The sequence below is a fragment of the Ovis aries genome, chromosome 13, assembly GCF_016772045.2.
Source record: "Ovis aries strain OAR_USU_Benz2616 breed Rambouillet chromosome 13, ARS-UI_Ramb_v3.0, whole genome shotgun sequence".
NCBI classification, from domain to species: Eukaryota; Metazoa; Chordata; class Mammalia; order Artiodactyla; family Bovidae; genus Ovis; species Ovis aries.
Genome location: NC_056066.1, coordinates 58,379,588 through 58,449,274, shown reverse-complemented (window position 1 = coordinate 58,449,274; position 69,687 = coordinate 58,379,588). Strand labels below are relative to the sequence as shown.

Here is a 69,687-nt window from a genome sequence, read left to right as displayed (position 1 = left end):
CAGTAGGTTGTCAGCCCTGGATGTGGATTTCAACCTCTGGAGAAAACGATGTCATTCTTCAGCAGGCAGGAGCCCGGCGGTCGCAGTGACTGTCCGTCTCCATTCCACTGCCGGTTACAGGTTTCGTCTGTACCTCTAAGGAGATTCAAATCATTATAGACGTCCTTAGATTCACATGGGTGCCTGCCAGGTATTTGCAGTGCTTCATCCCGCAGTGTACGTATTAGACAACATTGGGAAACATTTGGCGAGCCTGTACTGTATTTTGTAATAAACATTTTGAAGATTGTCTCCTAAGCTCCCTTTGTCCGACTCTCCTCTCACCCACCCATGAGCTCTGAAGTAGTGTCCTGCTCGGCGTCCTCATTGGGTTTTGGTTTGTGATTGCAGATGCCCTTTCGGAAATGAGAGATCTTGCCCCTCAGGAGAGACAGTCCTGAGCTGGGGTTGTCTCTGCCCGTTGGCATGTCCAGCAGCGGCCTCTCCAAGCATTGCTGGAAAGAGTTTGGGTGTGCTTTTCTCTTGCTTCCCTCATTCCCATCTTTGACATTCTAGTGCTTTTCACCTCTGCTGGGTGTCCTGGTGACTGGAACATGGTTCTTCCTGTTTTGAGGGACAGCCATTTGTGGGCAGAGCCCGAGTGGGTGATGCCTTTGTGGACTCCCAAGTCCACTGCATGGGAAGTGCTCTGAGCTCTTGCCCCTAGTAGCCGTAGTTTTGGAGTGTTTTTTTATTTCATGTATAAAATTCCTGATTGGTAAGTATCAGAAATGAGAGCCTATTGTGTTTTTACCCTGCAAACCCAAATGTTGCCGCTTTACTCTTTGGGGCCGGTTGTAAATTAACTTGCTCAGTGTGGAAGTCAGGTATTGTAATATTGTAAGACATGTTTGCCTACTCCTAAAAGACAAAATAAAGTTTTCTACTAAAAGACAACCTGCAGTCAGTGGTTTAAATTCTTCACTCATCAAATCATACATGAATTCAGACTGTTAACTATCTGGTTCTTTTGGTCTGAAAAGTTTTGTTATTTTCTTTTGGCTTTTCTAATTTTTTAAATTTTTTGAGAGAGAAAGGCAGGTGCATTAGAAAGTTCTTAGTTTTCAAGTTAAATGTTTGCAGCTAATTTTTTCCTTTCCTTTGTGAATCAGCCCTGAGCCCTGTCATCTGTATGTATGTGCAGATGTGGCTCTGAAGAGAGCCAGGCTCTAGCCAAACTCGATTGTCTCGGTAGTCCGCGTTCGCTGGAGATGAGAAGAAATGTATCACAGTTAGTTCAGCCAGAGTTTCACTGTTCTTTTTTTACAAGCTAGTGACTGGCTATGGTTGAAAGTGACCATAGAATAGTACATCTTAAGTCATGAACGTTTTAGAATGTTCTTTTCTGTCAGATTTAAAACATTTAAGTCCCTGGTTGGACTTATGGCTGTAGAAACCAGTAGTAAGTAAGGGCCCCAGGATGTGAGTCCTGGAGATGGGTTCAGTCCTCTGTCGGCCTAGAACCTGAAACATAAAAGTGAACCTGTAAATATTTGTTGAAATCATTAAATTTCGTAAGATACTTGTTTTCACGTTCTGTAAAAAGTTATGTGGGTTTCTTAGGAACTCTCCATCTTTGACATCTCTGTAGGCACCAGTACTACGTGTTGCATACAGCAGGTGCCCCATTGCTCAGTTGAGTCCCAACTGTGACCCCAGGCACACCAGGCTCCTCTGTCCGTGGAATTTCCCAGGCAAGAATACTGGAGTGGGTGGCTATTTCCTTCTCCAGGGGATCTTCCCAACCCAAAGGTTGAACCTGCATTGGTAGGTGGATTCTTTACCACTGAGCCACCTTTAAGCCACAGGTGCTCAATAGGCATTCACACATTTGACGGCATCATCTAGTTTGGGAAGACCCAAGTATAATCTTCACTCCACTTAGTGTCAAGTCATTCTGCCATTAAAGATTTATACCCAGTTTAAGTTGGAGTTGCTTTCACTGAAGGTGGAGTATGTAAACCTCATGGAGAAGACAGGTTTTGTCGTTCATTTTTTTCCCCAAACACTTCTTAATGAAAAATTTCAAACACGTGAAGCAGTTGGGAGTTTTATAGTGACCATTTATCTACACCTAGATGCTACAGTCAACACTTTGCTACTATCCCTTGTTTTTCTTTTAAATCGATTCAGTTACTGAAAATGTTTGCTCCTCAAAAAAAAATGTGTCATTGACATAAATTTAGAGAAAAAAATTTCAATACTACATGGAAAACTAGTATCTCTTACCCAGACTAGAAAGTTACCATAGAAAATACAGTGAGAATTCCACAAAGGTGACTATTCCATGTGTTCTGGGCTACCTAGAGAGAGAGAGGGATTTTTTTTTTTTTAATTCAAAATTTTAGTTTCCTTTAAAGGAAAGGCTCAGTAAGAAATGAACCTTGAATGCATATAGGAACATCTAAGCCAGCATTTTCCAATTAAATCATGACCCCTCGTAGGTGGTACAATTACAACGAATTGTGTCAAGCCACAGACAGAACCTATTCTACGTGGCTTAACAGTAATGGTAAATATTGTTTTGCATGGTGTGCTACCATTACATGTTTAATAATGTACTGGATTGGGGTTTCTTTTTCTGTCCCTCTTTTTACATGGTCTAGGGCAGTGGTCCCCAACTTTTTTGGCACGAGGGACCAGTTTTGTGGAAGAGAAATTTTCTACAGACCAGGGGTTGGAGGGCATGGTTTCAGGATGATTCAAACACATTACATTTCTTGTGTACTTTATTTGTATTGTTATTACATCAGCTCCACCTCAGATTGTCAGGCATTAGAACCCAAGTGTTGGGGACTTTTGATTTGGGTGAATTCTTGAGGTCCGATAACCTCAAGTAGCATTTATTGCCTGAGCACCAGTCGTAACTGTGTGTTTGCATTCTCCCCAAATGGAACAGGTAATTACATCAGTTCCAAGGTGACACTTGAAATGCCTGTATGACGTAAAGAACATGCACTCAGAGTTGGACCTCCTGCCTCCACATCCCAGCTGTCAAGTGGTGACCAATTCTGCGACCTTAAGCATGTGACTTAAATTGTGAGCTTCAGTGACTTCATCTAAAATGGAAGACACTAAAAGTAGCTGCCACAAATGGTCAGTGTAAGAGCTAATGGGTGTGAACGGCTTCAGTGGCTGGTGCATAATAAATGTCAGCTGCTATGCTCTAACTTCAGGGAGATGATGATGTGGGAAGTTTCCTGTCCCAGGGAGCCTTTCGGGACCTAAGAGGGTTCTCCCTCAGGGAGGCTGTGTTTCAATGTGACCAGTAGATGGCGCCAAGGATGCCAATGCCAGTGTTGTATTCGATTTCACCGACTTCAGCTTATTAGAAGAAATGGGGTGGGTCACCGTTTGTTGTTGTTACTAAGCTTGTAAAATATTTGGGAAGTAGAGTCTAAGGATTATTGATGCTGCTAGAAGACTAGTCTTTAATACTTTTTTATCTTAGAAGATTGATGTCCTGTGTGGGAAATTATGAAAGTCAAAGTGAAAGTGTTAGTTATGTCCGACTCTTTGCAGCCTCATGGACCGTAGCCTGCCAGGCTCCTCTGTCCATGGGATTTCCCAGGCAAGACTGGAGTGGTTTCCATTCCTTTCTCCAAGGAATCTTCTTGACCCAGGGATCAAACCTGGGCCTCCCACATTATAAGCAGATTCCTTAATGTCTGTGCCACAATGCTGAAGGGGACAGTTTTTCAGAGGTCAGATTCCCCACTTTCTACTTAAGATTTAATGTCCCTGTTGGTTTCCTCCTAGGATATTGAGGCCTTCTTGTGTGGGGTGAGGGGCGGGGGGCTCTGAGCACTTGCTCACCCTTTAGCATCCCTGCCTTGGTTTGAGAAAGTAAGATTCAGAAAATCTCCATCCCACATGGGTATTGGTGGCAAACAGCCCATTTTAAGATGCATTTTAGTAACTTTGGGTGCTCCAGGCCTCTGTGTGTCTAAGTCAGAATAGAGATGTAAAATTTGGCACAGTAGATTTCAAAAACAATATAAATATCTTCTTTTTAATATCACATTGAAATAATATTCTAGACGATAAAATCAGTTTCACCCTGTCATACTTTTGTAACTGCAGCTACTAGAAATGTAAATCCACCACAGTGTATTTCCCCAGGCCCTCTGACTTTTTGAAGATTTCCCCCCTCATCACATCATATGTTAAAATGCACCCACATCCCACCTTACATACATATTCTTGCTGCAAGTTGTTGGAAAAAAAACTTTTTTTTGATGTTTTACTTCTGAGATTATTTGGCAGTCTATAACTCACACTTGGCAATGATTTCTTAATGATCACCAAGAATACCAGGAAGTTTCTCAAAACATGTTTTCTGATGAATCTTTGGAACACCGGAGAGTTTGACAGTATTATATTTGTGGACACTTACATTAGTTTGGGGTTGTTTTTATATTTTGAAGCCAATTTTCATTCTCTCCTTCCTGCTCCCAACCCCACCCCAGACACATTTGCAGGCCCTTGAACAAGCTATATAAGCCCCAGTCCTGGGGTCCAGAGTGCCTGGTGGGAAGTCTCTCAGGGCTGTAGTGTTTAGCAAAGGCAGTTTCAACACTAGAGTCCTATTTCCTTGAAAGATGCTGGGTTGACACCCAGAGACCCAGCGTTTCATAGCTCTGCAGAATTTGCTGCTAAGTGAGGACTCCTGGACTTCACAGATCTTGTTCATCAGAAGGCGGGAGAAGGCGGGAAAATCCTGTGGTTGCAGTTTTGAGAGGGTTGTTGTTGTTTTTTTTTTTTTTTTTAAATCACGACAGGTGTTATGTCACTAAAGAGCAAACAGAAACAGAGTAAATAACTTCGAAGCCTGATATAAGTCTGTTGTGAATTTTGCATCTCTGTGTTGAGAAATACTCTTTAAGGTGAGGGCCATTTCCAAAGCAAATAAGAAAAACCAGTTACACACTTGCTTTAACAGTAATTCAGCCCCTGAAAAGCAACTGGTGTGCATTCTTTTGGTTTTTTTCCTCCCAGGTGTGGGGCAAGGGTGGTGATGGGGAGAGGCCATGGACACAGTACTAGGACATTGTCAATCCCCTGTCTCCCATGGACCAAACCAGCACTACCCTTTAGGTCATCAAGGTCCCCTGGCAGTGCTGGGTCACCCCCAAGGCTTCAGCGTCCCTTCCCCATCACCGGTCAGCAGCGGAGTCTCTTCCTTTTGAGTCTTGAATTTAGATGTGGCCGGTAGCCCCCCGTACCATGCCAACACTGACCCCTGGTGAACTTAGGGGCATTGATTAGTCACCAGATTTCACAAGCCTGCCTGGGGACGGGGAGGGGCCTATCCCTGGCCCTTCACTGGTTACTCATTGGCCAGGACTTGCCGCCTGCAGTAGAATCAAACCCCAGCCCATGCTAACCCTGGGCACTTCATCAGGCACCGTGTGTGGGTTCTCAGTTGCTTCAGTCATGTCTGACTTTGTGACCCCGTGGACTGCAGTCCACCAGGCTCCTCTGTCCATGGGATTTTCCAGGCAAAAATACCTCAGGCACTGTATTTATCAATATTTCCACTCCCTCATGGATCTTTCTGGCTCTGGGGTTGGCCCTTAAAGAAGTGTGGTGGAGGCTGACTTTTTTCTGAGAGAGAATGCCTGGAAGCATTCATCCAGGTTGCTTCCCACTGTCCTCAGCCAAGGCCCAGGGACTCCCTCAAGGCTCCTCGGCTTCTGGACTTCACCTAACATGAACTACTGCTCAGCTGCCTCTGTGGGCCTCTGAGGCCTCCACGGTGAGGGCCCTTGAACCACAGGGAAGGCCCTGAGCATGATTCTGAAGGCTAACAACTTAGTCGCCTGCAGAGAAAAGAGGTATTTGTCATGGGCAGAATTGTCCCCCATTCTCCCAATTGTATCTCGAAGTCCTAACCCCCAGTACCTCAATCATGACTGGATTGGAGAGAGGGTCTTCAAAGAGGGGATTAAATGAGGTCACTAGAATGGGCCCTAATCCAGTATGACTGGTGTCCTTAAAAGAAGAGATTAGGACTCAGACACCGCAGAGGAAAGACCATGTGACGACAAGGAGAAGACAGCCAGCTATCTGCAAGGAGAGAAGCCTCATAGAACCAACACTGCCCACACCTTGATCTTGGACTCCTGGTCTCCAAAAGTGTGAGGAAATAGATTTCTGTGGTGCTTTGTCCCAGCACCCTGAGCTAAGTGTTGCCAGCTAGCCATGTGTCTTTCAGCCGTATGACCAGGTGTCCCCTCTGGAATAGAGCCCATGTTCATGCCACACCTACAGGAGCCTTCACACACATTCCCGGGCCCCCAGAGCAGGTGCAGAGCAGGGCTGCACTTGCCTGGGGCCGAGTCTCCCTCTGGCGCTCACTGGGAAGACCCCTGCCGGCAGGTGGGCACCCTCCCTCCAGCTGCAGAGTTAGGCTGGCCCCCATCCCTTTACTGATTCTTGCAGACCACTCTCAGCTCGGGGATTAGCCATGCACCATCCTGGGAAAGGGGGCTCCCATTGGCAGGACAGGCTTCCCAGCACACCTGCTGGCCTGGAGGATGCAAATAACCTAAGGCTCCTGTAGCCTTTCCAGTGAGACTGGCTGTTTAATCCACATCCTCACCCCAGCGGCGGCTGCTCTTAGAAGGCTGACAGAGGCGGTGCCCCAAGGTATGCGCTGACACCCCATCATCAGTCCCCAAGGTTCCTACTGCTTTCCATGCCCATTCGCACAGCAAAGGGACTTTGCAGATGTATCCAAGGTGCTGGGCCTTGAGATAGGGAGCTTATGCTGGATTTTCCAGGGGGCCAGTGGAGTCGCAAGGGGCTCTAACAGTGGAAGAGGTGGGTAGAAGAGAGAGAGCATCAGGGAGATGCAGTGGGAGAAAGACTGAGAGGAAGCTGCCAGCTGGGAATGCTGGCCACCTCTAGAAGCTGGAAAAGGCAAGGAAACATACCTTCCCGGAGTCGCCAGGAGGACCAGCCCTGCCTACACCTTGACTTAAGCCCCGTGAGACATGTTTGGGCTCTGCCCTCCAGAAGTCTAAGAGAGGAAATGCCTGCTGCTTTAAGTCAAAAAGTGTGGGCCCTCTGTGACAGCAGCAACTGGAGCTAAAGCAAAGGGGTCTTTACCTGGGACCCACAGATCCCATGGGCTTCCCAGGTGGCGCTAGTGGTAAAGGACTCACTTGCCAATGCAGGAGATGTAAGAGACGCAGGTTCAAACCCTGGGATGGGAAGATCCCCTAGAGGAGGGCACGGCAACCCACTGCGATAGTCTTGCCTGGACAGAGGAGCCTGGCGGGCTACAGTCCATGGGATCACAAAGAGTTAGCACGACTGAAGTGACTTAGCACGCATGTACAGACCTCCCAGGTAGAATTCAGGGTCTGTGAACTGCAAGGGGAAAATCTTCATCTTTAGCAACCAGAGTCAGATTGAGGCACAGATGAGTCACAACCTGGGCCAGGGCCCCCCAGCAGCAGCTGTGACCTAACCATGGATGCCTTATACCCCAGGGCATCACTGACATCTTGACACAGGGGACTTGCTCATTAGTCCTTCGAAACTGATGACTCACCAGTGCCCCTGCTGCATATCGTTTCTTGGCATTAGTCAAGGAGCACATGCATTCCTTGTTTTTAACTATTTTAATAGCTGTGTTTTAGTATGATGCTTTTCCTTTGCCTGTCTAGGCATTTTATTAAGTGTCTAAGATCATCTGTCAGAGGAGGGTCCTTTGGGCTCAGTAGACCACCCAGGGGCACCATGGCCCACACAGCTGCAGGCTCCTGGGAAGGGACACAGTCTTCCTGGGAGGCTGAGCTCTTCGACTCCGCTTTGGGAGACAAGGGAGGCATCTTGAGTGAAGAGATCCGGGACTCTGCCCCTGGGCACTGAGGAGCCACAGAAGGAGCACACATGGGAGGGCTGCCAGGTGCCCACCTCCTCACCTGGCCTGTGTAGCCTGGAAACTGATGCGTGCCTGGTGAAAAAGACAGAATTGCAGTTGTCGGTATGGGACATGAGTTTGAGCAAACTCCAGGAGATAGTGGAGGACAGGGGAGCCTGGCTTGCTGCTGCCCATGAGGTCACAAAGAGTTGGACACGACTGGGCAGCTGAACAACAACATTCAGTATGAGGACGAGCTCGGCACTCTGTGCATGATCCCATTTTGGCCTCGCTGAAGACTTAGGAGGAAGTCCCTGTCGTCATGCCCATTCTAGAGCTAAGGAAACTGAGGCCCAGAGAGGTGGTGGCTATGCTCTGTGCAGTGCAGCCTGCCCTCTGCCCGAAAAGAAGGGAGAGGGACTTTCACTACTTGATAGGGATGACCAGAGGAGCCCAGGGGGCAGGTTACTCTCAGAAGTTGAAACAGCAGGGCCCAATCCATGCCCAAACGACGGGCAAAAGTCTCTTGCGCTTCCTCTTTTGATTCCCCTCTCAGTTTTTGGTTTCAAGGTTCCTTGGGCCTCCAGTTTGGGTGGGGGAGGGGGTGCAGGTGGCTGCAGCCCAGCTCTGAGATGGAGATGGGGCTGCCCAGGCTTGACTCCACAGAAACATTGTGTGGCTCGCATCTCCGTTAAGATAAACAGGCTTTGGGGATCCCTTCATGCCCCCGATCTCAGTCCTCTGGAATGTGTTAAGTCACACAGTTGTTACTCCACTCAGCACATCTTTACTGAGTGCCTTCCACATGCCAGGCCCTGAATACATGGAAGCGAACAAAGTAGTCAGTAGCCTGTCCTCCCAGAGCCACCCTCTGGTGGGGAGATGGTCCACACAGAAGCAAACAGATGAATAAAGTAGGGTTGGGAAGGGACACAGGCTTTTGAGGGATGCTGGAGGAGAGGCCTGGAGGGAGTCTGAGTCCCAGGCCCTGGGAGCGTCAAGCTCAGCAATAGCAGATCCAAACACCAGGCTGGCTGCCCTTCAGAACAGGCTGGGAACAGAGGGTCTGTGTGGGTCCTGGGGCTGCAGCCAAATGCTGCCTCCAAGATGCAGGTAAGGATGGGAGGTGGGGTCCCAGCCTGACTGCTTGCTGAGTACAAGGGTCCGGACTCAGGAGACGGCCAGGACGGGGGAAGGGGAGGTGGGCGCCATCAGTTTCATTCCCATTGTGGGTTGGGCAGGGAAGAACAGGACAGGATATAAACCGGCAATGTTCTAAGAAAAAGGATGCTTAGTTGGACATTCCCCTAGCTGAGCAGCTGACGCCCAGGGAGGTACAGGAGTGCTTCCTAGTTCTGGAATGACCCTAGGGAGCCCCAGTACCCTTGTGTGACTCTGAAGGTTGGTCATTCCAAACCACAGGTCCCACGGCCACGATTCCACCCATCCGGGGCTCTGTCTTTCTCTCCTCTCCAGCTGTGCTGATCTCCTGGGGCTGCTGCAGCGTCTGACCTTGAACTGGGAGGCTTAGAACAACAGAAATTTACTCTCATGGCTCTGGAGACCAGAAGTCCAAAGGCAAGGTGTTCCCTGTTAAGGCACTCAGAGAGAGAACTCTGTTCCCAGTATGCCTTTTTCAGAGCTGGCTTCTGGGGTCACCAGCAATCACCGTGTTCTCACTTTGCAGGCACATCACTCCAACCTCTCTGCCTCTGATGTCACATGGCCTTCTCCTTGTTTGTCTGAGTTTTCATATAGCCTTCTTATAAGCACAACAGTCATTGGATAAATCCCCATACAATTCCAATATGACATCGTCCTAAGTGGATGATAGTACAAAAATCCTATTTCCAAATAAGGGCACATTCATGAGTACCAGCGACTTGAATGTATTCTTAGGGGACACAATCCAACCCACAGCAAATACCCACACCCAGGCATGGCCTCAGACTAGGGCCAACATTTCTAGAGGAAGGGCCTGAGTCCAGGACCACCACCTCAGTCCAGGTGGCTGCAATGAGAAGCCAGCACATCACAACTAGAGAGAAGTCCCTGCTTGCCACAGCTAAAGAAAGCCTTTGCAGCAACGCAGACCAGCAAAGGCATAAATAAATAAATAAAAATTAAAGGCCTTCTCTAAAGGCTGTGAGGAGACAAAAACAGGATCATGGAATGGCCAGCCATTTGCTGCTCTGGGTGGTGTTGGGGAAGTCACTCAGTGCCTCAGTTTCCTCCCTGCGACAAAGGGTGTTTGGAGGTTAAATCATGGTAAAAATTCTGCCTGCAATGCAGGAGACCCTGCATTGGGTAGGGAAGATCCCCTGGAGAAGGGAATGGCAACCCACTCCAGTATCCTCAATATGCCTGGGAAATCCCATGGGCAGAGGAGCCTGGAAGGCTATAAGTCCATGGAATTGCAAAGTCAGACATGATTGAGCAACTAACACGTTCACTTTCACACTTTCTAATATGTTAATTACCCAGTTCAGGACCAAACCCCAACAGGCATTAAAACAATTGACCTTTATTATTGTTAGTGGTGTGGGAGGATTAGCCACATGCAAGTGCCCAGCACTCAGAGGTTACTGCATCAGTGATGGCGCCTGGATCTCCTCCTGCTCTGACTTTTCACATTCCGTCACCTGTGCCCTGTGCGCCGATGGCTCTGGCTTTCATCAATCCCCGAGAGTCCTAACTTGCTTCTAGAGAACACCTGTCACTCTTCTTTGCCCTTGTCCCAGCACCTGCCTAGAAAAATTTACCGACAAGTAAATACAGTATTCATTCATTCACTTTCTCTCTAAAACGTAAGCTTGGACTTGTGTGCGGGTGGAGGAAGTGGGGGACGTTATTGGTTTACTGCTTGCAGTCTTCCTGGGATCTAGAACCCTGCCCGGCACCTAACAGATCATTAATAAGTACGTGTTGGGAGAAGGGGGTGACACGTGGGGACATGGGGCCACTCGACGGGCGGAGAGATTGGTGACGCAGAAACCTAGGGACCGGAGGATAAAAACTGAATGAACCATGGCTGGGCATCCGAATTTTAAAGAAAAAGATGTCCCATGCCCTCTTCCGGGCAGGGCGGGAGCGCTAGGGGCTCGCAGCGATCCTGCCGGACACGGGCAGAAAACGTCGGGCACGGGTCCTGCGCGCTCTGCCTTTCTAACCCCGTATTCCCGCCCAGGGCGGCCGACCACCCGGGGTCTGAACCCTACAGATGCCGCGGCGTCAGCACGTGCTCAGCAGACGCCGGCCGCCCAGGGCGCAGCCTCACTCCCTGCGGCGCCCCTCCCCGCGCTGCTGCTCGGTCGGTAGGGGCGCGGAGTGGGCGGGGCGGGACCGGCCCGGGCGGTGCTGGGACTTGTAGGACTTGTAGGCTTGGCCCCCCGCGCTCTGCTCCCGCCGCCTAGAGGCCCAATCACGGAAGGGGAAACTGAGGCCGGCTGAAGGCATCCAACGTGTCCAAGATCGCGCGGCTGCAAGATGGCCGCCTTCCCTGGCCCATCAAGTGTAGATGACACTTTAGCAAAGTTTTGCAAGGGCGCGCTGAGAGTCCTTTCTCTAGTGGAGAGCTCTCCTCTGCTCTTTCCTTCTACCATGCATTCATTCACTCAACAAACCTTTCCTCGGGGACTTCTGCTTGCCAGACCGTACAGTTTGAGGAAAACATCCAAGGTCCCACCTCGCAGGGGCGAGAGAGAACTTAAATCCGCGAATAGGGGACCAGGGTTTGGGGAGGTGAAAAGTGCAATGAAGGGATAAGAGCAGGCTAAAGGGCAGGTGGTGTGACACAGCCCTGAGGCAGGAGTGGGCCTGGGGAGCTGGAGGAAACACCGAGGACAAGACGAGAAATAAGGGGAGTCAGAAAAGTGTGTCCCCAGGGGACTCCGTGAAGACTCAGGGCTCCATTCCCAGCGTCAGGGGCCTGAAGCGGGCCTCTTGTGGGAAGCAAGGATTAGAACAGTGGGTGCCTGGGGGAGAGTGGGATTAAGGAGTCGGGGGCTTCGGGCACAGCTGGTCTGGGCCTGGGGTCAAATATAGCCTGACAGAGAATGTACTGGATAATCGCAAGACTAGTTAAACACCTCGCCTGCCTTCCTGTGCCCCTCAACCCCACTTTGAGCAGTGTCAACTTAAAAAAAGGTGCACAGCTAGAAGCTGAGGATTGTATTTTATTCAGTGGGCTTTATGCAGACTCAGACCCTGGAAGCAGTCTCTAGGATAGCCCAGAGGGAGTGCTCCTAAGTGTGAGAGAGCGTTGCTAAGTGGTAAAGGAGGGGCCAGGATACAGGGAGTTTTTGTAACAAAAACCCCAAAGTCGAACATCAAAGGATTCTTGTGAATTAAAGAAAAACCAGACAAGTTAATGAATTTAGCACATTTGTATGCATGCAAAGATGCAAGAGTCTGGGCTCCTAGAAATCATTCCTTTGATGTGCACCTTAACCATCTAGGATCAGTATCCTGTCCCCGGGGCACTCCCCCCGCCCAACCTGAATCCCCTCAGGGTGTAGTCAGGTGGCTACAGTGGCTGATGGCTTAATGTCCACTGCACAGGACATCACGATGCTGGTGCCTGGACATACGGAGGGTTTGAGACCCTCAGGGCCTGGCTCTGCGTAGCTGTGTGACTCACTGCTGGGGGATGCTGGTGCTGGGGCCTTGGGTTCAGTGCTCTGGTCAGACAGGAAGTTCCTAGTAACTTTGAACAAGCGGCCTTGACAATTCTGAAGCAGGTCTTGCTACAGAGTCCCAGCGGTGGGCCCTATGGTTGGGGAAGGGACAAAGAGAATGGCACTGCCCTTTCTGTTTGCTTCCCCCCAGATGTTGCCAACAGAGGGATGAATCCCGAGCCCCGAGATGGACTTCTGATGAGGCCAGAATTACTTCCCCTGCCCAGTCACTTTATCAGAGGGGCTTCAGGGACCACTCTGGCCATTCCTGGATGGCAGTGCCCTGATTTATTTCCTAATGGGTAATATATTGTATAGTTAAAAATCAGAGACATTACTTTGCTGACAAAGGCCTGTCTAGTCAAAGCTATAGTTTTTCCAGTAAGTCACGTATGGATGGGAGAGAGTTGGGACTATAAAGAAAGCTGAGTGCCAAAGAATTGATGCTTTTGAACTGTGGTGTTGGAGAAGACTCTTGAGAGTCCCTTGGGCTGCAAGGAGATCGAACCAGTCAAGCCTGAAGGAAATCAGTCCTGAATATTCCTTGGGAGGACTGATGCTGAAGCTGAAACTCCAGTACTTTGGCTATCTGATGCAAAGAACTGACTCATTGGAAAAGACTGATGCTGGGAAAGAGCAAAGGCAGGAGGAAAAGGGGACGACACAGGATGAGATGGTTGGATGGCATCACCGACTCAATGGACATGAGTTTGAGCAAGTTCTGGGAGTTGGTGATGGACAGGGAAGCCCAGCATGCTGCAGTCGATGGGGTTGCAAAGAGTCGGACACGACTGAGCAACTGAACTGAACCCGTTTATTTGTCTTGTTCATAGCGGCTTGGTGGGGCTAGAGTGTGTTCTGTGCATTTCTGCATCCCCCACACCCTAATAAATATTCCTCGAATCAATTATATTCGTGTATATAGATCACACACCCACACTCTAAAATTCCTCGAACTAATTATATTCATGTATATAGACCACAGACACACACACACGCATGCACGCATACACACATACATTCTCAACAAACGGGGCTTCCCAGGTGGCTCTAGTGGTAAAGAACCTGCCTGCCGGTGCAGAAGACATAAGAGATGAGGGTACAGTCTGTGGATTGAAAAGATCTCCTGGAGGAGGGCATGGCAACCCACTCCAGTATTCTTGCCTAGAGAATTCCAAGGACAGAGGAACCTGGCAGGGTATAGTCCGTGGCGGTCACAAAGACTGGGACACTACTGAAACTACTTAGCACCTGCGCGTAAAGACAAAAATCATTTCACCTTCAATACGTTGTTGTACTGGAGGCAGCACTGGGAGAAACGCCGACTCACTAAACACGATCTGAATCGTGTACATCTGGTTCGCTAGATTGTGATCTATACGAGGAGAGGGGCCTGGAACCCAGCGAGCACGGAACAGGTGCCCTAGAAAACCCGGATGTTCCCCCTCCGCAAGTGCGCGCCCTGCTCCAAGTGCTTCCCCACCGCACGTGGGACGCGGTGGGGCAGGACCTGGACTACGCTTCCCGGCGCTCCTCGCGCGCCCGGGGCGGGGCGGGGCTGAGGCTGGGGGCGGGGCCGGCTTTATAGGGAGGGGCCTGGGCGGGCCGGGGGCGGGGCCAGGGCGGGGCCGACTACAAAGCCCGCGGGGCAGGCGCTGAGGCGCAGGGTGCCCGCAACGCCGGCTGGAGCGCAGCGCAGCGCAGTGAGGCGCGCACGGCGGGAGCGGCCCGCGCGTGGACGGGCCTGGCGGCTAGACCGGCGCCCCTGCTGCCCCGCTCGCCCCCCCACCGCCCTCAATGAGCGCAGCCCCACGCGGCCCGGGTCCGTAGGCGGCGGGGCGCCCCCCATGCTGCTGCAGCCCGCGCCGTGCGCCCCGAGCGCGGGCTTCTCGCGGCCCCCGGCCGCCCCCGGCGCCATGCACGGCTCGCAGAAGGACACCACGTTCACCAAGATTTTCGTGGGCGGCCTGCCCTACCATACCACCGACGCCTCGCTCAGGAAGTACTTCGAGGGCTTCGGGGACATCGAGGAGGCCGTGGTCATCACCGACCGCCAGACGGGCAAGTCTCGCGGATACGGCTTCGTAAGTGGCCCCGCGGCCGGACGCTCCCGCCCCGCACTTATCGCGGCCGGGGCGCTGAGTCAAGCGGCGGGCGCACGCCAGCCCCGGGCGCCTCCCGCCGGCTCGGCACCTGCTGACCGTTCTCGGGCTGCAGCCGGTCCTGACCCCGTCTCCCTGCCCCCACGCCACGCCGGCTTTAAAAGGGAGAGCCGCTCTGTTCAATTAGAACTCTTCTAAGTTTGTGGAGAGGTTTTGGGGACAGCCGGCTACTTTTCGGCACTTCCTGGAGCAACAGGCGAGCGAGGAACAGGGCTTCACCCTGGGGCACCTAGGAGCCTTTGAGCAACCCGTGTTTTATTTTCCAGCAACTCCCAGACACCCCAAACAACCTGAGTCGGTTGAAGAGTCGGCCTGAAGACACTTCTCTTACTCCTTTTCTAACTAGGGTGTCCCCAAACCCCTCCCGTGAGGAAACTGGTGGTCCCCACGGGCCGGGTAGGCCAGGCCAGGACCCCTCCCTCCCTTCGGGTTTCGCTGTCGTCCCCGGGGATTGTTTTTGCCCTTCAAGGCCGCGTTTCTTAGCGCTTGAACTCGGAGGGAGGAGCTGGGGTCCAAGGGCAGCTTTGGGGTGGGGGCCCTAGGCTGGACGGGGGCTGGGCGGATGCCTTGGGTAGCGGGCACCTGGAGTCAGGAGAAGTGAATGCCGGGGTGCCTGGGCTCTAGAGCCCACTCTCTGCTTCCCCCACCTTCTGGGGAAGCCCCTGATGCCTCTGTGCTCTTCCAGGTGACCATGGCCGACCGGGCAGCCGCAGAGAGGGCTTGCAAAGACCCTAACCCCAACATCGATGGTCGCAAGGCGAACGTGAACTTGGCCTATCTGGGTGCCAAGCCGCGCAGCCTCCAGACGGGTGAGAGTCCCTGCTTTCCTGTGCTTCTGGTTGCTATATTCAGCCTTGGTATCTGCGGGGTGGAAGAGGCGGCCCCCCCTCACCCTGCCCTGCTCCAGGAGTAGCAGTCGGCTGTCATGTGCTCCAAGAGAGCCGTCACAGGGCAGTCATCCCCCAGCTCCCAGCTCGGAAGTCGAACCCCTTCCTCCAGCAGCATGTGCCAGTGGGACAGGGCGAGGAGGGCAGGTCACCCGCTTGTCAGCTGTCCTCACCGGAGGGAGGAAGTGGGTCCCAGAGCTGGAGCTCGGGAGGACGCTAGCCCAGCGGCTGCTGCCCCTCAGCTCTGTGGGCCCCCGTTTGCTGGGAGTTCTGGGGTTCAGGTGGAGGTGTCCAGGAGGGGAGAGGAAGCTGTTTACCCCTTTAGATTAGAGGTGGAGGGCTGTAGGGGTCTTCCCTTGGTGAGGCTGGGCCCCTCCCTAACTGGTCTCTCATTTTAGGCTTTGCCATCAGCGTGCAGCAGGTGCCCCCTACTTTGATCCAGCGGACTTACGGGTGAGTGGACGTGGTCGGCTGGGGCTGGGGGGCGCACAGCCCTTGGAGACTAGGTCAGGGCACTGTGGGCTTCCTGGGTCTCCCCGTGCAGGTGGCCTTCGGTCTGAGGGAGCCTCTCACCCCAGGACCGCTGACCCCCCTGCATTGGTGGCACTGTCTGCAGCTCCCTTTCTCTATCTGAGACCCGTCACTTGCTCCAGTCTTTCAGAAGCGTGATCATGTTGTGGGAGTGGGAGGGGTTCAGCTGGGAGAGAAGGCAGATTGCATTTCTCTGCCCCCGGCGAAGGCCACACTGAAGAGAGACGGGGAACATGCACTCTGGAGCCGGAGGGCTTGAATTCAGGTCCTGGCTTCCCCTTATTGGTTGTGTGCCTCAGGTTCCTCACCTGTAAAATGGGATAGTGATAGCCCTTCTGAGTTCTGTGGGTGGAGGCCAGGAAGGTAGGTGAGCATGCTGGAAGTGTTTGCCGACCAGGAGCTGGGCCAGGCTCTTCTGAGGGCGCCTCTCTGACCTGCTCCAGTGCCCAACAGATGGCGGCAGCAGGTCACTGCCAACCGGTCCAGTGTTTGTGAGGCTGCAGCAGGTGAGCTGGGATTAGGGCCAGATGTCTCCGCCCAAGTGGGCTCAGCCTGTGGGCCTTTTGTCTAAGTGCTTTGGAGTAGCGTGTCCCACCCTCCTCCACCCAAAAGGGCCTTCTCTTTTGTTTTTTAAAGCATCTAATAAGGCTTGGCAGCTGTTTGGGAAAGGACACAGACTTCAGATGCGCAAAGGAGCCTGCCGTACTGGCCGACTTCTCAGCCCCGTGATTGATGTCGGCTGTGCCCTGGTGTGGGGAATGTGCTGATTACTATGGGGGGTTTGTGTTGGGGGGCCATTTATAGAACAGGCAGCCCCTTTTAGGATGGTAGAACTTCTTAAGCTTATCAGAGATCAGATTCCAGGCCCTGTGTTTTGTGTTGAAAGTTACAAGTATGTGTGTGTGTGTATCTGCCCCAGAGACTTGATTTGATTGCTCACCTGGCTCACTGGGGTGTTGTGGACCAGGCTTTGGAGCAGGTTGGGAGCTGGGCTTTGGTGGCCTGGGCAGGTTGGCCATGATTCGAGTCTCCTTGCCCTGACAGGCAGTCTCTGCGGCTGTCCAGTGCCTCCCCGTTGTGGGTCAGAGACTGTGTGTGAGCCCAGTGCCTTGTGTGTCCTCCTGGGAGGAAGCCTGGAGGGCAGCCGGGAGCAGGGGGCTCTGGTTTCCTTCCCACTCTGGGATCTGCTTCATCTATGTCTGTAGGCGTCTTTGAAGGTGTTTGGGGACACCCCCATCTTCCTGCTGTCACCCAGGTTCTTCCTGTTTGGGTTCAGGCCACACGGGGAGGGCGTTCCTCACTTTTCACAGTCCTGGTTCTGTTTCCTGGGGCAGGGGCTGGGACAGGAGCTAGCACTGAGATCCGGGTGTGAGCTTTGAGCACACGCAGCTCTCCTCTGCTTAAAATGCCTCCGTGGCTTTCCGCTCGGGCCTGAGCTCTGTTCTGACCCATTACAGCTGCTTGTGGGACTGTATCAGAGTCCTGATATCTGGGACTCGAGCCTGTGGACCTGGGTTCAAATCCTGGCTTTGTCACTTTACCAGTGAGGTCCTCCTTGAAAAGTGATGTCTCCTCCTCCTGAGCCTTCCATTTCCTCATCTGGAAAATGAGAATAATAACCACAGAAGGCAGTGCCGGCTCACGGGGCTAGGTGCTCCACACCCTTGTGGCACTTCTCTGAGGCTGGGACGGACATCATCCCTCCCTCGTAGGTGTGGAAACGGGCGAAGAGAGGTTAAAAACAGTTAATGACCCATCCAGGGTGGCTGAAGTGAGGGGACTTGAACCTCCACAAGCTGGCTCTGGCCCCGTGCTCTCAGCCTCTGCTCTCTGGGGTGGGAGGTGGGAAGGGTGCCCAGACGGTTTCCCCCACGGTCCTCAGAGTGTCGCCCATGGGAGGGTGGTCAGGGGTCACTCAGATTTCACTGCCACGTGCTCCTGAGTGCTGGGGACAATGTTTTGTAACTGAATCTGCTGGCCGGCCATTTAAGACCCATGACGATGCAGAGGCTCTATTTGCTGGTTGCCAAGGGGTGGAAGGACAGTCGACAAACAGGGACAAGGGGTCGGAGGGACAGTCCAGCTGTGCCTTTTCCAGCGGCTGGTGGATGGTCGCCTCCCACCAGGCCGCACTGAGACCCAGGGGCAGGAGGGGCCTCGGCCAGGCTTTCGGGGTCAGCTGTCTCCTCCCAGCGCCCGCCCGCCTGGCTGGAGACTTGGGCCGTCAGCGTCCCTTTTGTCTTTACAAACAATTGGGCCCGGGAGCCCGGTCGGGCCTGACTCAGCGGTCAGTTGTGTCAGCTCCAGGCTGGCAGGGAGGCCTGGGCAGCCCAGGGTTTGTGAACCCGTTAACCCCTCTCCTGCCCGGCGGAACTTTCCCTAGGCTTTCCCACCTCACTCCTGTGCCCAGAGCAGCTCCAAAGACCCCAGACCCCCAACTCCCGGGCTCGGCCACTGCGGAATCCTCGCCTGGCTGGGTCATAAATGTTGGGGTGGGAAGATTTGCCAAAGGACTATGACGTTCTGTTTTCTGCTTGGGTTCCTCCTCCCCGGTTTATCTTTTCTTCAGGAACAGGGTCTTTCAGGGTCTACCTTGAGTGGGACATTTCCGTCACATTCATGACGGCTGAGGCTTGGGTCTGGAGAAGACTTCTTTGGGAGGGGGCAGGTGGCCGGTCTCAGGGGGAGACAACTACAGCCAGAGACCACCCTGCCGAGCGGCCCACCGGGTGGGACAGTCAGCAGCCTACAGGCACGGGTCCAGGCAGAGCGTTGGGTCTGGCTCGGAAGGGGCTTCTCGGCTGGTGTCAGCGCTGTCTGACAGCCAGCTGTCTGTCCAGGCTGGGCCTGAGGCCGGTAGGAGCTAAGGTGTGTCCTGGACCCAACTACGCTGGGAGCCTCTCCTTGGGGTAGTTTTGAAGGGTTACCTGCTTCTCTAGGCTCATCTCCCCCGACCCCAGCTTCTTAAGGGGGACTCACTGTGGGCTTCATACCTGTCCACCATGAGCCCCACTCAGTGCTGGGAGCAAGCCAAGCCCTCGGGCCCAGATGACAGGACAGGGTCCGATGGCCAATGGGTATCAGTCAGGCTTCGTGCCAGAGCGAGGCCCTGGGAGCCTGACCAGGCTCGGGGTCAGGCCCACCCCCTTCTCCCCTTCTGCAGGGTGGGGATCGTGTCAGTGCCACCTCGCAGGGCTGAGTGGGGATGGGCCTGCGCCTGCATGCAGAGCCGTGCGATGAGGGCCTGGCCCACGGAAAGACGGGTGCACAGTGACTCATCTCACAGCGGCTCGGCCACAGTCTGTTGCCCCTTCCACCTGTGCAGGTGCTGGGTGCGGGGAAACTTGCCAGAGCTGAACGTGCATGGCACAGGCACTGGAGCCTGAGTCGGGGGCTCCAGCACCCTCCCTCCTTCCCCGAGGCCCCAGCACCGCTGTCTGGCCAGCTCTCGGACAAGTCAGAGCCAGAACCCACAGAACTGACCAGAGCCCAGGATCTCCTCCCTCGGCACCTGCACACTCCATTTGGCTGAAGGTTTCCGGGCCCCTTCTCTGTCTCTGTGACGGTCCCCAGTGCCCCGGTTGAGACCTGCTGCCCTTGTTGTCATCAGGTCGTGGGTACCTTCCCAGCCAGGGGGCCGCGGGGGGGCCACAGGGTGATAGGAAGATGTCTGTTTCTCAGTAGCATGGAGCACACGGGACTGGGCAGAAGGGAATGAGCTGTTCCCAAATGCTTTGTTCCTCAAGTATTTATTGAACACGTGCTGGATACTTTGAAAGATGTGGTTGGTTCTCCGTCTCACTTTCTGGCAGGGATGCTAGACCATTAGAAATCCGTCTGCACATGTGATGGGTACAGCTGGACAGAGCAGCTGGCTGGCAGGGGGCCTCGTGGGGGCAGGACAGGCCTGTGTCATGATGTAAGGGTAGGGAGGGTGCTCTGCGAGTATGACAGTCATAGACTTGCACCCTAGGACACCCCCAGATGGTGAAATCAGAGCAGGGCCGGGAGCCAGCTAAGAGCAGCATGCCTGCTATGGACTCTTGGGCTTGGTGGCATGTTGTGTTGTGAGACATCACCACTGGGGACACTGCAGGGGGCCTCCTGTACTATACCTGGAGAGCCTTGTTAGCTCATGATATGACATAAATAAAGCCAGGAGTAGTTGTAGTGCCTAGAATGGGGGTCAGCACCTGGGCCGGGGGCAGGGGGTGGGGGCCAGCACCTTGGAGGTGTGGCAGGAAGTGAGGTCAGAATGGAGGCTTTGCGGGGGGGCAGAGAGGAAGCCTGTACCTTCCCTGTGTAGCATCACATGGCTTGTTTTTACTTTCAGGGTGTCTGGGGTGGTCCTGCCCCTCCCCACCCCGTTGCTTCCTGTTTGGCTCTCACTGGAGCGAGGCGTGGGCCGGCGCGTGGCCCTCCCCGCGGGTGCCCGTGCGCACCTGTTGTTTGTCGCTGTCTGCTGTAACAGACACCGGCCTCCGGGTGGTTCTTGGGTTCTCGTCCAAGGGCGAGCTCCCCGCCAGCCGCCCTGGCAGGAGGGACCCTGTACTGAGGGCTGCAGGGCAGAGGCCTGACCACGCTCAGGCTGATGCGGGCATCCTGGACCCATGGGTGGGTAGGAGTGTAGGAGGGGGGGCTCCCAGATGGGCCAGGCCCTTCACGCTGCAGCGGGAGGAGGCCGTGTGAGGAGCCTGGGAGCCCCATGACTTGCCTGGGTGACCCCTTGTTCTTGTGATGACCTTTCGTCTTCAAGTCTCCATTTCCCCAGCTACTGCGTGGATATGATGAGCACTCTGCAGAGTGCTGGGGGGTCACCTGGATCATTCTTCCGACCCCTCCCACGTCGAGGGTGGGGAGGAAGCCCTGCTCTCATTCATTCAGTTTGTTCAAAGGACGTATGCCGATTTGTGGCAGCTTGGGATGAAGGGAGCCCTGGTCCTGCTTGTGATTACAGGACTTTGGCAGAGGTGGTGACTGGTGCTCCTGGGGGGAAGGGAGCAGCCCATGGGAGGCTGGTATGACTGGTGGGAGGAAGTGGGAGATTGAGGGGAGTCACGGACCCAGCAGGGTGGCCTCAGCTCACGTAGGGCCTTAGTGGTCCAGTGGGGGCGTTTGGATTTTACTCTGAGTCATGTGGGGCTTCTGTGGGCCCTGAACATGTGAGAGCCGAGTCACTTGCATCTTTAGAGCCTCTCTGGCTGCCGGGTGGGCCTGAGCCCCTGGGGGCATGGTGGCTGCCTGGACCAGCACAGGGGTGTGGAGTTGTGGGATTCTGTGTACATTTAAAGAACGTGCGAAAGAAGGGAGTCCAAGAGGATTCCAGAACATTGGGCCTGAGCTCACGGCAGTTCGATTGGCCTTGGCAGTGAGGGAGGCTGCAGTCTGGGGGGAAGGGCCGGTGTTTGGGTTTGGACAGGTTCCGGTGGTGAGGCCAAGTCAGGGCCTGGCACTGCCCCACGGGGGATGCATCGCACCTGCTCTGATCCAGTGGCCCCAGAGAGCCTGGAGGCCCCCTTCTGGGAAGTCCTAGGGGGGCCCTCCCTGGCCTAAGAATCCTGAGTTGTACCCCAGCAGCTGCCGACTTCTCCGGCCTATCAGGCCAAACCTCCAGAGAACAGAAAAAGTGAAATGGGCTCATTTGCCTTTTTTATTTTTATTTTCGAGGGTGACCGTGCGTTCACAGAGTAAGCGCTTGGGACGGCAACCCATCCCTTTGCGCTGGGAGTTTCACTCTGAGTGTGTGGGGTATGAGGCCGTCTGTCTCCTGGCGCCAGCTCCCTCAGCTGCCCCCCTCCACCCCCACCTGCCCAGGAGTCCCCAGACGCTGCTGATCAGACCCCTAGACTTCTGCCTCCAGTGGTCCCAGGGAGGCTCTATTGCTCTCTGTGTCACCCTTGGTTTACAGACAGGGAAACAGGCCTGAGAGGGCCGAGGGACTGGGGCAGTCGTGGCCGAGATCTAGACTCGGGGTTCTCAGTCCTACACCCCGGTCTCCATTGGCCCAAGACAGCTGGGTCGCTCCTGGCTGGGAACTGCTCACCCTGGGCGTGTGGGTCCAGGCAGAGATCTCTGCCATCGCCCTTTCAGCAGGGGCTGCTCAACCTGAGCACGTGCCCCTCCAGGATGGCCTGGCCTTTTGAGCCTGGCTGGCTGTAGCCCCCTCCACTTCCCACAGTCTGGGGTTTTGTGGGTTTGTTTTGCCCAAGTCCTGGCCTAGGCGTTGGGTCACCTGATTTTTAGGTTCTGACCCACTAACTGTCCTGCTTGCTGGTTTGCTTTTCCCTCCGGGTCTCTGGTCTGCCCTCCGTGGGGCTGGGCTGGGAGGGCCTTCTGTCTGTCCTGGCTGGGTGGGATGTTCTTGCCCTTCCTCAGGCTCTAGGAGGAGGGGTCATTGGTGCTGCTGAGGTCCCTGGGGGTACGGAAAGAGGGCAGCCCCAGCCCCCAGGACAGTACTGAGGCTGACAGGTGCAGAGTCAGACTTGAACGGAGGCTGTGGTTCTTGCCTCCCTAGGGTTCATGGCTGTGAGTTGCCGAGCAAAGCTGTGCTGGCCCCAATGGCCATTCCAGGTCGGGCTGCTGCTTCTGCTGCCTTCCGAGGGCCGAGACTCCCAGCTCAGAAAGCAGCGGGGCCCTGGAGGAAGCCCCTTTTGCACCCAGTGCCAGCAAGGCCCTTGGCTCTCGGCTGGTGCGGGCTCGGTGCTGGGGACTGAGCGGTCCAGGCCATGTCCCTGCCCTCGGGAAGACAGGTGGATGACAGAGTGGTTTGAGGCTGTAGGAAGGAAGTATGGCCAGCGGTGGGCAGGAGGTGAGGGGGTGGTGGTCAGGGAAGGCCTCTGTGGAGGTGCTTGAGCTGTGGGAAGGAGCCTGCCAGCAGCGGAACAGTAGGTGCAAAGGCCCTGTGCACAGAGAAGCATGTCCAGTCTTGGGACAGAACGTGCCAAGTCTGCGCCCTCTTCAGAAGCCTGTAGATGGAGCGCGTGGAGGCCAGCGGCAGCTGACCTTTCTGAGGAGCAGGTGGGGCGCCGAGGAACCCGCTGGGCACACGCACCCTGTGTCCTGGTGCCAGGTGTCCGAGATGCCCCCCTTTTGTGGTGTGTAGGCCTGGGAGGGATCCAGAGGGCTATGCTCAGACGGGGCCAGCCACTGGTTTGGCTGGGTTTTCCTTCTCACTGGAGATTCTGGTGGGTGCGTATATGTGTGTGTGTTTGTTCCTTCCTGAGTGTTTGTGTTCATGTGCCAGCTCGGCTCCTCGGCTCCCACCTGGCCTCCTCCCCAGCCCCCTGTGTGGGTTTCTGGTTGGGACAGTGGTTAGGACTCCTTGTATCAGCCTTTTGCCTTGTAGTTTACAGCCCGTCTTGACCTCAGCATGATGCTGGTGAATTCTTTGTAGGGGGACCGTCCTGTGTGCTGTGGAATGTTAGCAGTGTCCCCAGCCTCCACCAGTGGCACTCCCTACCTGCCAGGTGACAGCCAGAAATGTCACATTCATGCAGAGTGGCCCCTGGGGTGAAGTCACTGCGGCTGAGAAATGCTGGTCTGGTAGAGGATCTCTGCTCTCAAGCCCTGAGGTCAGCTTCTGCCAGACCCGTTTTAAAGATGGGAAAACTGAGGCTTATGGAAGCTCTGTAACTTGAATGCAGATCTGAGGGGCCCAGCCCCCTGTTGGGGGGAGCTTCATAGCTTCCTCCCCCTTGACTCTGCAGGGCTTGCACAGCGGCAGAGCCCTGCTCTTGTCTCCTGGCTGTGTGACTGCCAGTCCCTTGGCCTCTTGGGGCCTAAGTTTTCCTGAGAAATGGGGCAACATCAGCACCTATTTTCTGGCTGTGAAATGCTTCATATGTTATCTTTGGCTTTTCACAGAGTGAACGGTGGGACAGGGTGCTTGAGGGACACAGATGAACAGATGGAGACTCACAGTGTCCCTGCAGGCCAGGAAGTGGGAACCCCCCTTCCTCCTACCCTGAAGCTTACTCACCCACCATGTCTGAGCATCCCCAGCAGGCTCACGGTGGTCCTCACGGTGCCGAGTGTCGGAAACCTGGTGAGCATGCTGGCTCTCCTGGCTGGCATCCTTGCGGCAGGCATGGCCAGAATCCTGCCATTTCCGCGCCCTGGGTACGTCTCCTGCGCGGACAGCTTGTGCCTGGTCTGGGTGGTACTTCTGCGGTGCAGCGTCCACCTGCATCCCCGGGGGCCTGTCGGATGCAGGTTCCCAGACCCCATCAGACTTGGCTGTCTGCTCTCTGAAGCGGGGGTGTCCTTGCCTGTGTTGGGAGAAGTTCTGGGCTCAAAACTTCCAGAACCTCACCCTCAGGAATGTGCTGGGGTTTCTGGAGCACTGCACCGAGATCTGCTCCCTCACGTCACCACTGCCTTCTCTTTAGGGAGGGGACTGGACAGCTGGGGCTCCTCTTTTTTTTTTTTAATAATTAGACTGAAAATAAAAGTGCTCCATGAAGGTGAAAAGAAAGTGTCTGTCACATAGTGGATACCCAAGAAATAGACACAGAATATTGACCAGGTATTAGTTCCTTGCTTGTTTTACTTTTTTCCTGCCTGGTTTTTTAAATATATGATAGCTTTTAAAATTATCACAATCTTGTGAAATAGATGGCACTGTTTCCATTGTTACCAATTTATTAAATTATCAAATTATTAAGTTATTAAGCTGAGACCCAAAAGGCAAACTCATATGCTTCGTATCACATACCCTTTTAAATAAGGGACAATGTGTTTGCTCTGGATTCTCAAGTCCTCATATACTTCTGTGTAAATACTTAAGTGATTTCCTGTGGGCAGACTGGATATCAAGAAATGGAACTGTTGGTGTGGCCCCTCTTCTCTCTTGGTGTCAGCACCAAATGCCCAGCCCCTTCCCCATCCGTGGGCCTGGGCAAGGTGCCAGGCAGAGCCTCCACCACTCATGTGAGGTCCAGTGGGGGAGATGGACCAGGAGCTCAGGCTCCAAGCAGCTGCCCCCTCCTCCAAGAAGCCTCCCCTAACCACTCCCGACTCTGGTCCGCGGCTTGGCATGTTTGTGTGTCTCTCCTCCTCCTGGATTCCGAGCTCTGAAAGGCCAGGGGCTGTGTAGTCTTCTCACTGCTGTGTCCTGGCCCAGAGCACACCTACAGACAGGAGAGAAGCCTGGGGAGGCAGAGGTGGAATTCGAACCCAGGCCCTACTCCGTTCAGGGCTCTTGTTCCCACCAGAGAAGCAGGAGGGGGTGGACAGCAGAAACCTCTAATAAGGGGGAGAGAGCTTGGCCTGGGGCCAGTGTGCAGGTTCCTACAGGAAGCTGTCTGACCTCCTGACAAGCAGGAGTGGGTCGCCATGGCAACCATAGGGGTGCTGCCACCTAGGAGGGCAAATAGCAGGGATGAGGGGATCCAGTGTGAGAACTTCTTGGCCGGGGGCAACTGGGGCTGCTCTGGGACTGGCCAGGTGTGCCCAGGCTCTCACCCCTAGGGTGGGGTCTGCTGCTGTGTCCACGAGGCTGTGGTACCTGTCCCCACCTCAACTCTGCCCTCACTGGATGGTTCACCCCTGGCTCAGGATTACTTCTTGCGTGTGTGTGCTTTATTGTGGTAAGGTGTGAGGCAGTACTTAGTCACTCAATCCTGCCCAACTCTGCAACCTTGTGGACTGAAGCCCACCAGACTCCTCTGTCCATGAGATTTTCCAGGCAAGAATACTGGAGTGGGTTGTCATACCCTCCTCAAGGGGAATCTTCTTGACCCAGGAATCGAACCCACATCTCCTGTGTCTCCTGCATTGGCAGACAGGTTTTTTACTGCTGAATCACAGAGGAGCCCTGGGTAAAGTACACATAACCTAAAATCTGCCGTTTTAGGGCATTAAGCATTTTCACAAAGCTGTGTGTTCATCACCACCATCCGATTCAGAACTTCTGCGTCACCCAGGAGGAGACCACATAGCGCCCCTTCCCCTCTCCTGCTTCCTGAAGCCCCTGCACTATGACCACTTTCTCTCTGGACTCGCTTCTGTGGAGGTTTCCATGCGTGGAATTGTGCAGTCCAGAGCCTTTCACTTCTGGCTGCTTTCACCCAGCGTCGTGTCCTCAAGGTTCATCCGCATAGTGGTGGTATGTGTCAGCGTGTTACGCCTTTTTATGGCAGAATAACATTCCTTGGCATGCATACACCGCAGTGTGGAAACCCATTCATCCTTAGACGGGAGCTTGGGTTGCTTCTCCTTTGTGGCTGGTGCGAATAGTGCTTCTTATCTCTTCTGTTGCCTGTGAGTCTGTTTGCCTCATAGAGATACTCAGACCCACATGCACCAACTGCCCACCCCCCTACCCGCTCCACAGCCCCCTTCCCGGCCTTTTCTTTGCATTCAAAACATCGGGCCACATAAAGTTGCTGTCATTCAACTTCTTGGACCCGTGAAAATGGCAGTTTCATACGATTCCACCTCACCCATCCTTAGCACTGGTATAAACACACATTTGATTTTTTTAGTGAACATTATTACCGTTCGGTATAAATATAACAGTTCTGCATAAACAGCATGTCTGTTCTGTGGCCTGGTTTTCTCTCCCGGCAGCGTGGAGAGGGAGTGGCTTGAGGGTGAGATTGGACTTTGTCCTGCTGCCCCGTGGGCTGGTCTGGGGAACCCTGGGCACTGCTTTGTCCTGATGGATGACACTGGGGTTTCTCTGCTTTTTCTGTGTTCCCAGGGGGGCGGCCGGGACCCACTGAGCCCCGCCTTTTTTCAGGAGCAAGGGCTCCTGGATGCTGAGGGGCCTGGCAGGGGAGGGAACCTGGCTTCCAGGGCCCTGCTTGCTGTCCTCTAGCTGACCCAGTTTCTGGCCCTGCCACGCCTGTGGGATTCCCAGGAGGGAACATTTTCCCTTTTGCTTTCCAAGCAGCTTCTGTTTGAAATGGAAGGGTGGCAGGACAGGGTTCCCGGGCCTGTCTTACAGGTGTAGAGGCCCCGTCCTGTGTACCTCAAGCAGGTCTGAGAGGAGGATGAGGAGCTGATGCCCCGCCCTGGTGGCTTTGTGCCCACCCCTGCTGCAGACTGGCTATGGGGCTGGGCGCTGGCTGGCAGAGGAGGCACCTGCTGATACTGCCTTCCTGAGCTTCACTTTCCCCTTTGGTGATGTGCGGGATCACCCCTGTGGTGGAGGGCTGGGTGCGTGGCATGCACAGCACCCACAGTGGGCAGCCTGCCGGGTGCGACGAGTGCTAGGTGCAGGTCACAGCTCTCAGACTGACGCCCAGGGGCCACATCCCATTCCGTCTGCTCTGGTACTGTGGGTGAGGTGCCTCTGAGCCCAGTGTTTGTTGTAAACTGAGATAATTATGAGAGCCACTCTAGGGGAAGGTTCACCAGTTAGTCTAATGTGAGACGTGGCCACCGGGCTGCTGGGCCCTGTCCCTAAGGCTTGGCCGTCATCTTTGCTCTTAGTACCACCATCCAGTTATACTTCTGTTCATTGTTTTCTTCGTTCACTCAGCAAGTGAGCCCATGATGGGTGCCAAGTTCTGTGTTATCAATTCATAGGTGGCTGACGTTTTAGTCGGGGGAGACAGATGTGGGAAATAAGTAAGTTGCGCAGGTGTCACTTGGGGACGTGGCAAGATGTTGGAAGATGAGTAGGGAAGTGGGGGTGGGGACAGGGCTGGCTTCGTGGATCTGTGCCCTAGGTGATCACATGGGACTTGTGCTCGGAAGGGTTGTGCTGGGTTTGATGCACTGGTTCTGAAATTGCTAATCATTTTTAAACTCCCTCTCGCCCCCAGGTAGTCATGCTGTTGCTCCTGTCAGGAATGGATGGTGTTTGGGGTGTAGGGTGGTTTGAGGGGGGTTCCTGGAGGGGTTCACTGAGGAGATATTTTGAGTACAGACTTGAAGAAGGCCGGTGGGATCCCTGTGGGTCTCTGGGAGAGTGCTGTGCAGGTTGTGGGCGTGGCCAGTGCCACGGCCCTGTGGTGGGAGCAGCCTTATTGCTCAGACTGCACCCATTTTACAGATGAGGAAGTGGAGACACAGGAGGGTGACGCAGCATTGCCCAGCAGTCCCAGCTCCTCCACTCCACCCTGGAGCCAGCTGTGTTTCCCTGCTCTGTCACCCGACCCTGACCCTCTCTGCTTGGCCCCACAGGCTGACCCCCCACTACATCTACCCACAAGCCATCGTCCAGCCCAGCGTGGTGATCCCGGCTGCCCCGGTTCCACCTCTGTCCTCGCCTTACATCGAGTACACGCCGGCCAGCCCGGCCTATGCCCAGTACCCACCGGCCACCTATGACCAGTACCCATATGCCGCCTCGCCCGCCACAGCCGCCAGCTTCGTGGGCTACAGCTACCCGGCCGCCGTGCCCCAGGCCCTCTCGGCCGCGGCTCCCACGGGCACCACCTTCCTGCAGTACCAGCCTCCACAGCTGCAGCCTGACCGGATGCAGTGAGGCTGCCCCCGCCTGCGACCACGGCCCCGTCACTGTGGGCTGGGTGGGCACCAGCTGGGTCCAGGGGTGCACAGCCACCCCTGGGCCTCGGGGGACCCCGCAGGACCCCACCGGCACCCTGGATGGCCCAGAGACCACTGCTCTTTACACCTGGGACGTCATGTCTTGAGGGAGGACTTGAATGACCGAAAGTTAATCGAAGATCAGCCTGAATGTCACACACGCACCGTCCCCACCCTCCCATACCCTAGGAGCCCGCAGGCAGTTCCCCCAGCACCCGGCGGCGACTTCTGGACCCTCCGTAAACCCTGACCGCCCTCTGGGTCCCGTCAGAGAGGCCTTATTGCTCCAGGGAAGCCCAGGATTGCGAGGTGCATTGACTTTTGTCGCTCCATCCGCATGACTGTGAACCGCAGGTGGGGGCTCTCCCACCCCCGGAATTCCCATTGTCTACATGCTGGCCCGGGCGCACTCCGACCCCCCAGGCTCCCAGGTATGGCAGGGCCCCCGGTGACCAGCGCCTGGGGCAGCCAGCCATGGTCCTTTCCATTGAAGCACTGCGGCTTTTTCTTATCATTGTTGTTTTGCTACTAAGATGATTTCAGAGTTTCAGTCTATTTTTTCAATGGAGACTCCCATCGCCAAGAATCCGAAACCTGTTTTTTTGATTCTGAGACTTGCTTTGGTCAATGGCTCGTCCGCCTGAAGAGATATTGGTGGTGTTCTTCTGATAAGTGTCTGCCAGCCCGAGCTCCTCAGAGGTGGGCATCTTGACAGTGAGTTGTCTTAAGCTTGGCCCGCTCCCTGAGGCCATGAAGGGAGTGCTGGCTGAGGGGCTGGACCACCACATCCCTGCCGGCTGGCAGGATAGAGGCTCAGAGCACCGGGTGGTCCTCACCCCACTCCCCACCCCCATAGTGCCGCCTGCTGTATACAACCTGCGGGTTTGAGCTGAGACATGTCTGCCTGCCTTGGGAGCTCAGGGAGAGGAGGCGGCGGTTCACACACACCACGATGGGGCCTCGCCCTGGAGGAGCGGGGGAGAGATGAGGGGCGGGCGGGCTGGAAGGTTGGGGGCACTGGGGTGCTCCTTCAGACCTACCTCAGGGACGCGGGAGGCCTCGGGGCTGACGTACGTGGGCTTTGCTGCACGCCTGGTGCAGAGTCAAAGCCCAGAAAGTAAAGGTAGCTAATATTATAATAATATTTTTATTAGAATGTTCTGATTATAAAAAATAAAACTTGTTTTCTTTAAAGAAAAAATGGGTCTGTGGTTTTTTTCCCCTCAAAGGGGGCGCCTCTGACCCCCACAGCAACCAGGCTCAGCATTGTTGATGTGCTGGGAGCAGGGCCCTAGGGGCAGAGGTCAGGGGGTTGGGTAGGGTGTTGTCATTGATAGCGCCACTGGAGCCTCATGGAAGGGAAAGCTGGGCGCTGCTGGCGGAACCTGGGTGGCACCTGCTAAGAGAGCTGAGGAGCAGGTATCCAGGCCGCCCACCCTTGGGGCACTGGCAGCCAGGCACAAGTCAGGGTGGAGAAGAGATGTCTAGGGTGTGTGAGTAAGGGGGTCCCGTCTCGGGGGAGTCCCAGCCTCTTCCACCGCCCCGTCAGCCGTGGGAGATCATGGAGGCCTTCTGGAAGGAGTGTGAAGGCTGGAAAGGGAGGTTCATTTGCTCATCCCCTCAATTGCTCCCTCATTCATTCATTCATTTCAAGAAATTGTTGTATGCCAGGTCCCATGCAAAGCACTGGCAGTAGTCATAAACAAAGCATGCAGTCCTGCCCGGGGGGGTTAGAGTCTAGTAGGGGCACACAGCAAGCATGCAAAGCAGTGAGGGGGACGCAGGAAACATGCAAATACAGTGATGTCATATACCGGTCAGAATGTATTACCAGGTGATGGAGGAGGAGGCCTGGGTTCCAGGCAGAGGAGCAGCAGGTGCCAAAGCCCAGGTGGCTGGAGAGGCTGGTGAGGGGAGGCAGGGTGGCAGGTGAGCGTAGGAGGTGGCGGGGCTGAGGGGGCAGCAGAGACCAGTGAGCATGCTGTGAGCACAGTCTGGGTGGGGGGAGGGGTACAGTGCAGAGACGCCCACTGCCTGGTGAGCTCGGCACAGTGCGGTCGATGCCCTGGGGAACGGGAGGGGAGGACTGAACAGGTAGGAGGCACCAAGAGCAGCTGAAGGGAGGGGTTCCTCCTGGTGATCTGGGGAAATGAGGTGGGTGCTCCTGGTGGGGAAGCCAGTCTGAGAAGAGCTCGGAGGTCGAGGGTTGGCCTACTTCGGGACAGTCACTCTCTAGGCACCAGGCTGCTTGTCCTCCTGGACCTTTGCAGAGCTTGTACGTCTGTGCCATCTCCCCCATTTACCTCCTGCACGGTAGGCGAGCCAGTCTCCCTCTGGTCACTCTGAACTCCTCCCTCACCCTCGTGTGCAACTCCTGCTAAGCCTGTCTCTTGTCAGCCCACTCCCTGGCCCCCCCTCTGTTTCCGGCCCTGGTGCAGCATTGCCTTCCTCTCTCCTGGACCCTTGCAGTGGCCCCTTCGCTGCTTCTGCCCCTGTCCTCTGGCGGTCCATGGTCTGCATCTTACAGCCAGAGGGCCCTGTTTGACATCAGTGGGCTTCCCTGCTCCCCCAGCTCAGAACCTTCTGTGGCTCCGCATCATCCATGAGGAAAAAGCCAAAGCTGTCACCATGGTCTGGAAGGCCACACCAGAGCCCACCACAGGATCTTTGCACTTGCTGTCGAATCCTCCAGCTTTTACCTGCTGGACTCCTCCAGCTCCTAGTGCATCTTTGTCCCAGCAGCCTCCTCTGGCCCCAGTCTCAGTCCAGACAGCTGAACTGTGTCCCCTGTCTGGTGTAACCTCACCTGACCCTGTCCCACCCCCACTGGAACACTGACACCAGGGGGGCATCTGCTTTGTGTCCTGTATGTCCCCCACATGTAGTGTTGTGCCAGGCACAGCAGGGAAACTGAGGCCTGCCAGCATTTGGAACTTGATTCTGGCAGAGGACACCAGCGGGAGTTTTGGAACCATCCATCCAGGCTGGAGTGTGCTGGGCAGATCTGAGACGAGAGGAGCTGGGGCCAGGGGAGGGGTGGGGTGGACAGAGGCCAGAGCTGCCACAGTGTCCGCAGGGAACAGACAGATGATGCATGAGGAGCGTAGCGCCTGCCCAGAGCTGGGTGGCTGGGTCTGACCCCAGGTCCACTGACAACTCCACGTGCTTAGCCTTTGGCTTTGAAGTGAGATGACTTACCCTGATTCAGGGAGGTGGCTTGAGGCAGACTGGGAGCCACCTTCCCTGTGCTGTCCTGGGGTCGCCGTGGGATTGCTTTGGGTCTGTTTCAGTCCATTTGATTCTGAGATTTACGAATTCCCCCTTTCTGTGGTCTAGGTCCCCAGCCTCTGCCCAGGGAAGGGTCAAGGTTCCCGGGGTCAAATCAGGTGAGATCCTGCCAGGCAGGGTTTCCTTGTCTCACCAGGGACCCCTGATGCCCCCTCACACCTGCCCCTGCCCCTTGCCTCTCTCCCTCCATCTGGGTCTTAGTTTGCAAACACTGCAAGGGGTCATGAAGGTCACTACGGGGCTCCCAGCTCTGAGAAGACATTTGCTGCTGTTGATAAGGGCTGGGGGTGGGTGGCGAGTGCTGCCAGGGTTATCTGGAGGGCCACTCGCAGCCAGCCCATTTCCTGTCGCTATCGGCTGGTGGCAGCCTCTGGGACCAGCCTCGAGGCCTCATACACATCCTCCTGGGGGCCGGGACTGAGGGCTCTGGACAGTGGTAAACCCCAGAGAGCGAGCTTCCAGAGTCAGGTCACTTAGTGCAGGGCAGGAGCACGCTGAGGGCAGCAGGCAGTGGTCCGTGCACTTGGGATGCCCTGATGATGATTATAAACGAGGACAGTAAATACGGCTGCCGACATCCACGGGCTGACCTGGCTCGGGCGCTGTGTGCGAGCGCTTTTCCTGGATGGTTGGTTACCCACGAGGGGACACTCAGATGGCCTTTTGCACAGATGGGGAAACTGAGACACAGAAGTGGAGTCACCAAGGCCTGGGCCGCTGAGGCGTGGCGGTGGGAGGTGCTCTGCCATGGAGGCGAAGGGCCTATGCCTGATCCGGGGCCTTGGTGCCCGCTGAGGCTGGCAGGGTGAGCTCAGCCAGGTCTCTGCCTCCCTGAGCCTCACTGAGAAAGGGGCCACAACAGTCCCCCGAGACCAGGGCTCTGTCCCTGCTCTGCTACATCCCCAGCAGGCAGTGTAGTGAGAGGGGCCTCGGTGATTGGTTCAGCGTTAGGCATATAACCCAGTTCTGGATTCCTACTGGTCCTCTTGAGGGAAGGAAGCTGTCTGTCTGCTGGGGAGCCAATCTGGGAGCAGATAAGCCTGGAGCTGCTGGGGGAGGGGGAGGGGTGGGCTGGGGGAAGGGTGGGTTGGGGGAGAGGGAGGGGGAGGGGTGGGCTGGGGCGAAGGCATGGAGTGGAGAGGCAGGTCTATGTGTGCCTATGAAGAGACCACACTAGGGAAAGAGAGCTGAGGAGTCAAAACAAGGTCTTAGTGACATCTATGGGGCTCCTCGATCCAGCTGTGCCTGAATTAGACCTTGGACTTCCCCATTATAAGGGCTAATACATTTCCTTTTTCACTTACCCCAATTTAATTGTATTTTTTTCTGTCCTTTGCAATCAAGACTCTGGATATATACAATCTCAAAGGGTCTGCATTACTTAAAATTAGGCTGAGTGATATACAAAAAACAAACAAACAAACAAAAAACCAGTAACAGTGGTTCTTAGCAAGTTACAAGTTCATTTTTTTTTTGTTTTTCTCATGTAAAAGAAATCTGAAGCAGAAGGTGCAGTGTTTAAATGAAAGCTCCAGTCGTCAGAAGCAGGCTCCTAATTTCCAATGGCACTGTTTCAGTGCATGGCTTACTTTCTCAAGACATCACGTGAAACAAGGTGGCTGCCAGAAATCCAGCCATCACCTCAGACTTCTAGACAGAAAGAAGAAGGAGGAAAGTGAAAGGAATACCTCAAGCTGGGAGTTCCCAAGGAGGTTTCACAGAAATAGCACATTGCTCTTCCATCTCACTGACCAGAACTTAGTCACATGGCCACACTCAACCATGAGAGGCGAGTGGGTAAGACAGGTGTTTAGCTGGATTTTTACCTGGAATACAGAAAGCCTTTTGTTACTAGGGAGGAAGGTGGGACTGTCCATCATGCAGTTTCTGTCTTAGACTCTCCTGGCAGGTAACTGTGAGTCCAGTATGCCAACATCCCACTCACACTGTTACTTTGGGCACACTGTTACTGACTCAGTCCCTCTCCCGACCTTCACACCAGCCAGGTGAGCTGGGGCTGTCATCGGAGAGTGTGCACAGAACTTGCCCAGGGTCACCCGGCTCCCCAGGGGCAGTTCTGAGATGGCAGCTGAAGTTTCTGCCTCATCGTGTTGCTCAGGTATGGTGAGCAGTCATCATGGGGCATCTGAACCTTGTGTAGGACTTGCGGCCCAAGGTGCTTTCACATTTAGGGTCCTTGAGTGGGGCGCTGCCCTGGGTAGACCACGTGATGTTCGCCCGTGTGCTGGCTCTATTCCTCCTGGTCAGAACCCTCCCACAAGGTGTGGGTTAATAGTCCCATTTTACAGAGGAGAAGACTGAGACTCAGCGGGGCTAAATGGTTGGTCCAGGCTTGGGTTTGTATGTGATGTTGGCCTCTGGCTCTGTGGCCCCCCGGGAGCTCGAGGTGGAATGTCTTGGCCAGGGCTCCCCCACCACCCTGCCCACAAGCCTCCTCCAGGCAGGCAGACCCCACTAGGCCAACATGTTGCAGTGCACAGTTACCTCTGGCTCTGGCTCTCCTCGTCACTGCCTGTCCCTAGGCAGTAACTGGGTCATGATCACCTGCACACAGTGTGATCACCACGGTCCTCTCCCCAGACCACCACTAGGATGAAAGAGGGTGACTTAGGTAAAGTGCTCAGTACTGTGGGGCAGACGCCCAGCTCCTGAAGCCTCAGCCCCATGCCCGTGGGAAAGCTGAGCAAGCAGTGGAGGGTGGAGGTGAGAAAACCACCCCAATTCCTGTGAAAGCCGCCCACTGCCTCTAGGGGTCCCGCCTGTGGATGAAAGACCCCATGTTTCCATCAAATGAGGCACACCCTCCCCCGCATTACCCTCAGCTCTGGAACTTAAGGCTCTCCCCAGGGTCATGACAACCGACCATCACTGAACTTAAGGCTGTCCCCAGGGTCATGACAACTGACCATCACTGAACTTAAGGCTGTCCCCAGGGTCATGACAGCTGACCATCACTGAACTTAGGGCTGTCCCCAGTGTCATGACAACTGACTGTCACTGAACACTTCTGATGGCTTTCCGTAGTCTATACCTATTCTCTCCCTGAATCCTTTTGGCAACCCACAGGTGGTTGACTGTGCCCAGCTCACAGGCAGGAAAACCAAGGCTGGGAGAGTCAGCTGCCTGCCCGTGGCTAGAGAGCTGGTGTGGCTGCCAGGATTTGGATACGAGAATCCAGAATCTGGAGGACACACACCACCCTGCCCCAAGGGCTGGGTGCTGGCCTCCCCCACCCCTGCCCCATTCTCTCCTTCCTCACTCTCTACCCCGCTGGTCCCTGCCTAGAGAGCTGAGTCACACTTGTGCTTGTCCCCAAGATGTAAACACCGAACCCGGAGCCCCCTCGGATTGGGGGCTGTCCAAATACAGGGCAGCTGCCCAGTGTGCCCTGGGGCTGGGTGTCTGCACGGGGCATGGGCCACGGCGTGGGGTGGGCACCTGGCCCTCCAGATACCACCTGGGCCTCCTGCTGGGGCCGATAAGTGTCCGGCTGCGCTTATCAGCCCTGCTCCACTGTCTGCTCACCTCAAGCCTTGTGTACAAGGCAGCCTGGAGATCAAGGATGGGGCAACTCCATCCCCCACCCCAAGCCCCGAACACCAGCCGACTAAGCTGGCTACGTTAGAGACACCTCGAGAGTTCAAGGTGCCTCCTGCTGGCTCCCCTGGGCCCCATGATGGAGACACTTGTAGATGAATTAAAAATGAAGGTCTTTTATTTCTAAATGATAACGTTAGCAAGGTTGGGGGAAAATTCCAAAATAAAGGGAATTTATTCAAATAATTTCCATATATATGTAATAAACAAGAGGAAGGAACTATCGTGAAAGTGTTACAGTCACTCAGGCATGTCCGACTGTTTGCGACCCCATGGACTGTAGCCTGCCAAGCTCCTCTGTCCATGGAATTCTCCAGGCAAAAATACCTGAGTGGGTATCCATTCCTTTCTCCAGGGGATCTTCCCAACCCAGGGATTGAACCTGGGTCACTTGAATTGCAGGCAGATTCTTCACCATCTGAACCACCAGGGATGTTAATAATACCAGGACTACAGGGAAATTTTACTTTTTTCTTAACACAATTCTGTACGATTTGCAACTGAGCAAGAAAAATTGGAGACGGAAGTTTGGCATCTGGTTGATGTTACATTTCTGTGCACATACTCCAAATACTACCAGGGTGGGGTCATTTCAGTGCCCATCGGCTTGCTTATATTGGTCTTCTGGGTATCTCTGATGAGCCAGAGCTGGGTGGGGTCCCAGCTGTCCTTGCCTCCTCCCACCTCTTATCTAGGGTGACCCACTCAATCTTCTAAAAAGGTAACACAGAACATGCTGTTCCCTGGCATAGAAGCCTCTGTGGCTCCCCCATTGCCCTGGAATAAAATCTCAGTTCTGTGCCTGGCTGAACTGGCCCTACCACCTCGCAGATGCCTTTCTCACAAGCTACTCTCCCCCTAGGTATTCTGTTCCTCAGCCTTAGTTCAAAAGTCACCAGTCTCAGCTCAGATGTCACCCCTGTTCCCCACCCGAAAGATGCCTTCCTAGACCTCCTTGTCGAAACTGCTTCTCCACCCCACCCCCATCTTTGTTCACTCTGACTTTTCTTCCCTTTCGGAGCAGCTATCTTGTGTTGCCATCACCCAGAACAAGAGCCTGAGTGTGGCCTCAGAGCATCCTTAGGTAGGAATGGGTCCAGGCTGCCTCTTGTATCCTCCTTCTTCCTCCTTGGCGCTGACTGGGTCCTTTGGGCTGTGTTCTCCTGGCATCCTGCTCCTGCCTGACCCAAGGCCTCACACCATCCCAGCTTACCAGCCTTCAGCACATCCAGGACGCCTGCCCCCGTTTGCTGCAGATCCAGTCTCGGCCTGGTTGGTCTGCATGAGCTCACCTGACCCAGGTGAAGAGTCTGCTTGGCTCCCATGAGTGGAGGATGAGGGAGGGACTTGCAAAAAAGGCCACGATCCTGAGCCTGGAGCTGAGGTTTAAATAGGAGCCTCCAAGGTCTCAGGGGATGGAAGGCAGGGGCGAGTGAGGCTGCCGTGTTCCTCCTCGTGGGGCAGGCCAGACAGAGAATCTCGTACTTACTGAGCACCTAGCTTCTGCCAGGCACTGTGCTGACTGCTTGGCTGTGTCAGCTCACAAACCCCATGCAGCATGCATGTACATTGTCCCCATTTTACAGATGCAGAAACTGAGGTTCAAAGTAATTAGGAAGCTGGCAGAGCTGGGGTCCAAACCTCAGCGGGTCTGATGCCAAAGTCACCCCCTCAACCTGCTGCTGGCTTCTCCACTGGAAGGAATGGCGATGTGTAATTCGGTGCAGCCTCGAAGAGCCATGAGGTAGAGGTACCTTTGTGACTTGGAGAGAAGCTTCTCTGGCCCACAGCCCAACAGAGCAACGACAGAACACTCGCTCCTCCCCTTCCTTCGCCACAGTCCTCCCCAGTCCTGACTGTGCTTCTCACTAAGCTCTGGTGGGTGTTTTAGTTTGCCAGCTAGGAGCCATGGGAGGGAGTCAACTGGGGAGAAAGGCAGGGGCCACATCAGATACACGTCCATTTTATCCACATCAGTGTCTAAGTGGAGGACGTTCATGCAGTTGAGCATTGATGGATGGAGGGAGGGAGGGAGGGATGAATGAAGGGAAGAAAGCATGGAAGAGAGAGAGGGAAGGGAGGACTGATGGATAGAGGGATGCTGGAAGGATGAATGGTAGGTTAGATAGACCGCCAGCCCCCATCCCCACTCCAGTGAAGTCAGTGCAAGGGTCCAGTGCAAGGGTTTGGAATTAGACAGACATGAGTCTGAATTTGAGTTTCTTTCTTTACAAGCCGTGTGACCTTGGGTGAGTCACTCACCCTCTCTGATCCTTGGTTTCCTCATCTGTGCCTCCTGGGATAACTGTGGAAAAAGCAGTGAGGGCCAGGTTTGAGGGAGGAGCTTGAGGAGTGCCAGCCCTTTAGAACAGTCAGCGCTGTTGTCCTTGGTCCAAGGAAAACAGGTTAGTCCCTGGTTCCCCAGCATTTTCTCCCCTTCCATTCTGAGGATCTCGGGATTTCGCTGGACCACTGCCAATACTGATAGTACCCCTTGCTCTCTGGCTTTAACTAGACAGATATAACCCCCAAAAGGCACAAACAATCTGCAGAGAATAGGTTCCTGGTGGCACCCACAGCCTGGCTCCAGGGAACTTCCCCAAACCACACTGCATGGGCCCCACTGGGACCAGCTGAAGCTTGGTCTCTGAGAGAAGGGTCTGGGCATGGGTATTATTTAAAGAGCATCGCGATGGTTTTAAAGTGAAGCCTGGCCTAAGAACCGCCGTGTTTAGTTCTATTTAATGTCTTGTATGTTTCCACCTGTCCATTTTACCTGTTTATCCTCTCTCGTTTCTTCAGAGGTCCAGAAAAACTCTGTCCTCTTGTAGTTGGAGGAAGAATTCAAATTTGTCTCCTTTTTAGGGTTTTGATGGTTCAGTTTAGAAAATATTTTTTGTGAATCCCCTTGGAGGATAGCTGGTGAGAGCAGGGGAGCCCCCCATCCACTTCCTTTATGTGGCTCTGAGACTCTCTGTGAATATAGCCTGGGGTTTTTATTACAATTTAGACTATTTAAAAACAATAACACTAAATGGAATCAAAACAAAAAAGTGAGATGCCACTTCACAGCCCCTATGGTTGCTGGAAGGAAAAGTCAGGCAAGAACCCGTGTTGGTGGTGTGGGAGGAAATGAAACTCTCTGGGCTTCTCTTGTGGCTCAGCTGGTAAAGAATCTGCCTGTAATATAGGTAGACCTGGGTACGATCCCTGGATTGGGAAGATCCCCTGAAGAAGGGAACAGCTACCCACTCCAGTATTTTTGGCCTGGAGAATTCCATGTACTGTATAGCCCATGGGGTCGCAAAGAGTCAGACACGACTGAGGGACTTTCACTTTCATCCTGCTGGCAGGAATATGAACAGAAGATTGTCCAGCAGTTTTCAAATGATTAAATGTAGAGTTACCATGGGGCTTCCCAGGTGGCTCAGTGGTAAAGAATCTGCCTGCTAAGCAGGAGACCCAAGTTCGATCCCTGGGTCAGGAAGATCTCCTGGAGAAGGAAATGGCAACCCACTCCAGTATTCTTGCCTGGGAAACTGGAAAATCCCATGGACAGAGGAGCAGGCCAGGCTACAGTCTATGGGGTCGCAAAGAGTGGACATGACTTAGTGACTAAATAGCAGCAGCAGCACCAATAACCATACAACCCATAAATTGCACGCCTGGGTATATACCAAGACAAATAAAAAACATATATGTGTGCAAAACCTTGTCCATGAACCTTCTAGCAGGCCTATTCACAATAGCCCCAAAGTGGAGATGCACTCACTGTCCACCATTGAAAAACAGATAAACAAAATATAGTATCCTATACAAAGAATATTATTTTCCATAAAAGGGAATGAAATTGCCTTTTAAAAATTTTTATTGGAGTATAGTTGATTTACAGTGTTATGTTAGTTTCTGCTGTACAGCAAAGTGAATCAATTACACATATGTCCCCTCTTTTTTTAGATTCTATTCCCACATAGGTCATTACAGCGCACTGAGTAGCGGCCCCTGTGCTACATAGTAGGTCTTCACTAGTTATCTACTTGATATATAGTAGTGTGTATATGTAAATCCGAGCCTCCCAGGTAATCCCTCCCTGCTTTTCCCCGTTTGGGAATCACATGTTTGTTTTCTACACATGAAATTCGGATATGTGCTCACACAGGTGAACCTTGACGACAGGATGGCAGCTGGCAGAAACCAGTCACCAAAGACCACGTCTCGTGATTCCATTCATATGACAGGTCCAGCACAGGCAAACCATAGCGATAGGAACTTGGTGGTTGCAGGGGCTGGGGGGCCAGGGGGTGGCCTGCCACATACCAGGCCCACCTCACCAGACAGGTCTTACCAAACCAGCAAAGCAGTGGCTCTGACAAAATGAGAAAAGACGATGAAAGAGTGTTCCAAAAGAGCGATGGAAGTCACCGTGGGAAAAAAGCAGAGCTCTGGACCCTTCTCACACTTATTTATCGCTGAGTATCACTTCTGTTTTGGACGACGCGTGTGATGGGTTCCCAACCTTCCTGATGTTTGTTCCCCAGTGTCTGCTTGGCTGGAACTGTGGAGGTAGAGGCTGCGACCATGTGCTCAGTCCCTGCGCTGGGCTGCATCTCCAGGTCACAAGGGGAGGGGAAGCTCTGGGCTTAGCCAAGATGGGGAGAGGACCCAGACCTCTCCAAGGCCTTCACCCACACCCGTCTGGCCCTGGGCCTCCATCACTATAGTCTGTGGTGGACGTGGGGGCATCATGTGTAACCCATGGGGTGGGGGGCTCCAATGAAAGGGGCATTCGTGGAATTCATGGTTTGAGGAGTGCTCTCTGGTGAATACAGATTTTACTTTTTACTCCATACATATTTCTGTTTGAATGTGATGCTGCAGAGGTGTATTGCTTCTGTGATTATAAAAAAAAAAACAAAAAGAATAGAAAGAAATACAACCTCAGAGTAAAACACTGGAAGGTTACAGACTTCTGAAAAGTGCAAAAGGAGAGCCCCTCCAATTCCAGATAATATTTGTGCTTGTTGCTCCAGATTTCTCAGCAACGAGGCAGTGACATAGCCATGACTAACAGCTTGTGTGCTCAGCCGTGTCCAACTCTTTGTGATCCCATGGACTGCAGAACTCCAGGCTTCCCTGTCCCTCACCATCTCCCGGAGTTTGCTCAAACTCATGTCCATGAGTTGGTGAAGCCATTCAACCATTTCATCCCCTGTCATCCCCTTCTCCTTATGCCCTCAGTCTTTCCCAGCATCAGAGTCTTTCCCAGTGGGTCGGCTCTTCACATCAGGTGGCCAAAGTATTGGGGCTTCAGCTTCAGCATCGGTTCTTCCAGTGAATATTCAAGGTTGATTTCCTCTAGGATTGACTGGTTTCATCTTCTTGCTATTTAAGGAACTCTCAAGAGTCTTCTTCAGCACCACAGTTTGAAAGCATCAGTTCTTCGGCATTCAGCCTTCTTTATGGTGCAACTCTCACATCCATATATAACGAATGGAAAAACCACAGTTTTGACTAAACAGACATTTTGTTGGCTAAGTGATGTCTCTGCTTTTTAATATGTTGTCTAGGTTTGTCACAGCTTTTCTTCCAGGGAGCGAGCATCTTTTCATTTCGTGACTGCAGTCACCATCTGCAGTGATAACTGGAGTGGGTTGCCATTTCCTATTCCAGAGGATATTCCTGGTCCAGGGATTGAACACATGTTTCTTGCTTGGCAGGCGAATTCTTTACCACTGAGCCACCTGGGAACACCTTTAATTGATGCCTCATTCACTATTTTTAAATGTGCTTGTCCACTCACCTTCATAGCACGCAGCCCACTGCATTCAGTGAACTCTGCTAACATGTATTAGCACCTACTGTGTGCAGACTCGGTTCTAGGCCCTGTGGAGACAGCCCGGAACAAAGCAGAAAGATCCCGGTCGTCCTAGGGCTTTCAGTTTCCTGGGAGAGATGAACGAAAAACAGGGAAACCATTAACTAAGATCATTACAGAATCAGCGGGAGCTGGGGAAGAAATTATCAGGTGGTCACAGGGCCTTTGCACAAGCTGTTTGCACTACCTGGAGTGCCGTTCCTGCAGAGACTATCCTTGGCCAGCTCCTGCCACCTTCCCTCACTCTGCACTTTGCTTGCCTGCCTCCTCGGGAGCACTTGTCAGCGTTTGTACTTCTCAGTACACTTTGTTTGCTCACTTAATATGTCTCCCATCCTGTACTATAAGCTGGGAGGGGCAGTAGCAGGCCAGAGCCTTCATGGTGCCAGGCACATAGAAGGGGCTTATAATACTTGCTGGACATATGAATTCTAAATAATTTAAGTGACCTTCCGAGTCAAAGAGAGGCCATCGGAGGCAGAGGCCATCTTTAGGATAGGATGGATGGGGGCATGGGTACCCTGGATGTGGGCTGCAGATCCAGCCGGGATCTGACCTGGGAAGGGCCAGCAGGGGTCCAGATCCTAGGAGAGGAGGGGCCTCCTAGTCTGGGTGCAGGGAAAATGGGATGTGCAGGAGCGAGGGCCAGACCCCTCCCTCCTGACCGAGTCTTTGGGGAAGGAGCAGGGATTGCCCGTGGGAGTGTGCTATGTGGCTGCCTCCCGCGGGCTCCCCCTGGGACTGCCTCGTCTCCTCCCAGGGCCGCACAATTCAGTTTTGACCATATTTGCCTCAAAGCCAAGTGGCCACCCTGTGGGGCTGGGGTATAAATATCAGCTTATTTACTCTGTGTCCCAGTCGAGCATGCTTCTGAGGAACGCAAGGCTTCCCTGCTGGCTAGCCTGAGAGTTTGGAAACGGCACCCCCGGGGCAGGAGTCATCTGGAGGTTCTGAGTCACGTTCACTGGGCCGGCGTGTAGCTCCTCTGCCCAGGCCACCCTGCACGGTGCCTGGTGCACTTTCCTCCAGAAAGTGAAACACAGCAGATTCTCTGTGCACTGACTCCTGCTGCCCTGTTGTGCAGGGGCTTCACTGTGGCCATTTACCCCCTCCCATGCCCAGATTTCCCCCTTGGGGAGCCAGCCCTTCCCCACATCTGTCTTTCAGTCTCTGTGGCTCCAGATTCCAGCCCTGCCTCTCTTAGGGTGGGTATGTGACCCAGACCTGGCCAAAAAGAACATTGCATGCCACTAGCCTTAGAGACTAACTCAGGAGTGGGCACGTGGTCTGCTCGTGGGCAATGAGAGATGGTGAGAATTACAATGGGAGAGCTGGGCAGGGCTCCTTTCCTGTGGATTTAACCTGGGGGTGGGAGCTTTGGAGCTGCCAGGGTGACCCATGTAGCATGAACCAGCATAGGAGGAAGGAGAGACATTGAATCTTGAGGACGGTATTTAAACTGCTAGATCCAGTCATTCCTGAAGTCAGGGTGAGAAAACCTGTCAATTCTCTTTTTCCATTAAACCGGGGGGTTAGTTTTCTATCAAGTCGTCACAAACTTAGTGGCTTAAAACAACACTTAACAGATAGTTATGTCCTACTTTTTGTGGTTCAGAGCTCCAGATACAGCATGATCCAGACAGGTCCTCAGCTTAGGATGACGAAGTCAAGGTGTCTGCAGAGCTGATCCTTATGGGAGGGTCTGGGAAGAATCCTCTTCCAGCCTCATTCAGATAGCTAGCTAAACTCAGTTCCTTGTGTCTGTGGGACTGTGGTCCGCACTTCCTGCTGGCAGACAGTGGGGGCGGGGTTTTTGTTAGAGGCTGCCCACATTCCTTCTCTTGTTTCCCACGTGGCTCCCTTTGGCAACAGTGCAACCATGGATCAAGTCCCTTTGGTGTTCAGATCTCTTCAACTTCCTCTTCTGCTGCCCCTCTCTGCCTCCTGCTGGACAAAGCTCTCTGCTTTTAATGACTCGTGTTAGACTGAACCCACCTGGATAATCTAGGATACTCTCCCTCTTTGAAGATCCATAACCTTAATCACATCTGCAAAGTCCCTTTTGCCATGTAACCAAATATATTCAAACTTCATATAGTCACAGGTTCCCAGGATCAGGACACACTGTCTAGGAGGGAGGGGCATTATTCTACCCACCCAAGAAATCTGACTTGGGTTTTCTGTCACTTGCAAAGGAAAGGATCTTGATTGATTTATCCATCTTCTGGAGAATGATTGAAATGAAATGAAGTGACCTGAATTCGCTCAGTTGTGCCCAACTCTTTGCAACCCCATGGACAGTAGCCTGCACCAAGCTTCTCCGTCCATGGGATAGGGATTGCACCTGGGTATCCTGCATTGTAGGCAGACGTTTTACCGTCTGAGCCACCAGCTGGACATGACTGACTAATGCAACTGAATTTCTGGCTTCAGGAATGGCTGGATCCATCAGTTCAAGTACTATTATAGGGATCCAACTTTCTCTATTTCTCAGCCTATGTTGGTTTCATGTTCAGAATCCATAGCCCTTGGCTCCTACCCTCTGGGTTACTGCAAAGGAAAGAAAATGTGTCTCCTTCCTGCTGGTCCCTAACCTTAGCCAAGCCTATCACAAAGTCAACCTCCTTTATCTTGAAGGGCAGTCTAATTGTTTGCTCTGAAATTCCCCACCTCAGTTAGATTCAGGCTCTCTCTTTGATGAGCCTCATTTTCCCCCAAGGCCCCAAAGAGTCTCCTTTTGTTCCTTCTACAAATGCCCAACCTTCTCCCTGCAGCAGTAAAAACAGGTGGGTGTGGCTACTGCCCCGACAGGAGCATAATTAAAAAAAAAAAACAAATCATTGGGTTACAATTTTATGAAGGAAGCAAGGTGAGGTGCTGGAGAAGAAACAGGAGGGCCCAGGTGAGAGGAGGGTGGAGCAAAGCCACTGGAGAAAAGTCATGGAAGGAGGCAAGGGACTCACAGCCTGTGAGAACAACCTGAGGTCGGATGCACCCAGCCAGGGTGAAGAACTGTGGCAGGTCAGGAGGGTGAGTGTGATCTGGGAGGCGGTTGAGGTTGGCAGAGTAGATAGGAAAATGGAGGGGGATGAATGCATTAACCTTCCCCTACTTCCTGCAAAGCAGAAACTGGCTTGGCTTTGGACTAGCAGCTTCCTGGAGGGTTGGGAGCCTGAGGCCTGACTGGGAGCACCCTCTGGCATCTCCCTCCCCTCCCCGGGGTACCCCTCCCCCAGCACAAACACACTTGCAGTAACATCCCCGGCACGACTTCCGCCCCTGCTTCCTGCCTGGCCTCTCAGAATAGCATTTGGCACCTCATTGAGGTTTCCACCTGCCACCTCTAGCCCTGCAGGCTGTCTTCCCCTACCCTTTCTCTCCGAAGAGGAGGGGAAGCCCTATTGTTTCTCGGGTGGTTGGCTTTGTGAGAAAGGGGAACAGACAGGTCCCTGAAGGGTGTGCCCATCACCCCACCCCCTCTGCCCCCAGCTAGTAGTTTCTCCCGCCTCCAGCTGTCAGCAGTCACCTTACTGCTCCTAACAGCGGTGGCATTTCTATGCAGGATAATTGCCCATCTGCAATAAAGAAGGCAGAGCGCTGAAGGATTGATGCTTTTGAACTGTGGGGCTGGGGAAGACTCTTGAGATTCCCTTGGACAACAAGGAGATCAAACCAGTCAATCCTAAAGGAAATCAACCCAGAATATTCACTGGAAGGACTGATGCTGAAGCTGAAGCTCCAATACTTTGGCCACCTGATACGAAGATCCAACTCACTGGAAAGACTCTGATGCTGGGAAAGGTTGACGGCAGAAGGAGAAGGGGATGACAGAGAAGGAGATGGCTGGGTGGCATCACCAATTCAATGGACATGAACTTGGGCAAACTCTCAGAGAGGTGAGAGACAGGGAGGCCTCTGTCTCTGGCATGCTGGCATGCTGCAGTCCAGGGGGTCGCAGAGTCATACACAACTTGGCAGCTGAACAACAACAACAGTTTTCACTAATGTATTGACTGCGCATTAGGGGAGGGTTGTGGGATGGGAAAGTCCCTCCCAGCCCATCTCCTACCTGGTTCTCTTCCCTCCAGGCATCCAGGGCCTTCAGCTTCAGCTCACACTACATCGTGAGCTTCTATCTGTTCCCTCCAAATCAGCACGTGCCATTCGCTCTGTCAGGCTCCTTTCTCTCCAAAACATCTTGAAGACTGCCCACTGATCTCACATGGAGCTTGTTCTCACATGATTGTCGGCTGCGTAATATTCCAAGGAGTGGGGGTAGGTGTGCTCTATTGCTCCATTCCCCTGCAATGGAGGCAAATGTCATGTCTAGCCTTCTGCTAATTCAAGCAAAGGCAGAAGAATCGCTTTGAACAGAGTTGCTGCCACAGCTGCCCTTGTCCAATCCGTGCGCACCGGCTGTGCACCAGGATTTCACCTGCAGATTCTTTCTCAGCACTTGCACAACCCTGCCCAGAGGTCACATAAGAGGAGGTAACTATCTGGGGCCATGATTTTAAAGTTCACTTCCCAAATTCAGTGGCCCAGTTGGAACTTGGCCCCTGAAACGGTGTCACTGTTATTTCTGGGATATCTCCAAAGGACTCCATGTGCCCTAAACTGAGCTTGGAGATCATCTCAGGGTCTTCTCATTCTTCTTTTCCTGCTTTGTTCTTGCCATGCCTGCTGCCTGCCGCCCCACCCCACCCCCCAAATCCCAGGAAAAGGCTGCCTGGTGCCCCCATCCCCAGACACTGTTGCCAGGCCCAGCGCCCTGCCTGCAGAGCTCTGGCCTGTGAGCTGACCTAGTGCCCTAAGGTGGGAGCTCTGTTACAACTCCACCAGCACCAACCCCTTCTCCCAAAGAAATAAATACATTCTTTCTCCATTTACTTATTGAACGGTTACCAAATACAAGATCCTAGTGGGGAAGACAGAAAATTCATAAGTCATCACTGGCATGAATTATTGAATTTCAGTCTGATAAACCCTACTGGGAAATGCCAAGCCCTCTTAGGCATTCCTCTGCCACAGGGCCTTTGCACATGCTCTTCCCTTTACCTGGACCACTCGTCTTCCAGGTATCAACACACTCACCTTTTACCTTGCTGCATTCAGCCCCCACCCAGACCATGCTTCCTCTACCTTTCCTGTCCATTTTTCTTTGTAGAACTTATTACACCTCAAACCTACAATCACCATATGTATCTCTTACTATTAACTTATTCATCTGTCTGTTGCTTATACCCCTGGTGGACTATCAGTGCATAAAGGCAGGCGTTCTGATTTTCCTCGTTCACTGCTCTATCCCTGTGCCTATATGAGTGCCTGATACATTAAATGTTTAATCGTATGTGCTAAGTTGCTTCAGTCGTGTCCAATTCTTTGTGACCCTATGGACTGTAGCCCACCAGGCTCCTCTGTCCATGGGATTCTCCAGGCAAGAATACTGGAGTGGGTTGCCATGCCTTCCTCCAGGGGATCTTCCCAGCTCAGGGACTGAACCCCCATCTCTTATGTCTCCTGCATTGGCAGGCGGGTTCTTTACCACTAGCGCCACCTGGGAAGCCCTAAATGTTTAATGTTTCCCATTAAATGTTTGTTGAATGAATGAATGACCTAAAGGGGGATGTGACCTACTCATTTCTTCAGGGACCAGGAAGGATGGTGTCAGGGAACATTTTCCTGCCACTGAGGACATACTCAGTTTTCACAGGGACTGAGTTTATACAATTTGGGGGTACCGATTTTAAGAAAAAGAATATATGGTTACATGTACTGAGTAAGGACAAGAGAACGAACAAAGACTGGCATAGCCAAAGGGAAAGGCGTTCCAGGCAGAAAGAATGGTTGTGAAAAAGCCCAGGGTGGCCAAGAGCCAGGGAAGAAGGTGAGAAGGTCTGTGTGGCTGCAGCTTTGCAGGGGACCCTGGAGGGAGCTGGAGATCCAGTGGGGGCGGCCAGCTAGGAAGTTACAGGGTGTAACATGCGAGGCAGGCCCTGATTTCTGTGGGATCCCTGGAGAAAGCCCAGAGAGGATCTCTGGGTTCCTCAGGACGGGAGCCCTGCCAGCAAGGCTTTTCTGCTCACTCCATGGGCCAAGCCAGAGCTCTTCCCCCCACCCCACCCCCGCCCCTCAACTCTGCCCTCATAAGCCTCCAAGAATGCATCATCTGGTGTTGAGGAGTCCCAACTCACCCCTAACCCACCCAGAGAGGTCCCTTGAGGCTGTCTGGGGCTGGCCACTCCCCCACCCCTCAACTTCCCCCCAGGCTCCTCTGCTCCTAATAAAGGCTCAGGGGCCCTGGCCCAGAGCCACGGCCAACCATTTGCATCACAAATGAGGCTGGGTTAGGCTGTTGGCCCTGGCCAGCCTTCCTGGTGCTGCCCTCGGTGACTTAAGGACACAAGGCACCATCCAGCTGCTGCACTCGCTGCCCCCTCTCCACTCTCCCACCCCACCCGGCTGCCTAGACTGCATCCCTGGGGACAGATGCCCAGTTCCCCATCCCCAGCAGGCCTGGGATCCTGACCCACCAGCCCACCCCACCAGCTCAGAAGGACAACGATTATGACTGATAAACTCAATTTGGATCCAGGAGGGCTCTCTGAACGTCAGGGGTAGGGGGCTCAGCATATGACATTCTACCCTGTAGCTCTCACAGCAGCCCACTCTACAGAGGAGGAAAGCGAGGCTCAGAGACTGTAAGTTAGTAGGTTAGTTACCTGCCCAAGGCCACTTAGCTGACAGCTGGCAGAGCTGGGACTTGAACCCATTCATTGTGCTTCAGAAACTGTGCTGTGAACATGGGCCACCCCTTGAGGGTCGTCTGTGTTTGTCCACCATGCAGCGAGAGCCCATAGGCACTGGATGAATAAGTTCCCATCTGAGCTTCACCCTTTCTCCCCAGCATGGGAGTGGGTGGGCTAGAATCTTAAGTCCTTGAGTTCAGGGCACTACCCAGGCCCATTTGTGGTTCTGGTATACAGCAGGTGCTTAATCGGTGTTTTGGGAGTAAATAATGGGATAAATAAACACACAGACTCTCTTTGAGCCTGGGTTGTGCCCTTCTGCTGCAGATTCCTTCCATGGAAGTTGGGGGTTGTGTCCAGCTCAGGTTCGCCAGGAAGGAGTATGTGGCCTTGCCCCCAGTGGGGGTCCTAGCAAGTTCTCAGAGGTTCAGCTGTAACTTAATTCTCCGCAGGCCTCACCCTGGGCTGGCTGGGGCTCCCAGGCAGGGGGCCCAGAGCTGGGGGCCTGACCTGGGGAGGGAGTCTAAGCAAGCCTGGGCACAGGGAGGCCCCTGACTGTCTTCCCTGCCTCTCCTTGGCTCAGTCTGGAGTTCTCCCCTGCCCCAGGGCCTTTGCTTGTGCTGCCCTCTGCCTGGCCATCTCCCTGCAGCTCCTCCAGGGCTCTGCATTGTCACTTCCTCAGAGAGATCCCCGTCTAGCTGGTGCCCTCACATATCCCTCACCCTGTCTGTCTCCAGAGCTCTGCAGATGCCTCATCATTCCTTTTTGTTTTCTTGGATTTTGCCTATGTCTCCTTTAGAACTCCAGCAGATGGTGAAGGACAAGGAAGCCTGGTGTGCTGCAGTCCATGGGGTCACAAATAGTCAGACACAACTGAGTGACTGAACACCAACGACCTTTGGAATGAAAGAGAGAGAAAGCTGCAGACGCTACATAGAGCAAAATAGAATGAAAAAGGATAAAACAGAGGGAGTCAGATGGAGAGAGAGACAGGGAGAGACTGGCAGAGAGAGAGAGAGATGCAGAAATAGAAGCAAAACTGAGAGACAAAGCAACTCAGAGGCAGAGCTGCAAACAGAAACTGAAAGAAAACAGGACCGGGGCCCTGCAGAGAAATGGAGATGGAGCAAGAGGGAGGGGACAAGAGAAAGTGCCACGCATGGTGGACAAAAAGGAAGTGGGGGCCCAGGGCCTCCTTTCAGGGTGACGGGAAGATTCTGGAATTAGATCCTTTTGATGGTTGCACAACTGTGTATATGAAAAGCTGCAGGACTGTACGCTTTACAAGGTTGCATTTTCTGGAACATGGAATTATATCTCATTTGAAAATATGAGAGGACATGAGAGAAACCCAAATTGAAGGACCGTCTACAAAACATCTGACTGATGCTCTGCAAGTCTGGCAAGATCAGGAAGGACAAGGAAAGAGTGAGGACCATCCCCGAGGCTGCAGGAGAAGGAGACGAGATGAGCAAATTCCATGTGGGGTCCGGAACAGAGAAAGGAGACTGGGGGAAAATCTGAATAAAGTCTGTAGTTAGTTAATGGTATTGGATCAAACTGAATTTCTCAGTTTGGATTGTTGTACTGCTATGAAAGAGAGTCATAGAGGAAGCCGGGGGAAGGGGATGTGGGAACTGTCTTTGCACCTTTTCTCTGTCTAAAATTATTTCAAAATTAAAAAGCTAGAACAGATAAACCAAGGAGACAGAAATGACCAGAGAGCAGCCCTGGGACAGAGGAGCTGCCTGTGTTCCTGGCCTGGTGGGGACCATTGGCCAAGACCCCTTCCGGAGAAAGCCCTAGGCTGGGTGAGCCCGGTGTCTAGGTGTCTAGTCCTCTGCCCATGACTGACAAAGAGGCTGCTGATGCCCCGGGGGAGGGCTCTAGTTCAGCTGAGTGAGGCACTTCCATGCCCGAGGCTGCAGACCGCAAGTCCTGCCAGCAGAGGAGGCTGACAATTCAGGGTGACATCTCCTATCATTCATCTAAGTGTCTCAGCAGTGGTTGGGGCCGCCCCGGGGGCTCCCTTGTACCCGTGACCATGCCTGTTGATGACTCTGTCCCACGTTCTCACCTTGGTGTGCCCCCCATTACCCCAATAGGCAGCCCTCGGTGCCTGCCAGCTGACCCCCTCTCCCCATCTAGGCTCTGAGCACCCTTCAGCAAGAGGGGAAAAATACCCAAGGTTCAGCTTTCCTGTGAAAATAGCCAAGTGGCAGCCCCATGCTGAGGTTGGGGTCACTTCATATTAGTTCCCACAAAGGATGGACATGCAGGCCTGCTTTCTGCTTCTGTGCTGGTCTCTGGACTCCTGGAGGGACATCCCCTCACCTCTAGCCTGAGACCCCAGCCTTGGGCCAGGCATGTAGTAGGTTCTCAATTAACACCTGTATGTCTCCCAGGCACCTTGCTCTCAGGAGCCTTAGTCAAAGGCTAGTTATTTCCTCATCGAATGCTTTTAAGGTTTTTAAAGCAGGGAAGCCTACTTTTTAAAAATGAAAATATACAGAGAATAAGCTCCTAGTACAACTCCCCAGGATTAAACAGGACACACAATGAGATGTGAAGATTTTGTCATATTTGTCACTAATCCGTTTTCTTTTGAAGAAATAAAATGTTACAGATTACAGCTCAGTTCAGCTGTGACTCCCATGTTCCACCCACAGCCAACCTCAGTGGGAGTGGGGGCTGCAACCTCCTGCCTAGGCTTTTCCCTACATATTTATGCATGCATGCTAAGTCGCTTCAGTCATGTCTGACTCCATGCAACCCCATGGACTGTAGTCCACCAAGCTCCTCTGTCCATGGGGATTCTCCAGGCAAGATACTGGAGTGGACTGCCGTGCCCTCCTCCAGGGGATCTTCCCGACCCGGGGACTGAACCCACGTCTTCTGTCTGCTGCACTGGCCAGTGGGTTGTTCACTGCTTGCGCCACCTGGGAAGCCCCCATATTTATGGTGACAGTTAACTTGCAGTGTTGCTTTGTGTGCGCCGTTTACATAGCCTGCATGTGAGGGGTCTCATACAGCGCGCAGCACTCTGATTTTATGCGTTCCAGGTGAGGTCCTCTGATGACAGTCTTGGAGAGGGGTCCACCCTGGTCAGGAGGCTTTCCCTACCCTCACCTCACTCCCATCCCCACAGCTGCCCCAGTTCACAGGCCTGTGGCCCAGGCAGCCATACAGGGCTCAGAGGGGCCCCACACCAGGCTTAACACTCTGCTTTCTCTGTCTTGAAGTTCTTAGCAACTTTTGAACGAGGGGCCCACATTTTCATTTTGACTGGGCCCTACTGATTGTGTCGCCATTCTGATGACATGGAACATCTGCTGAGCCCCTATCCTATATCAGGCTCTGGCCCAGGCCTGCCAGAGCACGGATCAGCTCCATGAATCCTCCAAAGACTGTGAAAGACATGGTTCCCATCGACCCATTCTGCAGATGAGGACACTGAGGCTCAGTGAGCTCCTGACTCAGAAGCCCATGCCCTGAAACAAGAGGCCCACTTCAAAAGTCAAATCTGGCCCAGCCCCTTTTCTTTTAAAACCAAGGTCTGGAGAGTTGAAGGCTTCTGCAACAGACCTGGCCTGTGCGCCACAGAGCCACGTTCCGGCTTTCCCCACCAGAGCTGCCTGGCTTGTTGGTGCTGCCTGGGCCCCGGAGGCTGAATTCATTTCACCACACTTCCTCTCCCCACGGGGACTGTCTCAACTTGGGGTGAACCAACCCCAGGGTTAATCAGAGCGCCACTTCCTCTTCCCGGAGAAGACCTCTCACAACCTGCCTGCTATAATTAGCCCCCGGCCTACCCTCCCTGGCTGGGTGTGGCTGGGCCTGCGGCTGCTTCCCTTCTGGCCTTGCAGAGGGGTTTCCACGCTGCTTCTCAAGAACCCCAGGAGCCTGCAGGGCTGCGGTTGTGTAGGGGGGATGCTCAGGCTCCCAGGCCCAGGATGGGGATTCCTCCGGCTTCTGGACAGGCTCTCCCCTTCTCCCCCCTGACCCCCTGCAGCACCCCTACCCCAGGGGATATCAGGCAATGTCTGGAGGTATCTTTGGTTGTCATCGCTGGGCAGGGGGTGCTCCTGGAATCTCAAAAGAGGCTAGGGGAGCTGCCACACAGCCCTCAGTGCCCAGGCTGGTCTCACCACAGAGAATGTTCACGGGCTTGAGTCTGGGGGACAACATAGTAGTGAGTGGCCGGGGGGACAGCGGAGGAGAAGAGGTGGCCAGCATCAGAGTGGTGTCCTGCAGAGTGGACAGGACAGGATAATGTCTCATGGTGACAAGGGCCTTGTTGAGGAGGAGCTTGAAAGGGGCCCACTGAGCAGAGACTTGAGTGATGGGGGAGATCTTGGGGGGATATTTAGGGAGAGGGAGGCAGGTGCAAAGGTAGGTGGGAAAGGATTTTGAATGTGGGTGAGGAAGTGAGATGAAGCCCGGGAGGAAGACAGGGGTCATTTCCTGCAGAGTCTCACGGGCTGAGAAACAGGAGTTTCACTTTTTGTTGTTTAGTTGCTAAGTCGTGTCCAACTCTTTTGTGACCCCACTAACTGTAGCCTGCCAGGCTCCTCTGTCCATAAAATTTCCCAGGCAAGAATACTGGTTGCCATTCTTCTCTCCAGGGGATCTTCCTGACCCGGGGATTGAGCCTGTCTCCTGCTTGGCAGGTAGATTCTTTACCACTGAGACACCTGGGAAACCCAGGAGTTTCACTGGCAGCCTCTAAAAACAAAAGTGCTGAGAGGACTGGATGGGGTGTTCAGCTTGAATTGGGTGCCCCCTGGCCAAGTGATTTTGGAAAAATTACTCTTTGGGGCTCCAGTCCCCTCTCTGTCACCCTAGGGGCAGTGCTATGATCCAGTCCTCCCAGGGGCCTCCTGTGAGGGGCTGGGATCAGGACTCAGGTGGGTAGGTGACTTTCCATTCTGTTCTGAGTGTATAAGAGTGACCCACGAGAGCTATAAACTTGAGTCCCAAGTGTGGGTGACCTCCAAGACCCAGGCAAAGGTCCATCAAGCTCAGGCGTCATTGCAAAGTGGACAAGTGTCCACAGGACTGTTGGAGAGCCCTCTTCAACAGCGACCCCATGTGGTAGTAAGCGGCCATGGCCGCAGTGAAGTTTAGGGGAACAGGCCCCACCCCTACCTGTGGGTTGAAGATGACCTAGGGATCCTTGGACCATTCAAGGTGTCGGAGGACCCAAAAAGGAGATTCCAGGCATCTTGCTAACACAGCACCTGGGAGTTTGAGTGATTAAGGACCAAAGAGAGAAAATCATTGCAGTATCATAACTCGGATGAATTTATTCTGATGCCATTAGTCTGGAAGGAAAGTTTCCCGATACTCAGGGGCTCTAGGAGAGTTAGGGGCGAGAAGCGGGTGCCATATGGGGCAGGAATGGAGCCTGTTAGGTTTCTGGCTTGTTGCTCTGAGAATGCAATCAGTTCCTCTGGCCCCTCCTTGCTTCCTCCCAGCCAGGGTGCCTGCAACCCCATCCCAGAGAAGCATTTCCTCAGCTGGGAAAACTCAGGTGAAGTAAAGGCAGGAGATGGGGGTGGGTGGGGGCAGACGCTCTCATCACGTTCCCATGCTACAACCCTCTCCCGTCTCCCTTCCTACTCAAAAGGTGCTTTCCTTGTGGACCCGTCAAAGGATGTCACAGAGGCCACTCAAGAAACATTGAAAAAGAGTAAACAAGTCATTTATCCCTGCGAGAGTGTAGACAGCGGCTACCTGGAAGAATGCACAGCCTTGTAGGCAAAGAAAGAAATGCAAACAAAAGCCTGCTACATGCTGATTCAATTAGGAAACAATTACAAGATGATAAAGCCCAGTGCTGGCAGGGGTGTGGGGAAAGTGACACATCAGCTTTGCTATAAACAGATTCAGAGTTTTAAGCTCAGTCTGTCTTCCTGAAATAAGCACTGAGAAACTGCATATACCCTCTGACCCAGCATTTAGGCTTTTGGCAAAATGTGGCCTTGTTTAAAAGCAGAAAATAGGAAAAAAAAAAAAACAAAAGCCAAAACCCCCAGATGCCCTGTGCTACTTTCGGGGGAGTACTGAACTACTTGAAATGCTGAACATGTATTACCTCTTTAACATTATAGCTGCCCTGTGAGGTGCGTGATTTCTGAGGCTTCTTTTCAGAGATGAGGACCTAGAGGGCCCTGGAGTCTGGCCCTCCCTCCGTGGTCAATCAGGTGGTGAGCAGCAGAGCTGAGGTTTGAACCCAAGCTGCCCCACCGGAAACATGGGGGTTCCTACCCCACATTACTGCTCTGTATCATGAAGGCAGAATTGTCGGCCAAAGAGACAGCTGCTGCTGCTGTGTGTGTGTGTGTGTGTGTGTGTGTGCATGCGCACGCGTGTGCGGCCACCAGGATGCTACCAGAGGACAAAGGAGTTTCTTTCTGCTTCCTCTTGATGGTAAATGTGCGCCTGCTACCCAGCAGGCATGCCCTGGCCTGTGGTTCTGGAATGTGGGTGAGCTGCCACCCTGGAGGCCTGCCGTTGGTGGCCGGTGTTGGTGGGCCAGGCCCAGCCCACAGACCTGGCTGGTGCACGCGCTCTGTGTTTGTCCAAGGAATCAAGCCAACAACCTTCCTACTGCCTGGATGGGAGCTGAGCGGTTGAACCGATGCCCAGAACCCTTGTATTTCCCCCGCAAGCGGAAACTCCGGTGGCCTCGTGGCGGGAAGGGCAGTGACAGCTCTAGGCACCTGTGGCTTCAAGGAGGACATGCCTGTTTGAAGATGCTCTTGGCACAAGGCAGAGCTTGGATTCTCTGCCTCCCAGGAGGGGACACATCCCCATGGCCTGTCTGAGACTAGCGTGAGTGCCGACACGCTGTGAACTCTCGGGGAGCAGCGGCTCCTGTTCTTGGGACCGCCCGTCTCCGTCTCTAGAGAGCAGGCTTGGCCCACATGAATTGGTTGAAAATGTGGGGCCCAGGCTGTCATGGCTGAGGGACGCTTGGTGTGTGGTAGGCGTGGGGCACGGGGGCAAAGGCCATCCCCTTTCAACAATTTTTCTGTCCTTGGTTCAGCCTGGTGCTCGCGTATCTTGATGGCCGGCCATTCCCTGCCTGTCTCTTTTCTGAGCTAAGAGAGACTGAGCCCCAGGCTAAAAGCCGTGGACAGGCAACATGATTTGCTTTCACCGTGCTCACTTTCAGAGTTATCCTCTATTAGTGGCAAGTTTTCATGCTGGTTTTCCATTTACTTTTGATGATATAGATTTTCCTTTTAAAATAAACTTACTTAAAAAAAAAAAAAAAGGTGCTGTTGTCTAGTGGCTCAGCCATATCTGACTCTCTCTGACTCCATGGACTGTAGTGGGCCAGGCTCCTCTGTCCATGGGATTTTCCAGGCAAGATTACTGGAGTGGGTTGCCATAAGCTTACTTAAGTGAAAAAAAAAAAAAAAAGCAAAACAGGTGAGTCATTCTAAATAAAAATATGAAGCCAATGATAGATGAGGTGGAAATGGTCAGACGTAGAGGTGGGCCCTCAGCTAGGAATCCTCATTGGTCCCCAATGAGATCATCCTGGATTGTGTGGGTCTTGCCCGCCCCTCCCCTTGGGTCTAGGTGACCAGTTCTTGAGTCTCTGGGAACTTTGGCCTCCTCGTCCCTTCCTCCTCTCTCTTTCTTCTTTTTCATTTTTCCCAAACTTTTTATTTTGTATTGGAGTATAGCCAATTAACAGTGCTGGGATAGTCTCAGGTGGACAGAAAAGGGACTCAGCCATACATATACATGTATCCATTCTCCCCCAAACTCCCCTCCCATCCAGGCTGCCCCATAACATTGAGAAGAGTTCTCTGTGCTATACAATAGATTCTTGTTGCTTATCCATTTTAAGTATAGTTGTGTGTTCATGTCCGTCTCAAACTCCTTAACTATCCCTCCCACCATTCTTCCCCGCCAGGAACCAAAAATTCATTCTCTAAGTCTTCCCTCCTCTTTCTTCTTACCTCCTCTCCCTCCTGCCACGACAGGGTCAGGAAGCATCTTTAGGTCCAGTGCAGATGCCTGCTGTTGCCATGTTGGTTTGAGGGTTTCCTTATGGGGAGGGTGGCTGGGCTGTCCTGGCTGTGGGCTCTCATTTTCCCAACTCTTCCTTTCCCACTTCATTAGGCCAATGCATCAGTTCTTAGCTGGCCTGTTCATTAGAGAGGTTTTCCAGGATGAAGTGCAGCTTAGGAGAGAAAGCGTCATATTTAATAATGACAAGAATGCACGTTCACTGAGTGGTTACTGCAGACTGGGTTTTGTGCTAAGAGCTCCTATGGCATTAACTCATTCACTCCTCCCCTTAATCCTGAGGTCATCTTTGATTCCCACACCCTCTTACTCCCCCCATCCCTTGTACCCTGTTGACTCTTTTTTTAAATTAATTTTTATTGGAGTATGGGTGCTTTATAATATTGTGTTAACTTCTTCTGCAAAGCAAAGTGAAGCAGTATGTATATGAATATACATATTCATATTCATATATCCCCTCTTTTTTTGGATTTACTTCACATTTATGTCACCACAGAGTGCTAAGTAAGGTTCCCTGAGCTATATATTCGGTTCTCATTAGTTATCTCTTTTATACATAGTATCAGTGGGGCTTCCCTGGGGGCTCAGACAGTAAAGATTCTGTCTGCAATGCAGAAGACCCAGGTTCAGTTCCTGGGTTGGGAAGATCCCCTGGAGAAGGGAATGGTAACCCACACCAGTACTCTTGCCTGGAGAATTCCATGGACAGAGGAGCCTGGTGGGCTATAGTCCACCACATCGCAAAGAGTCAGACCTGACTGAGCGACTAAAACCCACACCAATAGTGTATATATATCAATCCCAGGCTCCCAGTTCACTCTCCCATCCCCCCCCTTGGTGTCCATAGATTTGTTCTCTGTGTCTGTGTCTCTATTTCTGCTTTGCAAATAAGACCATTTATACCACTTTTCTAGATTCCACATAGATACTTTAATATACCATATTTGCTTTTCAAAAGCTGTTGACTCTTGAGAGTATCTCCAGAATGTGACTGTCTCCCCACCTTGGCCTGTTCCTATGCTGGGCCAAGCACCATCACATTTTGTCTGGATTATTGCCTCCTCCTGATTGTCCACAGGCAGGAAGACAAATCCTTAAATAAAATCGTGTGATTCTGTCCTCACTCTGCTTGAACCACTCCAGCGGTTCCTCACCCCTGCACAACCAGAGCTCTGCCTGCCTCACCTTCAGCATCTCCTCTCCGGCCTCGCTCAGCTGCAGCCACTCCAGACCCGAGCCTGCCTCAGGGCCTTTGCACTGGCTGCCCCTTCGGCCCCAGATGCCTTTCCCCCAGGATCTGCCCAACATCTGCACTGCCTGCTTCTTCCCTTCATTCAGGTTCTGCTCAAATGCCACGGCCCTGAACAGCCCACCTAGCCCCCTCATCAAAGGGAACCCCACCTTCACTCTATTCCCATCCCCAACATAGATGTATTTATATGTCCACAATTCTGTGTCCCCACACCCAGAATATAAACTCTAGGCAGGGGGTTTTGTTTGTTTTGTTCTCTGTTGTATCATCAACATCTAGGATAGGGCCTGGCCCAGGGTAGATGCCTAATACAAATTTCCTGGTATCAATGACCAGCCCTAGGAGGTGGGGACCCTTGTTACCCCTACTTTGTAGGTGGAAAACGGGCCCAGAAAGATGCAACCACTTGCCCAGGGTCACAGGATCAACAGGAAGGGGCTCCCCAGAGCCCTTGCAGTCCACCCCTTTGGTGTACTGCCCACCTGCACAGGGTGAGGGTCTGAAATAGACAGCTCAAATCCATGTTTTACTGTTACTAGCTGTGTAACCTGGGGTGGCTGTCTCACCCTCTCTGGGTTTTGTTCCTTGTCTGCACAGAGTTAGCACTCTTCCTTCCAAGGGTGCTCTAAGCCTTCCAGAAGGTGATAACTGGCACAGCTCTTAACACAGGGCCTGGCATCCAGCAGACCTCTGGCTATTGTCACTCTCCCACTTTACAGGAGAGGCAGCTGAGGCCCACAGAGTCTTGAGGTCACAGAGTCTCTAGGGTCAAAGGCAGGCCTTGTGTGACCCTGAGTCTTTGCCTCAGGGATAAGCCCTTCCCACTCAGCCAGGCCTGCTCCTGATCCACTCTCCTGGTGGGCAGCCCCACCCTCACTTTGTTCTGCTGGGACTGGCTGGCTGGCTGGGAGCCGGCTGGCCGCGTTGCCCTGGTGCTGGGAGGAGGCTGCGGCAGCCATACACAGGTTGCTATTTGCTTTCCTCCCCATGGAGCTTCCTGGCCTGGACAGAGGTGGGCGTGTGGCCAGGTGTGCAGGTGGGGAGAATTTTTGGATCACTTCTCTCTCTCTGAGCTCCTGGTGGTGCCTGGAGGCCAGGGCTGAGCCACGTGCAGGATGAGTGACCGAGTGTACAGGTCTGCCCAGAACACATGGGCTTCCCAGGTGGCTGAGTGGTAAAGAATCTGCCTGCCAATGCAGGAGACGTGGGTTTGATCCCTGGGTCAGGAAGATCCCCTGGAGAAGTAAACGGCAACCCACTCCAGTATTCTTGCCTGGAGAATCCCATGGACAGAGGAGCCTGGTGGGCTACAGTCTATGGGGTTGCAAAGAGTTGGACACGACTGAGCAACTGAACATGAATGCATGCCCAGGACAGAGGGGTTTCTGGGAAGCTGGACTTTCAGTGTTAAAACTGGGAAAGTCCTGGTAACGTACCCTGTGTGGTGGGGTAGCGGGCTGGATAGCAGAGGGGAACCAAACCAGGTCAGTCCCCCCACCCTCAAGCACATTGCTCTGTCCCCCTCAGGCCCTGCTGCCCAAGGGGGTCTGTACTGGGCCTGGCTTTGACATCAGGCAGAGTTCATTGAAGAATCCCTGTCTATCCTGTAATGATTACCTGAGCCTGTCATCTCAACTCTTGGCTCTTCAATTACCTTGTTTCTAAAACGGTAATAAGACTTTGGTCTCCTCACAGGCATGCCCAGGAATCAAATGAGAAAACAGACATACAGCATTTAGCAAAGCCCAAATATATGATCCCCTTCATGGATCATAGCTTCCCTGGTGGCTCAGACAGTAAAGAATCTGCCTGCAATGCAGAAAACCCAGGTTCAATCCCTGGGTTGGGAAGATCCCCTGGAGAAGGAAATGGTAACCCACTCCAGTATTCTTTCCTGGAGAATTATGTGGACAGAGGAGCCTGGCAAGCTACAGTACACGGGGTCCCAAAGAGTCAGACACGACTGAGCAAGTAACACTTTCATTTTTACTTTCATTATGGATCACTGCCTTGTCATGGCGAAGGGGCTTGCATTCTAAAATCACTGTGGACGGTGACTGCAGCCATGAAATTACAAGATGCTTGCTTCTTGGAAGGAAAGCTATGACAAACCTAGACAGTGTATTAAAAAGCAAAGATATCACTTTGCCGACAAAGGTCCATACAGTCAAAGCTATATTTTTTCCAATAGTCATGTATGGATGTGAGAGCTGGACCATAAAGAAAGCTGAGTGCCAAAGAATTGATGCTTTTGAACTGTGGTGCTGGAGAAGACTCTTGAGAGTCCTTTGAACAGCAAGGAGATCAAACCAGTCCATCCTAAAGGAAATCGACCCTGAATACTCATTGGAAGCACTGACGCTGAAGCTGAAGCTTCAATACTTTAGCCACCTAACATGAATAGCCGACTCATTGGAAGAGACCCTGATGCTGGAAAAGACTGAAGGCAGAAGAAGGGGGCAGCAGAGGCTGAGATGGCATCACTGACTTAATGGACATGAACTTGCACAAACTCAGAGAGATAGTGAAGAACAGGGAAGCCCGGTGTGCTGCAGTCCATGGGTTGCAAAGAGTCACACGTGACTTAGTGACTGAACAACAGTGAAACATCTGATACAGCAGAGCATGTCTGATTATATTGTCAGATGTCTGCTTAACAGCCAGCTACCCATGATTCTCTGAATACAACCCAACCCCAGGGTCCTCGATCTGCCCTGAGGCTTCTGGCTGCATCTTCTGCTCTTGTCTGCTCGTTCGGCTCTGTCAGCCTGGTCTCCTGGCTGGGCTAGACCTGACCCACCCTCTACCGGCATCAGGGCCTTTCCAAGCAGTTTGCTTTGCCTGAAGAAACCAGCCCCCGTCTGCCCCCGGGACTGACTTCTTCTCATCTTTGGGCCTTGATTTAAAAGACATCTGCACAGAGAGACCTTCCCTTTCTACCTAATTTGAAGGGATGTTTATCTCCTTGGGAACAGAATGTTTCTTGGATGGGTCACCACTGCCGCCTCAGGCCCTACAATGATGCCTGGCCCAGAGCAGAGCTCAGGATGTGTTCGTCAAGAGGATGGATGAATGAACATTGGCCTGCGAAGGTCCCCAGTGGGTTGGAGAAAGAGCCCAACCCTGTCTTTGAGCCTTGGTTTCTTCATCTGTCAGCAGGGGTGTAGGGGCAGCCAGCTCCTTGGGTTTGCGAGGCATGGATGGGGAGACAAAGATGCACCAGTCTGTCCACTAAGGCTGCACATCGTGGGACTCAGAGATGGGCAGCCCTGCCCGCGGGGGCCCCACCTGCTCCTGCACTGCACCTTTCTCCCTGCGTCCACGGCGGCACCTCTGCACACACTACACGTGGATCGGGAAAACAAGACCCAGAAGGGGTCGCTCCTGTCTGATTCCCCTGAGCTGGGCAGCTCTGAGCCAGCCACCTCCTCCCGAACATGAGCATGGTTGCCCGGCCTGGCCTCCCTCCTGCCAGGACCGGGCAGGCAGCTGACGCGTCACATGCCCTCGGCCCCCAGGGGCGGGCTCCCCGTAGAGACTCCAGCACGCTGTCAGAGCTGTCAAACAATGTCCCTGCCAGGTTTTTGTAAGAATCCGAAGCATCACTGCCCGATGCCAAGCACCCTCTTAAGACAATACCTCCAGGGCCCGCGGGCCCATCCCAAGCGCGCCGCCTCTCCTCAGCCATATATAGGCAAAAGCTGGGGAATCCCTCTCCCATGGCTGGATGGGGATCCAAGGGAGGCGGCCCCAACCTTAGCATGACCCCTGGGATCTCGCACCTCCAACTCTGCCAGCCTCTGGCCCAGGGGCCGGGTGAGGAGGCCAGGTGGGCGGACCCGGGCTGCCAGGCCAGCGGGCATGGGGCTGGCTCAGGGACTCCTGTGTCCCGTCAGCTCACAGCCCAAGTGGCTGGCAGCGCAGGCTCTTCTTACCAAATAAGGCCTGGGCCGCGGGGCCTGGACAGGCTCAAGCTCCGGCAGAGAGGCGGGCGGCCGCAGGCCTGCTGGGTCCCCTCTTCCTCCTGCTCATGGAGCCAACTGGCCCCACAGAGCCCTGTCCCCAAGATTCAGGAGTGCCCCCCACCACCAAGAAGCCCTGGAGACTGTTCAGCATCCCCGGGAGAGGAGCCTCTATTTAGGGCCACAGGAATGTTCTCCTTGGAACATTCAGAAAGTTCCATTTAGAATCTGAGATGCATCAAGGTGTAGAAAGGTCCCTGGAACTCCTGCTGTGGCCCCAGGGAGCCCTGAACTCGGCCAAAGGGCTGACCTGCCTGCCCCACCTCCAGTGCACACGCCCACATCTGCTCCTACACCCTCAGGGTGTCCTGCTGTTGTGTGTTATCTGTAGGTAATCAGCAGCTGTAATCACTCCAGCAGCTCCTTCCCACTGCCTGGTCTGTGGTGTCAAAGGGTAAGGCTGGCCAAGGGGCTAGGGCAGAGGGACAGGGGCTTTAGAGAAAACTGAGGACCCCTGGGCACTGACTTGTCCCTACCTGTGCCTGTGGTGAGAAGAGGGGTGAGCACTGGCTAAACTGGGAGAACCCCCCTCCATGAACTAGGCTGAGCAGCCTTGGGGGGAGCATCCTGAAGGTGGGGGGCGGGAGCGGGGAGGGGCAGGTCTGCTGTGAGCTGGGGTTGGGGGCTTGTCGTGTCTCAGGAGTCACTGTCCGGCATGGAGTCCCCCAGTCTGCCTGCCGTTGTTCCAGTCAGCAGCTTCACTTCTTGGAGTCTCAGTTTTGCCATCCTTAAAATGGGTATAATACAAATGCTACCACATGAGTGACTGTGGGAATTCAGCTGGATCAGGTGTGTGGAGGGCTCTGCATAGAGCTGTCTGGGGATTTAGTGGGATCCTGGGTGAGGGAGGAGAACTTGCCTTTCCTGGGGGTTAGGGGCAGACAGGGGCCTGTTCCTGATGGCCCCGCTCCCTGAGTTTTTCACTGCTTTCTCAGTGGCCTAGGGGAGCTGGAGTGGCATTTTGAGGTCTCCTGAGCCCCTCCCAGAGCAGAAAACATGTGGCTGGAGGTGACACAGGACCGGTATGAGTGTGTGTGAATGTGGGGGGCCCCAGTGGACTCCCAGGAACACAGCTGTGTGATTGTGAATGTATGCAGGCAAGTGGGCACTTGGGCCCCTGGTGTGGGCACGGGGATGTGGTTTGTGATGATTTCCATTTCTGAAGCCTTTCATGAGATCTGGGAATCTCCAGGTGACGGATCTCCTCGGCTGGACCCTCAAAGCCCCTCTCCCAGGATGGGCTATGGAATTAGGGACCCAGTGCAAAATAAAAATGTGCAACTCCTTGTTTGAAAAGTATCAATACTTTCAAGATGGCAACAGCATAGCATTAAACCAAGTGTGGGGCCTTTCTGAACCCTGGTCCCCGTGTATGTGACTGCCCTGGTCCTGTCCCCTCACTCTCCCTGGCAGTATGAGCATGTTTGACCCCAGCTGGACCATGGTCTTTCCAGGCCAGCAGCAGTGGTGGTGATGGGATCAGCTGGAAGGGTCTTTAAAGTGTGTAAAAGTGATCCCCACTCCCAGGGCCCCCAGTCATGGAAACAGCCAGGAGCCCAGGTCAGGATGTGGAGCCCATGATAAACACGCTCTCCCAACCGTTCTGCTGAAGGCCAGGTGAGCTCTGTTCCCCTGAACCAGAGGCCAGCAAGTCTGTGCAGCTCCTGCTGTAGTCAGCCTGGCAGGACGCTGCGGGTTGAAGCTGTCTGTGACAGGGACAGCCCTCAGGTGGCTGGGATGGGCTCTGCTGCATGGGCCCCTAGGGTAGAGAAGGTGAGCCATGGAGGTGAAGGCCAGGATGTGGGCATGGGGTGGGAGAACCCCTGAGACCCCCAGAGCCCCTCAGCATGAAAACCAGAGGCTGCCATCTGGGGGCTCCTGCAAGGGGCATGGGGCTTCCCTGATGGCTGCCGCTTGACATTGGCCCTAAGGTGACATTGTGCTGGCAAAGCATGTTTCCCCCCATCTCTGGAAAGTTCTTTGTGATCTCCAGAAACCACCAGATGGTGCTTGAATGTGCCCACTGGGAACCTCAGGATTCCGCCCAGAACCATCCAGGTCTCCTCCTGCTGAGCTCTGAGGTCCCTTGGGCTTGGGACTGGGTTTAGCTTGTTCACTGGGGTCTCCTGGAGCCTGGCACAACCTTCCAGTGTGAGAAGAGGAGAGAGGCTCCTTTGCAGCCCATGCCATCAGCACCAGGACCGGGTGTTGGTCAGAACCCTCCTCTGAGGTTGGGCTCACCGCCGGTATGATAGCTAGTCCTTTGACATTTTATTTTAATGGAAAGCCTGATGATTCACATTCATTGGCTTATTTTCTGATGTAGGAGGTCTTTTCTCCAAGGGCCTGAGGGGTCTGCCAACAGCTTACATCTTTCTCGCAAAAACCACACACCTAAATCATCATCTGCTTTTTGCAGTTTCTCCTTCTTTAAAGTGAAGAGAGAAGGCATATGTTCACGGAGACAACGAACCCAGAGACCTTCCGAGCGGACTTTGATGCTCTAAAGTAAACTTGTCTCTTCAATTCATCAACAAAGATTTATTTGGCATGGACTGCATGTCTGAGCCAGCCACTAGAGGCTGAGAAGCCAGAGGAAAAAATGAGCTGAGGGAGGTTCTGCCCGAGTGCAGCAAGGTGGGTTTTCTGTTTTATAAATGCAGAAACAGGCTCAGAGAGGTTGTGTGAGTTACTTAAGACAACACAGCATGTGCATGGAAGGCCTGCAAGGAAGCTGAGTGCAGGAGTTGGCTAGAGGAGGTGGTAAATGGGGTGTCATTTGGTGGTTAAAACTCACGCTTTGGTGCCAGTGGAGCTGGATTCACGTTCTGCTTCTGCGGACCTTGGACTATACCTTTCCCCTCTAAGCCTGGGTTCCCTCAAACTCTGAGGGTTGTACTCTGCTACATGCCGGCTGACCTTTGGGAGCCTGTTTCTCACCTGTAAGATAGGGACAATAACAGTACCACATCAGCCAAGCAGCAGATATTTATTGAGCACCTACTATGTGCCACACACCAATCTAGGTGTGGAGGCAATCGTGAACCAAGCAGCCCCTGTGAGTTATTGTGACAGTTGATGGGGAATGTGGGCCTCATGTCTGGCCTTGGTTCCCTCTTCAAGCCAGAGGTGGGGTGCATCTGGGCAACAGGGCTGCCCTGAGGGTGGAATTTGGCCCAACAGGCCCCCTGCTCCGAGATCCCATCATCTGTCTTCAGCCTGCCAGGGGCCAGGCCAGGAGCCCCAAGGGGGGCAGGGAGAGGACTGGGGGCTGGGGGAGGGGAGAAGGACTGGGGAAGGAGGGGTTGCCGCCACCGTCACCATCTTCTGGGGTAGCAGCCAGCTGTCAGGCACCTGACGATGGGCTCATCTGTCAGCTCTTCACTGCACTGTCCTGTGGACCCTCAGGACCCCCTGGTGAAGCGGGGACCCCGTCTGACAGGTGAAGAAACTGAGGCTCAGGGAGTGAAGTCACTTGGTTATGATCACACGGCTTGTGGGGGTGGAGGCTAGGTAATGTCTGTCCACAGCCCGATCTTTGAATTATTAGTTGATGAAAGAAGAGAGATAGGGGGAGGAGAGGAGAAAGAAAGACTTGACAAGGGTAAGACGATGCCCCACTTTGGGGGACTTTCTGGACCCCCCCTCTCACCCCCTGCTTTCCTCTGCACCCATGCTTCTCTGGGAAGTTCCGCTCACCCATCTCTCAGGCTGTCTCTGGGCCTGGACGCATGGCAGCTGTTATTCTTCTTTGAAGATGGTGTTCCAACCTTGGGCCTGAATTTTCCTCCCTCAGCCAGGGACCTGGTATCTCTGGAAGCCTGGGGAGGCTATTTTAAACCTCACAGCTGGTTTTCATCAAGGCTGCTGATATGTGCATGTAGAAACCTTGGGATCGTTGTGCCAACATAGAACGAACTTTGCCGATGAGCGAGGATGGTGTTGATCAGAGTGGAGGCTTGTGGGGGGCATGTGAGGCTGTGGCCTGAGCTCTGTCCCTACCTGGACACCGGGAGGAGGAAGGTCAGCCTCGGGGTCTCCGTGTGACCCTGAGCATGTGACTTCCCATCTCTGAGCCCCAGTCTCCCATCGATGATGATGAGGATACATAACCAGGACTTGTCAAGCTCTCCCAGCATGCTCTCATCCAACAGATTGAGAAGCAAGGCTCAGAGAGGGGCTGTGGGCTGCTTGGGTCACCCAGAGGTGACCAGAAGACCGGACTGAGTCCAGCTCTGGTCTGACTGTAGGGCCCAGGCTGTCTGCTCTGTCACCACAGGGCTCCCAGGCCCTCTTTACCCTCAAACTAGGAAATGCTCTTACAGTCCCATTTCACAGAGGAGGAAACTGAGGCTCAGTGAGTGTGGTGACGTCCCCAGGGGTCTGCCCTCTAGTCACTTGCACAAGGTTTCCTCCTGCCTAGGGGCCCTCATACCTTCTGTTCCCTCTGTCTCCCCTTTCCCCTCAAGAGCGGCTTCTTCAGGAAGCCTTCTCCCACCCTCAGGCTAGACTCCGCCCCCAGACTAGACTCCGCCCCAGACTAGACTCCACCCTCCTTTTGGGCACTGACCGGATCGGTAGCTTTTCTATTTGCTGCTGTGCCCCATCCTCACAAACGGAGTGGATGTAAACAACAGCCTTTATGAGCTGAGTGTGCATGGGTCATAAGTGCAGGGGGCTCCACGTACTTGTGGTTTTGGGGTCTCCCAAGGTGGTGGTTGGCTGCACTCCTTCCTAGAGATCTGGGAAGCACCTGTTTCCTGCTTGTTTGGATTGTTGGCAGAATTCAGAGCCTTGGCCGGTGGCCCCTGCCTCCAGCAAGCTCAAGGCCAAGTCTTTCTCAGTCTGCCATCTCTCTGACTCTCTCCAATTCTCTTCCACTTTGTTTTTTTTTTTGAGATGTCATTGCCATGTAACATTATATATACGTTATCTTCCATTCTGAAGGATCTTTGTGATTACATTGGACCTGGATCATCCTGGATAATTGCTTCATCTCAAGGTCAGCTGTTTAGATACATAAATCATGGGGATGTAACTTATAGCATGGGGACAATAGTTCATAATACCAGATTGCATATTTAAAAGTTGCTAAGAAGGACTTCCCCAGTGGTCCAGTGGCTAAAAGTCCATGCTCCCAATGCAGTGTGCCCAGGTTCAATCCCTGGTCATGGAGCTAGAGCCCACACACTGCAACTAAGTTTACAAGCCACAACTAAAGATCCCTGGTTCGATCCCTGAGCTGGGAAGATCCCATGTGCCCTGGAGCAGCTAAGCCCCTGTGCCACAACTAAGACCCAGCGAAGCCAAATAAATAAACACAAGTTCCTGAGAGTAGATTAACTTGAAGTCCTCACCAGCAGAAAAAAAGGAAAATATTTTGTAACCATGTACGGAGAAGGCAATGGCACCCCACTCCAGTACTCCTGCCTGGAAAATCCCATGGATGGAGGAGCCTGGAAGTCTGCAGTCCATGGGGTCGCTGAGGGTCTGACACGACTGAGCGACTTCACTTTCACTTTTCACTTTCATGCATTGGAGACGGAAACAGCAACCCACTCCAGTGTTCTTGCCTGGAGAATCCCAGGGATGGGGGAGCCTGGTGGGCTGCCGTCTATGGGGTCGCACAGAGTCAGACATGACTGAAGTGACTTAGCAGCAGCAGCATGGGGATGGATGTTAGCTATTGTGGTGATCATTTCTCAATGTACACAATTATTGAATCCTTATGTCGTACACCTGAAACAAATATAATGTTGTATGTCTATTATACCTCAATAAAAATAATTAATAAAAAAGTAAAAAAGATTTTCTCAGTATAACCTGAAATATAAAATAAAATGAGTAGAAATTTAAAAATATTTTACCTTGTTCACTTAAAAGTGGGTTGTTCTAATTTGTCTAGATGTTTTCATTCATCTCCTGATTTCTCATGTATTTCTTAATCCTGTTTCCTGCCTAAGTGATTCCACAACTTTAAGACCTTCCAATCTATGCATATGAAATTGTCACATATTCCAACTGTACCTAACGTTTAAAATTAAGAAAAAAAATCTAGTGTCATATGTTAAGCAAAAAAAGTTCAGCTGTTTAGTAACCTCAGTTCTCTCTGCAGCCTTTTCTTCTCTTTGTCATATAACCTAACATATTTATAGAGTCTGAAGACTGTGGCTTGGACATCTTTGCGAGAACATTATTTTGCCTCCTGCATTACCTGACTCATCTTTTCTATCACACATGTTTATCAAATCTGTCATTATATATTCACTTGTGAGATTCTTTGTTTTCTGTCTCCCTCTCCAGGCCATTAGAGAGTTGGAGGGAATTTGGAGTACAAATTCCTGAACAAACAGCAGGGCCAGGGTTTGAACCATGTTGTTATATATCAACAAAGAGTGTTCAATGCTCAGTTTCTCCCCCTGCCTCCAACAGGTTGTGAACTGCACAACTCTAAGGCTCAGCTTACATCTAAGACTCTGTGATCCTTGCAGTTGGGTAGGGTCCAGCCTTTTTTTCCATGGGCCATGGCTCTGCTCCTAAACCTGGAGCTGTGTTCTCAACCCTGTCTGCCTTTGGAGTCATCCAAAGGGCTTTTAAAATCCTGGTGTCCAGGCCATGCCCCAGACCAGTTGCTTTGGAATCTCTGCAGTGGACTCTGGCATCTGCATTTTCCAGGTGACTCCGAAATCAGGCTGAGACGGCCTCCTTCTGGCAGGTCAGAGAGAGAGATACCTAACACAGAGGGAGGGATGCCCACTTAGCTAAATTTGCATAGGTGAGGGTCAGCAGCTGCCTTCCCCTCCCATGGTTCCATTTCCTCACTCTGTGTGGCTGTGGCCCAGCTCTTGTGTCTCCTGCAGCCAATTAGCAGGCTTGCACAGGGCAGATGCCCTCGTGGGCTCAGGGCTGATTTCAAATCTGCCAACATCTGGCTGTTGGTGGACATGGGCTGCTCTTGTCTATCAGCCCTGCTCCACCAAGGGTGGCGAAGTGCCTCTTGGGTGACCAGCTGGCTGCAGAGAGGGGCAGGAGGCTCAAGGGTTGGGCGGAGGGAGTGTAGTTTCCTCAAGGAGCCTGTGAGGGTGTCTTTTGCTTGGGTGTCATGTGAAAGTTACTGGATGTTAAGTTTCACTTATCAACCCTGAATATTCATTGGAAGGACTGATGCTGAAGCTGAAGCTCCAATACTTTGGCCACCTAATGCAAAGAACTGACTCATTGGAAACTACCCTGATGCTGGGAAAGCCTGAAGGCAGGAGGAGAAGGGTTTGACAGAGGATGAGATGGTTAGACAGTATCACCGACTCAATGGACATGAATCTGAGCAAACTCTAAGAGATAGTGGAGGATGGGGGAGCCTGACATACTGCAGTCCATGGGGTCACAAAGAATTGGACACGACTTAGTGACTAAAGAGTGACAAGTTTCACTTCACTTAGCTGCTGTCAATTTGCTGGCACGTTGAAAGTGAAAGTGTTTGTCTCTCAGTCGTGCCCGACTCTGCAACTCCATGGACTGTAGCCCACCAGCTCCTCTGTCCATGAAGTTCTCCAGGCAAGAATACTGGAGTGGGTAGCCATTCCCTTCTCCAGGGGATCTTCCCAACGCAGGGATCGAACCTGGGTCTCCCGCATTGCAGGCAGATTCTTTACCATCTGAGCCAGCAGGGGCATCCAGTCAGTTAGCATGCTGACATGCTAGTCGGGGGCACTGAGCACAGCTTTTGAGTCTGGGTGGCTCACTTCTGGGGCACGTGACGAAATGCACTGGCTGACGGGGTGAGATAGGGCATCGAGGGCTGCTGGGGTAACGCTCTGGCGACACCCTCTTTCCAGGACACTTCTGCTCTATTGGGCACCTTGGGACCCAGCTAGAACGAGGAAGGAGCGGGCAGCCTGGGGAAGCCCGGGGTGGGAGTCAGTAAGAGATGGGATTGTGGCTGGCACATCTCACCATGTGCTAGGAGTACTCATGGCCCCCTCTTGGTCCCAGTGTGAATCTGGGGCCTCTTGGCCACGCCTTACCACTGGAGGTGTGGGCCCTGCTGGGACCCCAGCCCAGAGATGGGCTTGGCAGGTCTCTGCTTTCTCCAGGGTCACCCACAGCTTCACAGCCCTGGGCCTGGTGGCCCTCTGCCCTTGGCATGCACCTCTTTGCCCTCCCCAAAG

At 53.3% G+C, this 69,687-nt stretch overlaps 2 protein-coding genes and 1 long non-coding RNA gene across 8 annotated transcripts in view; 2 read left to right on the top strand and 1 right to left on the bottom strand.

Annotated features, from left to right (window-relative positions):
- RAE1 (ribonucleic acid export 1) overlaps positions 1-936 on the top strand; it is an 18,098-nt gene extending 17,162 nt beyond the window's left edge. For all 4 annotated transcript variants that reach the window (XM_027977019.3, XM_060396989.1, XM_027977018.3 and 1 more), the window contains one exon: positions 1-936. This exon is cut by the window's left edge. The gene's annotated coding sequence lies outside the window, so the exon portion shown is untranslated.
- A 13,316-nt stretch (positions 937-14,252) lies between these two features.
- On the top strand, positions 14,253-50,833 carry RBM38 (RNA binding motif protein 38). 3 transcript variants are annotated; one of them, XM_060396987.1, is made up of 4 exons: positions 14,253-14,672; positions 15,436-15,559; positions 16,036-16,090; positions 48,996-50,833. In XM_060396987.1, the coding sequence occupies exons 1-4, from the start codon at positions 14,436-14,438 to the stop codon at positions 49,057-49,059; spliced, it is 480 nt and encodes a 159-aa protein (XP_060252970.1). In that variant the 5' UTR covers positions 14,253-14,435; the 3' UTR covers positions 49,060-50,833. The 3 variants fall into 3 exon arrangements, with proteins under 3 accessions (XP_060252970.1, XP_042085874.1, XP_004023390.4); XM_042229940.2 differs by lacking the exon at positions 48,996-50,833 and adding an exon at positions 45,010-45,933; XM_004023341.5 differs by lacking the exon at positions 48,996-50,833 and adding an exon at positions 28,301-29,867.
- LOC132657565 (uncharacterized) lies at positions 39,423-43,370 on the bottom strand. Its single transcript, XR_009595958.1, has 2 exons — positions 43,049-43,370; positions 39,423-41,515 (listed from the first exon to the last, which is right to left on the bottom strand). It is a non-coding gene; the product is annotated as an uncharacterized LOC132657565 (long non-coding RNA).
- Positions 50,834-69,687: the final 18,854 nt, after the last annotated feature.

Excerpts from the sequence above, each read along its gene's own strand:
- RBM38 (XM_004023341.5), top strand. The coding sequence starts at position 14,436 with ATGCTGCTGCAGCCCGCGCCGTGCGCCCCGAGCGCGGGCTTCTCGCGG. Across the intron at positions 14,673-15,435 it reads AGTCTCGCGGATACGGCTTC|GTGACCATGGCCGACCGGGC; the intron begins GTAAGTGGCCCC and ends GTGCTCTTCCAG. Across the intron at positions 16,091-28,300 it reads TTGATCCAGCGGACTTACGG|GCTGACCCCCCACTACATCT; the intron begins GTGAGTGGACGT and ends TTGGCCCCACAG.